This window comes from Siniperca chuatsi, linkage group LG23 (genome assembly GCF_020085105.1).
Source record: "Siniperca chuatsi isolate FFG_IHB_CAS linkage group LG23, ASM2008510v1, whole genome shotgun sequence".
Classification (NCBI taxonomy): Eukaryota; Metazoa; Chordata; class Actinopteri; order Centrarchiformes; family Sinipercidae; genus Siniperca; species Siniperca chuatsi.
This window is the reverse complement of record NC_058064.1, coordinates 1571347-1628838: the sequence shown is the minus strand read 5'-3', so window position 1 is coordinate 1628838 and position 57492 is coordinate 1571347. Positions and strand designations below refer to the sequence as shown.

General features: G+C 41.9%; 1 protein-coding gene and 1 long non-coding RNA gene across 3 annotated transcripts; one reads left to right on the top strand and one right to left on the bottom strand.

Annotated features, from left to right (window-relative positions):
* The first annotated feature begins 6552 nt into the window (after positions 1 to 6552).
* On the top strand, positions 6553 to 7102 carry LOC122871394. Its single transcript, XR_006376860.1, has 3 exons — positions 6553 to 6643; positions 6753 to 6859; positions 6973 to 7102. It is a non-coding gene; the product is annotated as an uncharacterized LOC122871394 (long non-coding RNA).
* Positions 7103 to 14307: 7205 nt separating this feature from the next.
* LOC122871277 (shaker-related potassium channel tsha2-like) lies at positions 14308 to 35869 on the bottom strand. 2 transcript variants are annotated; one of them, XM_044186196.1, is made up of 3 exons: positions 35014 to 35869; positions 30175 to 34621; positions 14308 to 21555 (listed from the first exon to the last, which is right to left on the bottom strand). In XM_044186196.1, the coding sequence occupies exon 2, from the start codon at positions 34312 to 34314 to the stop codon at positions 32872 to 32874; it is 1443 nt and encodes a 480-aa protein (XP_044042131.1). In that variant the 5' UTR covers positions 34315 to 34621; positions 35014 to 35869; the 3' UTR covers positions 14308 to 21555; positions 30175 to 32871. The 2 variants fall into 2 exon arrangements, with proteins under 2 accessions (XP_044042131.1, XP_044042130.1); XM_044186195.1 differs by having other exon boundaries at positions 30175 to 35869.
* Positions 35870 to 57492: the final 21623 nt, after the last annotated feature.

Here is a 57492-nt window from a genome sequence, read left to right as displayed (position 1 = left end):
TAAAATCAACAGAAAAGCAAAATATCAGTTCAATAAAAGCAAGGGAATAAAAGTGAGTCTCTGGGGGAATGTGTGCCCTTGTACGTAAGACTCTGGTGCGGATGAAGGTCATTCTGTGTGAGTGACTGAACTATATTTGCAGTTACAGTGTTAGTTTGTCACTGTAACTGTCTGACAGCCGGATGAGTTTCTGCACGGCTGCTCGAACCAAATGTCGGCTAAACGTAGTGGTGAATTCCTGAAAACTAAATTTAGTTTGAAAACATGCCAGTGGCAGAAAATCCTCTCTGGATGATGAACATGCAAATCCAATTCATTCGTAACCTCCTATTTTTCTTGGGCTTTTAAAACACGTGGGCTTACAGTACATAAATGCATCCTGGACAGTGTAAACTGCCACATGTTCGGCCCTGAGGTCGAAATTAGACACGTCCTGCATTAAAAAAAGGAAAAAACGGCTTTGTGTTCAGTCACGCGTGTACAGCCAATCTGCACACATGGCAAAGACTTATTATGAGCCTCAATCCATATGTTACTGTAACCTTTGACAGGATTATAATCCACATTGACTTTAGTTGAGGCCAATGTCTTTGTGAGAACGCGCACAGATCTGGTTCAGAAACAAGTGAAGTGATGGGAGGAAAGTGTAAATATGCGTGTGCAAATATGATCCCGGTTGCTTAAAATGTCAGTTTTATACAAAATGTCAGGAGAAGTCCACCGATGTTACACACGAAGGTCAGTTTACTAGTCATGTGAAAACAGCTCTGTGTAATATCTGAAAATAATAAGAAAGTTATCTCAGCGTGGGCTTGGGGACAAATTCATTAAAGAAAGTTTGTGTTACAAAGTGGAGTGTGGGGTTTTAAAGATGTGGGGGTTTACTTGTCAGGGAGGGTCCAATGAAAAGATGCTATTGATCTGCATTCTAGGAAATGTCGGCTCCAGTGTGCTGGAGTTTGATCCATAATAGGGACTAAAAGTCAGGATAACTAAGCCTCCGCTGCACAGACAATTTTTAAAAAACGTCTCTTGTAAATCACCAAACTTAGATTTAATACAGTTGATTTTGGACTGAAATGAGCTGTTATCTCTTGACATCTCTTAAATATCTGTTATGTCAACAGCTTGTGGCTTAAGGAGCCATTTTAAGCCTCATTTTTACTCAGGATTTGTCCAAGATGTACATTTTTCTTTTCCAACTATTACTACGTACCCTCCTTAACTCCTGATTTTCTCCTGAAAGCAGTATAAACTGAATTTTCTGGCCATTTGGGTGAAGTGGAAAAAGCTCTAAATACGGCACAACAACAATAATCATTTTAAACACATTTACCCCAATTTTAGCCCGACGTGTTTGGTATTTTGAGGACATCGGCAATGCTCAGCCACACAACGCGACTTTATGAAGATGACTCCGGCTGCTGCGGCACGAAGGACAGGCTGCTGCTATAACCGGCCGAGTGTCAGATTACAGCTGCTTCAACGCTGAAACTGAAGATGGAAGACAGAGCAGCGCCTAAAATCCCTTCTCAAAGCAATGGAAAGTTTTATGTGCACTTGAACTGTCCTCCATCTGCTGCTCAGCCAATCAGCAGCTCATGTTTGCAGTCACTAAGCTCCTGTAGGCCCCAGCTTCCTCTACTGGGAAGCAGTGATTGGTAAGGACAGGCGAGGATTAGTTTCTTAATTTACACTCCAAACGCCACAGTATTATTTTGAAAGCAACCTCGTTGGTCAACCGCTGCCAGACTGAATAACCTTCTCACAGGTCTGCTGGTGTTTATGAGGACAGAGAACTTTGCTTTTTTGGAGGCCAATAATACTATCGTCAAAAATATAGTCATCACAACTAAATCAGTCTATCTTCTGTACCACACATTCAAATTCAAAGAACATGTGGCTTTGGTCTGAAAGATCTGCAGGTCAGGTCAAACTCATCATGTGTCCAACACTTTGTTTATGACCAAACTCCTGCAAAACTAATGACATGTCCATCAGCCTCAGCTGTACTAATTAGCAAATGTTAGCATGCTAACTTGCTAAGCTAAGATGGTGACATTGGTAAACATTATACCTGCTTTAACATCAGCGTGTTAGCATTGTCACTGTGAGCATGTTAGCATGCTGATGTTAGCATTTAGCTCAAAGCACAGCCTCACAGAGCTGCCAGCATGGCTGCAGACTCTGTTACTGTGTCGGGAAAAGTGAACGAGTGAATGATGAAGAGCAGGGAGTTCAGGTTAGACTGTCGTGGGGACAAATCTCGAGACCTGTGAAGCCCTCAGTAGTCTTTAAGCCAAAACTGCACTGTTGAGTGCAAGGGGCTGGACTCTGTACTCTTCTGTACTCTGTTCTTCATGCGATGAGGAGCAGAGAGGAGGAGGAGGAGGAGGAGGAGGAGGAGGAGGGATGCCTCTGCTTCATGCAGACTGACGCTGCATCCCCCGTGGCAACACACAGCCCTGTCATCTCCTGCCTCGTTCTCGTGCCCGAATCAGGGGCAACATACTCATTAAGCCTTCCTCTCTTCCACCGGGCTCTCCACTGCTCTCTCCATCCTCCCCCCTCTCCTTTACTCCCTCCACAGCCATCATCTCGTCCTACATCCCTCTTATCTCCTCACTCTCGGCTCAGTGTACCTCACCATGAAAACCCCAAGAGACAGAGAGCGAGCCAGAGGAAGGTGGAGCTGCTAGAAAATCAAATGTAAATGTGCTGCTTACGAACAAAATACTAAAGCTAGCTCAAGACACTTCAAACAAGGTCATCCCACAAATGCAGCAGCCTGTGAAGTTATATCTGTGTGATGGAAATATGGAGTCCAGTGGTTTTAGGAAAACTAAAGCAAATAAGGCTTTTATCATTTGAAAATTATTATATTGCTTGTTTGAAAGTATAGGAGACTAGGAAAAGCAATTAAGTGTACTTTGAAAGAAAAATATCTTTTTCTGTCTACAATTCAAAACAGCTGTCGGTTGGTTAGTTGTTTGTTACAGAGCTTCAACAGTGCTAACAGCTGGTCATTTGTTAATATACTAAAATGCCTTTTGATATCCTAACGTTAGCTTGTAACACAGCATACTGACTAAACTTGAGCTAACGTCAGCTTGTTGATTTCAACTGTGGAGCAGTGGCACAAATTTACACAAATGAATCCTAAATTAGTGAAACCACATACAAACAGTGTCCTGCTCCTTTTTAATTAGCTGAATTAATTGTATTAATGTTAATTTGAAATTTGATTTGGATGTTTGCACCATTTGCCACCAGTTTGCTGACATTTCTGTTCTTTTCATTAAGTAGGAGGAACTGGAGCCGTCAGGAAAGTCAGATTTTCCTGAAAGCTCCCATACATCCGACGTGGCAAACAAACACAGATGCCTGCATCGGCCAAAGGTCATTTGGTTGTTCAAGGTAATTAAACCCTTATGTATTGGTTATGGTGCAATATTGTCAATTCACAGTATCTTTAACCCTCGCATGTCCAGCTCTGGACATCTCTACCATCTACCTCGTGTGACAGGATTGTGGCAACAGCATGTTACCACGTGATCTGTACACATGTTAACATTAATGGTGCAATGTAGCTGATATATACAGATGTATGACAAGTTAAACCAAAAGAAACAGAAGATACCAAATATCATATTATTACATATTATCACTGTTGAGATAATTGAACCGGTGTAACTTAAATTTGACATCATTTCTCAAATAACAACTGCTTGTCCAAACTGCATTTCTTCTGACCTTCTCGAGAAATGTTTCGAAGTCCAGATGATTTAGGATGTCAGATACTGTATGTTCCTGCACGGTGTCGGGGGCTGGTTTGGAGCAAGCTACAGTAGAGGTGATTCAATTATTCATTATTCATGTACAATTTCAGTATGTTCACACATGGATGGGTGAGCGGTGGGAGGAGGGTGTTTACAGCAGCAGCTGCATCAAGGACTTATGAATGTACCAACCGACCCCCCCTTCATTCATAAACACATGGGATGCTTATATAATGCCTATGCAGATCCCCCCCTTTTTCACCAGCGCTATTTATAAGCCCAATAGCATGCAGGGAAAAGAGCGAGGCCAATTCATGCCATGCCCTTCAAGACCAACACATGGCCCTTGGGGGCTGCTGGGCCCCGACTTCAGGGAGCTATTATTAGAGTCACGTCATGGGAGAGCCAGCGAGGGGAGAGGGAGGCGAAGTGACAGATGGGGGAGGTGAAAAAAAGATAACGGACACGGAGCGTAGAGGTACTGCTGATGATGGAGGGAATGTAAAGTGAAGGCTGGGAAAATACTGATGGCATGAGGTTCATGTTCAACCACACACGAGCAGGAAAACATGGTTTCAGTCGAAAGATCAACGTCAGCGATTATGTTTTTAATAAGCACATACATGTAGAAGTCTAGCTACGATACCAAATATCTTGGACTAATCGAGCTCCTGTTTTAGATAGTTTAGATGAAAATACGACTCACCACCTCTCGAAACTCATTTTGGAGTGAAAATCTGTCTCAAAGACCACTGAGAGTCCAACAAGTGGTCTCTTCGTCCAATCAGGTAGAAAGATTTATGTTGAAATGATACAAGATCTAAAACTGAGACCCAAACTGCCAAATATGAGACCTGAGCCCAGCCCAAGGCCCAAATTATTTTTTGCATTTTTTTCTGCCATATTTCATCCATTCTCAACCATTAGCTTGCAAGCTAACACAACACACTGGCTAGTCTCTCTTTCGCTCTTCACATCGGGTATTTTCTGTGTATTTTCTTGCAAAACATGACCCAAATGGATGCAGACGAACAGCACAGTCACAGAGGGGAAGACAGACATTTCTTAGTAAATCTATGAAAATAACCAAACCCAAAGCCGACCCAAGCTCGAGGGCTTATGCACCAGAATGGCGCGACAACGTCGGGTTCAGGTAGCAGATCTAAGCAACGATAAGAAAAGGGAAAATTGTGTTCCGGTGTTATGAGGCTAATATTATATTCAGGTATTCAATTCCTCTACATTTGGCCTTTACTTTGTATTCAGTGTTTTCTTTGAGAACGTTTCCATTGTATAAGTAAGTGATATGACATTGACTGACCTCTGGCTTTATTATAATGCAGCAACGTGTCCAAAAGATAATGTCCAACTATCTTTTCATATTAGGACACCTTAAAGCTCTTAATTACTCACAAATGCATGATGGCTTCCCTCCCTATGGCCCGGTGCTTTGACCTGATCCTGGGAAATTTACACTAGTCCGCAAGATGCAATTAAGCACGTGAACACAATAATCTACGATGCTGACACGACTGCTTTTTCTGCTGCTTTTAGATCTGGACAGTTTGTTGTTCACTAAATCAGAGGAGAGGAGTAACTAAAAGCCACTGAGACTTATGGGCTGACCCCTGAGAGCAGTAGGGTGCTTTGTTCTCTAGATAAGATCATTCATGATGTGACAGTGTATCGGTGTAAATAAAGAAACATCAGCTGACCACATCAATGTCCAAATGGCAGTTTCATCATCATAACGTTGACCTGAATGGGACATGTTGTCAATGAGCTGATCAATACAAGCACTTGAGATGGCAGTGAGTCAGAGCAGAGTGACATATTGATGCCAGAGGAGAAACTCTGCGAGCTGAGCAGGATGAAGGAGAGCCGTGCTGGCAGGTTTGACAACTGATCAGTGTCTTCAGATAACTGCAAACCCCAGAGGAGGAAGGGCAGGGAAAAGGTGCATCAGTAAAAAGCACAGATCTGTGATGAAGTGTTCATAATTATGATTTCTTAAATTATTTACTTTATATAAACATGGCGTATAGAGTAACTGCAATCATCCGTACCCAGTTCCAAAACCAGATATTTCAACAAACACTGGCCAAAGATTCACTGTGGAGATTCATGGTCGCCAGAGGATGAATGATGAGTTTCTTTACCCCCTGACCTTTTCTCAGGCACCACCATTAGGTCAGAGTTCCCACTGTTCCATATCCAAGAAATATCCGAATCTAATGGACTCTGAGCGCGAGGCTGTGGCTGTTTCCAGGAAGTAGTACATACCAGTGCAGACAGTACAGTTTTGCCAGTTCTGTTCTATAGTTACTGTCAATATGAAAACTTGGACTGTGATATTATGACTGATAGCTTGTGCTGTGTACACCTGTATGTAAGATGTTTTTCCCTGTGTAGTCTAACTCATGCACCATCTCAGGCCAGCAGCTGTTCTGCACCGTAGACTGCAACTAACTAACAGTTAGATAAGAGAACGTGGGGGAAGGTACAAACCAAGGTCAGAGACTAACAGAGGTGCACTGAGAGAATAAGCTGTGGGAAAATACTGAATGTTGTGTGACCGGGTGTGGCTTTAACATATAATCAACTGCTTTGTGCCTTAAACTTCAGACACGACTGGGGACGGTGAGCATGTTGTGTCTCCAGATATATCTGTGTAGTTTGTTTGTTTGTGTGGAAATAAATACTTGTGAAAGACATTTGTAGGTCTCGTGTGGATCCCTTCTCATAAACCAGCTCGGAGAGAGGTTGGCATACCTCGACATTACCTACACTCCACACCACATGGGCTAAACCGGGCTTAACCACACACTGGATGTTCGAGAAACACGTGACAGGAGTGATTCTCGGTGAACTGAAGTTACTGGTTGTTTCCTTTACAGGCTTCAAGAAATTAAAACAAGAAAAAAACTGTAAGACTTCAGAAGGATTTTACACTTGTGAGTATTGTGCTTTCAGATTCGGGAGCATTGCTACCATGTTGATCCACGTGTGAGCAGGAAGGTGTTCACCAGCCAGAGAAACTGCAGGAAGCCAACAGCGAACAGACTGCGAGCAGAATCTGAGTGAGTAAAAAGCTCTGCTGCATGAATAACTAACGTCTGTGATACATGAAGTACAGACCGTACACCAGAGTTTCCCTGTTCAACACAGTCAGGCTCGTTCTCCCTGCACACAGGATGAATAACAGTGAGGTCGGATCTTAGCGGGACGCTGCGGAGAGGAAGAACAGCATGAGGAACACCGTCTGTTTCAGAGGGTTCGTCTGAAATGTATTATTTTATAATTGTACTTATGAGAGACTAAAGGAAAGAAATATAAATTAAACAAGAGAACATGAGGCAGAAATGCATAAAAACCCTCCAGAGGTTTGAGCAACATGATGCATTATTAAAACATTTACATGTAGTGTTCACAAATAGGAAAGCATAAATGGAACATTTGACTTTATACATTTTGAACATGTGATACATGCAGAGTTTCATTCTTGACCTGATCACATTGGTGGTGTTCAGCACATGTATGAACAAATCTTTAACAATCAATCTTTAAACTGAATTGACTACATTGAATCACCATTGTCACTGACCAAAACAGCGGAGCTCCTCACTGGTGACTGAGAGCTCCGCTGCCAGGTCAGCTGTGACACACAGTACGTTGCTTCCTTGTTAAAAGCTCAGCGAAAGACTGTCAAAGCCAAATAATCCAAATGTAAAATAAGTGGCTGCTGAGCGATTCATTTTATAAATATCGCTTCTTGAACGTCCTGAAGACAGAGTCACAGCTGAACGCCGTGAACGTGAGGTGTTCGCTTCCTGTTTCGTGCTGACGTGCAGCTGAAGAGTGATGCGATCGTCTAGCTTTGAAAAAAGATGTTTATAGTCAGTGACTACACATCTTTAAACTGAACTGCATGAAACAAATCGAATCAGCAAAGTGATTCATAATTTACACCTCTAGAACATATCTGGGAACAAAACATCTAAATCACTTACTTGCTTATTCCACAACCTTCTTCAGCTTAATGGACCTTAGTCAAGTGTCATCACGTGACCTGAATACGGACCTTGGGCAAAGCAAAAATACCACATTTTCTATTTGGAGTAGAAATACACAATATAAGGGACATAATGTTCATGTCAACCAAAGAGTGACCTTTTTGAATCATTTCTAAAGACCTGAAGAGGTAAAAATATCCAGCAATTCACAAAGGGGAAAAGCAAAGATTAGTGAAACATCTGAAAAAATATATATAGAATTTCGTGCAGCTTATATGTTTTCCTAACAATTTTCTTGTGGCCCCTCAGATTTATCTTGCGACCCTTTGCAGGTTTGGAACTATTCATTCAGCCTTTAACTCCTTTCATTAGTTTGATTATTGAACCGCCCGGAGCCCACGCAGAGTCCAGTGTGGGTATTCCTCCTTAAAAATACATCAGAAGACATCTCGTCATCAGTTGTCAGAATTTAAAAGAGCTGACATTTTTAAAAACTATTTCCCACAGTGCAACATGTTTGGGAGCAGTGAAGCGAGAGCACAGCAGCGTTTAATGAGGCAGCGATCCTCCTGAAGACATGGCTGCTGTGCTCACGGCTCTTTGGGAGAGATGTTTAAAGGGACGCTGACCCCCACACAGGACAGGCAGCATTAATACCATCACTAGTTCCTCCAGGAACACCACCACTGTTCACTTTAACACGTCGGCGGGCCTGCACAGGAAGATGCTACATGCGTACAAATAATACAACAATAACTATATTAAAGGAACAGTTTGGGAAATCCTCTTGTGCTCTGTCTTCTCCAGAGTCTAATGAGAAAATGGATATCACTTTAATTTCGGTGTGTCCTGTACAGAGACAGGTCCAGGATGTGTTTAGCCTAGCTTAGCACAAAGACTGGAAGCAGGGGGAAACTGCTAGCCTAGCTCCATCAAAAGACCAGAATTCCACCTTCCAACAACTCCAAAGTGAAGTTTCCAAAGCTGTCTAATGCTGGGATCAGCTACCTGATATCAGCTCGATGATGGCCCAGTCATTGGGGGGGGCAACAGTTTTTGGTTCTCCCGTGTAGTGTGTCATAGTGGAAATCACACCGACAAAGCATCTCGGACGCCTCATGACATCTTGACAAAAAGACTACTGTGTTAGAAGTTTGAGCCATGCTAGCGGCTTAGATCTGTGGATGGAAATGTCAGTCGGTCGGTCCTCCACTTTGATCCAGACTGGAATATCTCAAAAACTATTGGATGGATTGCCATGAAGTTTTGTACAGACATTCATGTTCCCCGCAGGATGAATCCTACTGACTCTGGTGATCCTCTGACGTTTCCTCTAGTGCTACCATGAGGCTGACATTTGTGGCTGTAGACTCTTAAGGCGTATTCACGTTATGATGGAAAAACAGATTTTTTTGTGCCCCTTTTACATTATTGTGTATGTGATGCGTTGCGACGGCTCTGCACGGATGAGGAGCAGTGGTGTGTTGAAAGTTCAAATTTCAAATTTGGTGAAATATCAGCGTGCAGATGCAGCTACCAGGTTTGTTACTCCGGTCTCTGAAACGTGGCGATCTACTGCTAGCTACGATAGCAGTGAGCAGGGCTGTTTTTAAGTGAACATGAACATTAATTTACTGACTTTGGCAACAGCAGTTTGACAAGATAATATTAACACAAGGTCCACCTACTTTCTAAACTGCATCTCAGCATCTTCATCGGTGAATGCAGTTTACTTTGGGCTGCTTCTCTGCATGAATGGTGTTATACAAATAATATTATTACTATTATAATTATTTTATCAGTATTATTATTATAGCATTTAAGCACATGAAGCCCATGACACCACTTTTTGTTCCTTTAATCCTGCATTTGTTCGTGCATTTCATGTGACAATAAAGATGTTAAAAACAAAAGCAACCTTCAGGGAATCCCTGCACGCAGCCACGACCACGGCTTTTGACTGTGTGTGTGTGTGAGAGAGCTATTTTTAGAAAGCTCCTCTTTCTTTGAGGGGATTCTGGAGTCTATTTTTGCTGAGGGTCCTGGTAGTCTGCACCATTTCACATCCAGGGGGGGGGTTCAGAGGGGGTTAGCGGTGCATGCTAAATGAGAAAATGCAGCAGTTTACGCATCAGTGCGTGACATCATGCCAGTGTAAGATATTAGCAAATATTGCTGTCTGTGTATGTGTGCATGGATGCACACTAGGCTGACATGTACCATGTTGTATTTTCTTGCCTCCCCCCCCCCCGTAGCTCTTGTCACTGATGGTACGACCCAAAAGAATTATAAAAATAAAAAGAAATCCCTTCACTTTGTGATAAGAGATGAATAGACCTTGCTTTGCCCCTCAGCCTGCAGAAAAAAACATCTGTTTTCATGCTGGAAGACTGTATTACTGCAGATATGTTCCTCTAACAAACAACCTCCATAACATGTCAAATGTTGTAAGAACAGTATTATAACCTGCTGGTGTGAAAGTAATATTAGAGATCAATATTTCGTTCATATTTTATTTTGAATGTCCGCAATCATGTGAAATCAGATTTTTTTTTCACATAAAAAATGGGAAATGATTGTGAAATTGGTCTACAGGCAAGCATACAATTCAACATATATGGAGAATAAAGTTTCCAAAAATAACTACGTATCAATAAATCAATGAATAATAGTTAAACTTGAGCTTTTCTGTGAAGGAAATTCCTATTTTCCCTAAAATTATTACCAAATTACATCATTCTTTCCAGGAAAATTCTAGGAATTGTTTAGGAAATGACGTACCTGGAAAATGAAGCGTTAATACAGCAGGAACGCTGTGGTTGCATACCAGTCAGTCACGGATGACTGCACCGCTTCTACTGCTTCCCAAGTCAGCTAACAAAGGGCTTCCTCTGAGGCAAAAGAGAGCAAACGAGCCCTGGTGAACGGGGTGATCACAGGGTAATGTGACTGATGACTCTTGCTGTGGCCTAGATTAATGAAAAGTGGCCACTAGCCATCTTCAAATGGACGTGACTCTCCTTGGATTACTGGCTAATCCCAGCTGAGATTTGAGCGATGAGAGAACTTTCTGGGCATGATAAAGCCCAGAAATGGCTGCATGTGAAGCAAAGATTAGTCGTCTAACAACCTCTCTCACACGGACGTATCACACAGAGCCTTTGGTTAACTCTTCACTGTGAGCTGTTCATTTACTACTCAGCCAGAAACCCATTATTTTGTTGACCCCTTAACCTTTAGTCTAACGCCACCATCTGGTCAAAATTTCCCCTTGACCAACACTTTGGTCCGGACCCAAGTAGCTCAAAAACTACTGGCCAGTTTTAATGATAAGTGCAGTGGATATCCATGGTTTCCAGAGGATGAATCCCAGTGACTTTGGTGACCCTGTGATGTTTCCTCAAGTTATGATGGCGTTATATGAAGACAAGGGGCACTCCAACAAATATATACATGTCAGAGTGAACTTACTAAGTACTACTCAGACTGTAAAAACTGTTGTATAATGTTTCATGTGGACTAAAGGATATCTGCTGCATCGATTTTGAGCATTCAGTCTCTTACTCTCATTCAGTACACCAGCGTTTTGGAAATGCTGGAATACTAAAGTCCACCTTTTAAAGATAAAATTGTATGTAATATTTTTGTTTTTAAGAGCATGGGTGGACCTCTCTCTGATATTATTACAACATATATTAATAAATCAGTCTTAAAAAGCTACCATAGCCCCTTCTTCATGTCATGTGACTCAAGATGGGTCTTGATCCTGAGGTTGAGGTCCTCTGCATCACACTACGATATTAAAATGTATTCAAAAATAATATATTGAAGCTAATATTCAACAATTTCCTCCAGCTTAAACATCTCCTGCTACTTAACAGTGCAGACAATTACATTTGTGAGCTAGCACCATACACTTCCACCTTAATAAACGAGGCTTAGAGCATCTTCATGAAGCACGGTTCACTGAGCTGCCCTCAGCACTGCTTCATGCAGGTCATGAGGAGGACGGTCACATACTGTACACATGAACACACAGATTCCTCCACCCAGACCTTCTGTATTCCTGCCTCCTGTTATCGATCACCTCACGGGAGAGAAGTGAAACCACCTCGGACCGCTCAATTATTAATGTGGAGCGGAGCTGAGTTTCAGAAACACAAAGGCAAAGTGATCTCGTCTCTCAGCCGCCCATTCAGTCAGTCAGACGGCCACTGATCAAATGTTGCTGCAGTCAAAAAGTTATGCTAATGAGGTGAGCACAAGCAGTGCTTTCTGGGAAATAAAACAGGATTGAAGGAGCACAACTGCAATAAAGCATCTTAAAAGAAAAGTTTGACATTTTGAGGAATAAGCTTATTCGCTCTCTGGTGGAGAGTTGGATGAGAAGATCAATACCACTCTCACATCTATCCATTTAATATATAAGGCTACAGTTAGCTTAGCTTAGCATAAAGATTGTAAACAGGGGGAAAAAGCTCTATCCAGAACTAACTAAATCCACCTACCAGCACCTCTAAAACTCACTAATTAACATATTAAATCTCGTTAGTTTAATCCGTACAAAAACCAAAGTGTGAAAAGGAAGATATGCTGTTTTACAGGGGATTATGTGCCGGACATTTTCTTGGCCGTCTCCAGGCAACTGGCGGAGACTCCAGGAAACTAGGCTTCCCATCTGAAGAAACACTCTGACCCCCCGTAAAGCAGCAAAGTGACGTTTTTACACGGTAACTGTTTTCCCCTGTTTCCAGTCTTTTTGCTAAAATAAGCTAACGGGTTGCTGGCTGTGGAATTATATTCAACGGACAGATGTGACGGAAGGTATCTAACTCTCTGCCAGAAAGTGAAAACATGTTTATCAAAATGTCAAACTATTCCTTCAAGTATTACGGACTTGAGCCTGACTCAAGTCCAAGTCATGTGACACTTCTGGTAGCTGGTTGCTAGGACATTAGTAGGTGGTGCCTAAGTGGCATGGACTGGCTGCTAGGGTGTTTGCCAGTGCAATGACTGTTTGGTAATTAGTGTTGTTTGATGGTAACCAGGGTGTTCTGGGTGGCTGCTAGGATGTTTAATATCAAAAGGTGTTGGGGAGTACTACTGTATATGTTAAACAAGTAGTATAAAGCCTTTAGTGTCTCAGAGGGAGCTGTGTGACGTCTGATAAATGTCCTCAAGTGACGTCACTTGAGTCGACGTCGGTCGGGGCTGAAGACGACAAGTTAGAAAGTGAAACAAACGTGTTGGTGTGGCGTTAGAAAGCAGTGAGCTCACATGTCCTCTGCAGCCCGCCGCTCGTCTCTGCTGCAGGCTCCAGGCTACATTAGCCGCTGCTAGCATGACACACCCTAATCTCTGAACCGAACTGTGGATGGTCGAGTTGCATTGTGGGTAATATAGGCGCCAGGTTTTGACAAGGAAGAAGAATGAATGGAACAAAAAAGACGACATCTCTGGATCTGCTGCAGCGATTTTGATCCTATTTTTTAACCGTCCATCATGAGTCCGACAATAATATACAGTACAGTAGGAGTGCAATGTTAAATTGGTGGAGTATTCTTTTATTCAAAGTGTGTGTCACCCAGCAGGCACTCTAATAATGACGACAACAAGTATGCAAGCTCTCAGTTGACCATTTGATCTATGTTCCAACCCTAACCTTTGGGTGGTGACAGTAAGAATGAGATAGTGGATAAAAGCAGCCAATATTAGTTTCCTTTGCAGGGCGGCTGGGCTCACCCTTAGGGACAGAGTTCGGAGCCTGGACAATCAGAAGGAGCTCGGAATCAAACCATTGCTCATTCATGTCAAAAGGAGCCAGTTGAGGTGGTTTGAACATGACTGAAGAGGATTTTCCGGGTCTTGGGCAACTGGGAGGAAACCCTGGGATAGATCAGGAAATGATGGAGAGATTATATATCCCATCTGGCCTAGCAAGTCCTACGGACCCCCCAGGAAGGGCTGGAGGATGTAGCTGTGGAGGGGGACGTCTTGGCTACCTAACTTAGCCTGCTGCCACCGTGACCTGGACCTGCAAACGGCAGTAAATTAATGGATAGATGGCTGATGGGTTTGTAAGAGAACAATTATGACTGCTGATTCAGCAGTCAGAGTACTAATGGTCTGAGTTCACTTGTGGTTTTTCCATTTGTAGTCTCCGCTGACTGCCTCAGAGCAGCTTTCTTATGTAATGGATCTGTTTCCCTGCAGCTCAGAGTCATTACTTTTGAATGAGGCTCAGGACTGCTAGAGTAGCAGGAAAGCAGGATATCTAATGGATCTACATGAGTCTGCAAACAGGAGTCAAGAAGTTACAAACACAATACGACTTCATTGTTGCTGTTCCTTACGGAGGACTTACGGCACTCCTGATCCACCATATTACACCACAAAAACAACACCTTCACCTGTCGGAATGGTGTGTCTTTAATGAAATACTACCGCAGATACTGTATGTGACTCTTAACATAACCTGACCTGAACCATGTATTAAAAAAGGGACACGTTTTATATACAGTTGAGCACAGTTCATTTATTTATTAAACATAGGTGGTAGAAACATAAAGCCTTGTTAATTTTAATATACATTATGTAATATTATACAAATCATTTGCAACATTGCAGTACATTAAAGAGAAAGAAAAGGCCGCATTAAACTTAGTCACAACTAGTATTCAGAATGACTCTGTTGTGCATATACAGTATGTACGATCCCAAGCCATACATATATTACTTTTTTTGTTATTTAACATTATACCTGCCATACAGTGAAACACACAGATACTCAAGTTAACAAAAATAAAATATTCTTTGAGATTTTAAACACTGAAGACACAAGTTGAGGTTTTGCAGACAGAAAGTTTTTTTGTCACGGTTGTATCAGCTGTTAGCAGAAGCAGGAAAACACCATGAGACAAACACACAGTTCAGTGAAGGAATACAGGACTGACCTCAAATACGTGGAGACAAATTGCATTTGTTACACTCATGCCGGCAAGGATCTATGATGGTTATTTTGTCTTGTTTGCAATCTTTCTCTCAGTCGTGTTTCACTCCTCTGAATTTTAACAGCATTGTAAAGAAAAGGAAAGGAAAGATACGGATGTTTTACCTGAAGTGTGAACAAAATATCAGTTTAAAGACATATTATCTGATGGGAATTTATCATTATTATTGACATTCTGTAAGTTACACACTTTCACACCATCCCAAAAAGTCATTCAGAATGTCAGAAAGATTCAGATAATTCAAACAATGTTTAAATTTTTAAGGACAACATTCGGTTATTCTTTAAAAAGACACGTTATTTTGATTTGACCTTTTTTAGCAGTAAATTAAATGGTCATCTGTGCGATCATGTGTATTCAGCTTGCATAATAATAAGAAAACTAAAGTTAAATGTTATGACCAAGATTATTTTAGTTCCACTTCTTTAAACTGATCTTATATTTTCTATTATTTCTATTTTAATATATTTTCTGTTTCAGGCTAGTTTTTTGAGCCCATCATAATCTGTATCTATTTATTTTATGAAACAGCATCAACTCATTTTTAATAATTAAAATCTAAACTCAAGTCCACTTACCAGCTTTTTCCAGAGCTTCATTACTAAGAGATGTTTTTGAAAGTCCTGAAAAAGTAAGTAAGCAAGTAAATGGACCTTGAGTTGAGATTTCTTTGTCAAACTACTGAATAATGAAGTTAAACATCAGCTGGGGATTTGCGTGAACACATTATTTAAAGTAGTCCTGATCAGGAAAAAAGTTTCACTTTCACTTTAATTAACTTTCACTTAGTTTTAATTATCAACAATAATTGGTACTAAGCACCCAGACTAAAATAAGAAAAATGTGTTCAAGTAAAAAACAACAGATTGTATGAAAAAGCTCAAAGTAAAGACACGATAAAGAAATCACAGTCAACTGTTTCAATCTCATCAGCTGCCAAAGAAAAAGTACAGTGAGACAGGTGAGGAATGTCAGTAAAAAATCAACTACGGAAGCTCAGAGTGGACATGATTGCAAACATTATTTTTTTAGGCCTGTAATACTAATATCACAACTTATTTTAATATCACAAGGAAAACGTTTTCCTGTGATCACAACTTATTTTCTCATGATTGTGGTGCCAAAATTCTAATTTTCAGACAATTATCCAGACAAATCTCACAATTTATTAAAACTTCTTACAGAATTTATGGATTACAGAATCCCCAAAGAAGTGAAAAGTTATATTTTCGAATCTTGTGCGCACAAGATATGGACCTTGTGGGCACAGGATAATAACGCGGGTAATAATAAAAATACTTTTTTTAAAAAGTAAATTCACCACAAGAAAACAAAATTATTCTTTTAGAACATAACAGGCCTAAAAACAAAATCAGTAGTCTTGTCCACTTTGAGCTTCCACAGATATAGAGATTTCTTTTCACTTTTTCACATTTGTTTCCTCTCTAAACACCAACCAGGAAGACTACTTACTGTACATTCAATACATTATTTTACAATACATTATTTCTATGTGCAACCAGTCGATTGCATCCCTACAGTATAATATAAATACACTTTCTTCTTCACTTTCTTCTTCTATGGTACTTCAGATGCATTTGACAGAGTTATTAACTGAATCAGGTTATGATTAAGGCACTATTAACTTTTCATGCACAGACATGAACAACCAGACAAATCACCTTTGCTGATGATATTTTCATGCATTATTGCTTATTGATGAATAACTATGTACTGCATGTTTCTAAGTGACATCTGCTGGTTTTCTTTCTGCAGTTAATATGCAGCTTAAAGGTCCAGTGTGTAACATTTAGGAGGAGCTACTGGGAGAAATGAAAGTATGTTTTCATTAGTGTATAATCACCTGAAAATAAGAATCGCTGCATTTTCATTACCTTAGAATATCTACAGAGGGAGCGGGTCCCCTTCCACGGAGGCCGCCATGTTGCACCGCCATGTTTCTAGAGTAGCCCAGAACAGACATCCAAACACTGGCTCTAGATATGGCCGCTCGCGGCCACCGTAGTTTCTCCTACACGCTTGGAACGGGAGGGTGAGGCGAGCAGTATTGAAATGGTAGCAAACTGCAATTTCACTGCTAGATGCCACTAAACCCTACATACTGGACCTTTAACCAATGAAGCATTTAAATCACAACTAAACATTTCCAAACTCTGCAGCCCTCCAGACATGAATGCTGTTATGGTTTGCATGTTAAAGAACAGTTTTGTTTAACCAAGAAATTCAAGAGGTTTGGCTTCAAAAGTGGGAGACACAACAAAGACCTAACTGTCAATCCTTACCCTTGGTGACCTCATTCTTCATTTCTGTTTCTATTTTAATGATTTTTTAGAAGCATTTATGGTTACACATTGTCACATGTAAATCAACATATGAGCATTTATTTAAATATCTTTACTGTTTCTGGCAGCAGTGTCCCAACAAATGCCCCCAAATAAATGTCTAGGTCTAAAGATTGTTAAGGTTAATGCCTTCTCACAACAAGGGCAAAATCAATAATATAATATAATATAATATAACGTTACTATAATGTTATTATAATCTAGACATTATACTATAGAGAACCAAGCAGATACTAGCAATACTATAGGAAAATAGGATTTAACCTACTTTCATTACATTTCAATAAAGAGGGTTTTAAGGAAATGTATTTTCCATATTCTCTTCTAACAACACTTCAGCATATGGAAGCACACAAAACATGCCCTCTCTTTGACTGAGTTTCACTCTTTCCTTCAAAGTGCGAGTTGCACTGCTGTTGGTGCCCACTGATGAAGTGGCATCTCCCTTTTGGTTGAGGGCTTTGTAGTCATGGGGTACAAACTGCAGCTGAGAAAGGTGATGACGGGCCCAAAAGGCCACACCTAGAAGGTGTATATTAATAAAAACGAAGAAAGTGATAAAAGAAATGTCAAAATATGACCAGGAGATATATCTAGGGGGGGGGTGACATTTTGTCCCAACCACTGAGATTTCTGGTTAATTGGGACGCTGACTGACACTGATGACACACTGCTTTCCGTTTAGAGGCTGAACTTCACATGAAACCACATGTAGTCGTACCTTCTTGTAGTCAAAAATAATGTCAACGTGTTTTTAAAATATCTTGATAATAGTCTTTTATTATCAAAAGGAAGAAAGCCGGCTGTCGGTGTTTGACTGACAGCTGGCGGGCTGCCAGAGTTAGTTAGTGCCGGTGTTACACCTTAGGGAACAACAGACAAAGTAAACAAACTTGGTCTGTAAGCCTAACCCTGTCTATGGCTCATGAAAAACCAACAAGAAACAGAAAATGACACATCTGCATGTGTAGTCGTCTGAAACACATGAAGATTGAAACTGATCAGGATTAAAGATTTATTTTATCAAAAATAGATCACAATTGAAGATTGTCAAAATAAACATGGCAACAATAACTGGAAATTTAAAAAATCTGAAAAAAGAAAAGAAATCAAAATGCACTTTGCTTCCAAACTGAAGTTCCCAGAGCACAGTAATCACTCACACTATTGCCTTTTCTTATTTTTGCATGAAAATGAGACAGTTTGGTGACAAGCCTGAACTGAACTCTGTAGTTGATAATGAAGCATGAAAATGTCCTCCAAGACGTAGCGATGGATGTTACGTGTAGTAAATATCAAGTGATGGTTAAATATGTGGAAACCTGACCAGGCTGACTGTAGTCTTCAGTCATAAGGACATTGCTGTACTCACAGGGGAAATACTGTATTATTATTGTTGCACATACAGTATGCAGAATACATTAATCATCACAACTAATGCCCAGTCACAGCTCATCAGTGCCTCTGTCAAACAAAAATCACCCTTGGCTGTTTTTATGTCTAAGCAAAGCAGAATCACAGCAAGACAAACTGCAGAGTTGATGTTTGATGGATACAAGTTTTTACAGACTAGTACCAATAAGTTCAACATTTTGGGAAATATTTTTGTTTGTCATCTTCCCCAGAGTCAGATGAGAAGATGGATATCAGTTTCCATCATCTGCGGTACAGAGAAAGGTCCAGGACATGTTTAGCCAAGCTTAGCACAAAGACTGGAAGCAGGGGGGAAATGCTAGCTTAACTTGGAAAAAGAAAAGAACTCCAGACCTGTAGGATATTTTTATTCCTACATGTTGTAGGAATGAGCAAGCTAGCTAAGAAGCTTGTAGAGTTGAGACTAAGCTAAAACCAGGCAACCCCACCATGAGGACTTCTGAGATGCTAGCGGTTGTTGGTCAACAAGTAGCTCCAATGCTAACTTCTAAAACCACAATGTCTCACTTTTACCTTTCTATTACCTATTCAATAAATAAGATATAACATGTAAATCAGACAGCTTTAGAGTTGTCGGAAGGTGGATTTTGTTTTTCTAGCTAGGCTAGCAGTTTCCCCCTGCTTCCAGTCTTTTTGCTAAGCTAGGCTAAAGGCGTCCTGGTATAACAGCGCTACAAACAACTACCATAACATCAGATATTTTAGCTTTAGTTTGTAGTGTCGTCTTCCTGTCGTATTGTTCAAAGTTATCATCATCATAACGATATCTCCCACTAGGTGAAGAGAACTAGAGAAGTGTTACTGGTGTCAAAATGGCTGCTGGTATTTCTATCAAGTAAAATACAACATTCACACTAATACAACCTTAGAGTTAGGAGGTTTTCCTGTTCTTCCCATTCTGCCAAAATTGCGTGAATGCAGCATAACCACAATAACATCAGCTAGCTAGCTGTGTTGTGGCTACTTCAGATAGCGGCTTCCCCTACTTCCAGTTTTTGTGCTAAGCTAGGCAAGAAATGTCCTGGACCTATCTCTGTACTGTAAATTTACAAATTTTCATAAGTGTATGTTATGACTTATATAACTTATATTACGCCATTGTTGGTCAACAAATAGCTCCAGTGCTATCTGATCCTAAAATCATGTAAACCAGATAGCTTTGAGTTGTTGGAAGTTGTATTTTAGACTATCAGTTTCCCCCTGCGTCCAGCCTTTGTGCTAAGCTAGGCTAAACACACCCTGGACCTATCCCTGTGCTGGACCCACAGAGATTAAACTAATATCCATCTTCTCATCTGAATCTGGGAAAGAGAGCTAACATCAGGATTTCCCAAATTTTCAGATTCTTCCTACAAATGTCCCTAATTTTGTGCCTGAAATATACATGGATTAAACATCACCCCCAGGACCGATTCTTGTCAGGGTGGAAAAACCTCTGAAAAAGCATTTTAGACGGCTGACATAAAATTGCATTTCCATTAAAACTTAAACTAATGAACTGTTTTAGGTTTAGCAGTTTTTTAAGACAGGCTGACCCACTCCATTTATTCAATGGTAGGAAACCTCTGCGGTACATTATTGCCCTTAAATCAACAATTAATTCAAAATCAGTCACTCTCGCTCACACACACTTTTGAACAATTTCACAAATAAATTAAAATGTGCAAATAAAATCAGGATTTCAGGCTCTAAGATGTTTTGCTGTAATCAGGCTGGATGACATCTGATGTTTAACTGAAAGGCCATATTGGCTTCATATATATTCATCCCTAGTTAATATGGTTTCGTATACATTTCCTCTAGCATCTTTAGCATTTTTCCGGACTTGTCTAAGTTATCAAATGGCAGTTTATAGAGTGTTTGGGTTTATTTAATTGCACCAGATAATTAGAGAGGCATTTCAAAACTCAATCCAGGTCTGATGACGGAGGGACACCAGCGTCATTCAGGTGTTAAAGCTTCTGTCATTAATGAGCGGACACTGAGGTAGATGTTATCGATAGAACAGATATACAGCATTTTGATCAAAACCCAAACACAATCAGAAACATTCAAAATTATTCAAAGAAAATCAGATGTCAAATGTCTGCGATAAATGCATTTCAACTGTCTTTTTTCCACACAAAGATTCTTCTTATAGGGGCAGTTTTTTCCTTTTTTAAAGTGTTTTTGGCAGGCAGACATTTCCATCAGAGCTGCCCTCTGGAGCTGCTTTGTTTTTACCAAGGCAAAAATTAAAACAAAACAATTAAAATAATTAGCAAAAATGGTAAAAATCTACAAAATAATTCACCAGGTTAACCAATTCCTCTCCATATAAAACATATACAGTATGATACTTTAAAAAATATAGATTTAGCAACTAACTCCACCAGTCGAACAGAATTATTTCAATAAACTACCGATGAGCTGTTGTTGTTGTTGTTCCCATATTTCAGATTAACGGTGCTGGGGTGAGCCGTCAACACGAAAGTCACACTTGTTTGCTTCTGTTTACATGCTCTACTTTCCAAGCATGCAATAATATGTTTTGGTTTGAATATGATATGCAACGTACGGACAGGACAACAAGGTCGTTTTCTCTACAGCAAGTGGAGCAATCTCCCAAAAAACATCTATTCATGAATATACTGAGGACTCCATTAGCCAGCAGACATGTTGTAAATATATGTAGCAGATGATTCAAGTAACGTTTGTCGTACCTCAGAGTCCCACTGTGGCTTTGCTCGGTGCAAAAATCAGTCAGGATGTCCTCTTGTAATGGAAAGGCGTCTCATAGCTCCGTGTTTCCTATGAGTGTCAGTGTTTTATCAATAGTTTGTTTTATTTCACCTTCATCGGAGGAAGAAAGAAGAAGAAGAAGAGGCGTGGGGGAAGCAGGGATGTCATACTCTTTTGGTTTGACACGGCGCAGTGAAGGGAAAGCAGGGTGAAGGAGCGGCTCGTCGTTCTTCCCCTGGAAAACAAAAAGAAAACACACGGTTGTTCCATTACAGAGTAAATGGCTGCAGGACTCTTTCTTCACATTCATGAAGCAAATCACTGTCTTAAGGCCCCTGCACGTTGTGTGACTTTAGACAGTCCCACACAAAAGTTGATAACTGCGAGAGCAACATGGGGAAATCTTTGGTCGTCAGTGTCAGAAGTTTGAATGAAAGACAATCAAGAATGGTTAAAAGAGAAAAAAGCAAATCGGGGCAAGGAAGCATCATTAAAATGCCTTTGAGAGGTCTACTGACTCTAAATGGGATCTGCAGCTCGATGCCAGCGGGACCTGGGTAATAAACACACTGTGGAGTCTTAGTCAGTGAACAGGCCACAGAACTTTGAGCTACTTGTAAGCGCGCTACAGCGTCTCGGCTTTAACGAGAATACAGAGCGTTACGACAATCAAGACGTGAGACGTTCCAGCTGTCGTAAAGACCAGAACAGGTGCAGCATTGCAATGTTTCTTAATTGAAAATAGCAGGACTGATCCGACTGAATAACTGACTTGCGACGTGTTTCTCAAACTTCGACTGGGATTCGAAAACGACCCCTGAGGTTTCTGTAGGACAACTTTGAGTTAGAAGTGCTGATGTAAAATTTCAAAGGTCTGATTTGGGGCAAAGACAACAACTTCAATTTTGTAGTAATTTAACTGCGCACTCTGTGACATCCAGGCACTTTTCTCCTTAAGACAATTATGCAAAGTAGCCACATTTTCACATGTGCATTTTTGTAAAGATATGATGAAACTTGAAGTCCATCTGTTTGGGGACTGCGCCTACAATACAGTGAAATATCTCGGACAGTTATAATGAGATTCCTTCAAAGAGAACGTGATGATTTAAGAGAGAGATTTGTGTTGATTGATATCTTACAGTTATTTGTCCACGTGCTTCTGATTTTTGGAGAGTAAATTCTCAAACCAAACAGCAAACTCCAGTGTACCCAGTGCCGTATTTATCCGGATACCCCGAGACTTAGTCAGAGGTGCAAGTATATGTGAAAGACTTCTCATAGAAGTTCAGCCCTCTGGCATCAAGGTCTGGAACCTTCCAGGTTAAACACATATGCACGTAACTAACACTGAACATGTAATCACAATGGACTCACAATCTGCACACTGACATCTATATAGTCTCACACACACACACACACACACACTGCAGGCGATCTCCATCACCACAGTCACATGCTGAGGAAGCAGAGCCAAGGACAGGACAAACCAGCAGCGATCACTTCCTGTTTATTCTGCTGTTGTCACACTCCGACACCAAGCTTAGGACAACCAACGACAACATCGGCAAACGTTAAAGGGTCACTACGGCCGGGACGACAGGGAGGACTACAGTAATTATGAGGTTGTGCCTGAAAACAGACCGACAATGTTCATTCAGCTGGTTTTTTGCACAGAAAATCCAGCAAAAAGTACCAAGTGATGTATAAGCAGAATATCTTTCATGCAGCCCTTTAAATTAGTAATTCCTGCACTCAATTTATTAAATTGTTCCCTCAATTTGGTAAATTGTACCCTTGAATTACTTCAGTTGATCACTAGAATTAATAATTCATACCTTCCGAATTAAATCTTGCTCTCAGTTTACTTCAGTGGCCTCCTCCCTTCACTTTTCTTTAGAGCAGCAGCACCTTACACGGCCTCAGCCCCAGACCGAAATCACAAACTGTGTTAAATGCAAGCGGACTTTAATTTTAGGGAAGAAATAAGTAGTTTGAGCAAAACAAATTGGTTGTTGAGCAGTTGACTGTCTTTTGCATGTGTGACCTGCGAGGCAGTAAAAGCAGAAGTGTTACAAACAAAACCGTTAAAAACTATAAAACACACACAACTGCAACTGAAATAAAACACGAGGATAAAAAGTGTTCAGTCATTTCTTTTATACGTGACTGGACAAGAAGTATGTGCGTGTGTTTTGCACACTGATTGCTTTACATGTCTATGCACATGAATATTTTTTAAAAAGTGTTTATGTAAGGGTTTATGATAGACAGAAAATACAGTTCACCTGTAACAGACTGCACTGTTACTAGCTGGGGCCCTCTGAGGTGGAGCCCCCAGGGGCCACAGGAGGTTTTAATCGAGTCAGAGTCTCTGTCGCTTCACTGTATTGACCCGGTTTAATCTCAGGTGTCAGCTGTGGACACTGGTGGGAAACTATTTGCAACCACAGACGGCATAAAAACCTTCTCTAGGCCGGACAGCAGACGGAGCACCGGGCCACGAAGAGAAGCCGTGAAGCCAGCTGTGTACTGCGTGTCACGGGTAAAATAATCCAGTAAAACGGCTCTCTGCAGTTTGTTGAGCTTCACTTGGCTGCAGCAGATCCAAAGTATTATCAGCTGGCATCTTTAAGCATGGCTGCACATTTTCCAGGTAGCGACCCTGTGACCCTGTTTGTATCCCTGTTCATATAAGGAACGATGCACAACCGGCTGTGCCGCTACTGGAAAATAATAACTCGACCTTGACCTGACCATAACCTGAACCTACCCGGATTCTCACCTGATACTAACCAGACCTTTACCCGACCCTTAGGTGATCACAACCAAACCCTAATCTGATCCTAACTTGATTTTATCCTGCCAATGTCAAATCATGAGCCCGAAACACTGAGAGATGGTTTTATTTGAACATCCAGCCTGCCTCTCACACACACACACACACACAAACACACAGGAATGATACGAAGCCGAACGGTTTCACAGACTAAATAATATGATGTGATCGTTCGGGGGAAAGTGTAATATACAGCAGTGGGTGTACAGAACTCTGCTCTATATATACACATAATACAAATCCGAAATATTTAAGAATAAGATGTTATTGATAGCTGTGATTAAGGTGCAATAAAAATCAGTTTTGTTTTGGGGGTTATCCAGTATTCTCTGTTGCTACGGTAACAGACATAACACCTATCTCATCAATGTCACACGTGTGCCAGAAACTGGAGTTCAGTCATTTTCACCAGGCGGTGTAAACCTCCATCTGCTCACACTGCAGGTTCTTTTTATAAGAAGAACTTTTCTCCGAATCTAGACTCACAACAGCAGAGTAAACAGCAAGAACCACCTCAGCGTGATGCCGCTGTTGTGATCCCGTCACTATGGCGACCACAGCTCAGCAGCTGCTGTCACTGGCGGTTGAGTGATGCTGCGCCGGTCAAGGTCTCGTGACTGTCGTCCATCAAGTGCAAGTGACATGCGTGTCTTTAAATAACGCTGACCTTCGGCCTGAACGAGCGCGCCACATGTAGCTGCACGAAGACGTTAAACTGGCCGGGTGTGTTAACACGGTTAAACCACAGATATACTGTAGCAATAACAGCTTATTCTCAAATATTTATGAATTACTCATCACACGGAGAAAGTGGGAATAAACAAATGACTGCGCTTGTTATCAGAGCAGATTCTCAGCTTTCCATCAGAGCTGTATTTGAAGTTTGTACACCAGATGGAGACAGATGTTATCTTTGAAATTTCAGTTACAAATCAGGTTTCTGCATTAATTACGTCACACAAAGACAATCTTTTATATTATAATTGTATATATATATAAAAAAACTTGGTCCTTCACCCCCCGCGGGTGGTCTCGTCCTTCGAGCTCGGGTCCTCTACCAGAGGCCTGGGAGCTTGAGGGTTCTGCGCAGTATCTTTGCTGTTCCCAGTACTGCGCTCTTCTGGACCGAGATGTCTGGTGTTCTTCCAGGGATCTGCTGTAGCCACTCCTCCAGTTTGGGGGTCACTGCCCCGAGTGCTCCGATGACCACGGGCACCACTGTGGCCTTCACCTTCCAGGCCTTCTCCAGCTCTTCTCTGAGCCCCTGGTACTTCTCTAGTTTCTCATGTTCCTTTTTCCTGATGTTGCCATCACTTGGTATCGCCACGTCAACCACAACGGCTTTCCTCTGCTGTTTGTCCACCACCACGATGTCAGGCTGGTTCTCCATCACCATTCTGTCAGTCTGGATCTGGAAGTCCCACAGGATCTCGGCTCGGTCATTCTCTACCACCTTTGGAGGTGTTTCCCACTGTGACCTCGGGGTTTCCAGTCCATACTCAGTGCAGATGTTCCTGTACACTATGCCAGCTACTTGGTTATGGCGCTCCATGTATGCTTTTCCTGCCAGCATCTTACACCCTGCAGTTATGTGCTGGATTGTCTCAGGGGCCTCTATATATATATATATATATATATATTGTAATTCTATAAATTTATACATGTATAAATTACCGCTGGTAATGTTGGGTTTTTTACATTTTTTGTCTTTTTGTTATTAAAACTCTTCTAACTTCCTGAAGTCATAAATCTTGAGACTGAAAGTTCACTCTTGACTTTGGAAACGGCCGTCGACCGAACAGTCTTAGCTGTTCTTGAGCTTGTGATCTTATCACATGATCTTCCTTAAAGTGCTCAGAAAGGTGGAAACTTGAACATCTACGTTTCCATGACAACTGGGCAAACTCCAGCTGCTGAGGATAAAAAGCAAGACTTTGCTGTGAGACTGTTTTGTCGACTATCTTAAATCTAAACGTCCACTTAGTAGCTTTTTCTGGAGCTTTCCGCTGCATTTCGCCGTTTTCCCCAGCAGATTTTGCTCAGTTGTCATTTTTCAGGTTGAAAGCTCTAAAAAAAAAAACTTCAGTTTAGATCTTTTTTCCCTGTTTTTCTTTTCTGTTTCCAAGTTCACTGAACTAAATTCCCGGATTTACTGTTTAAATATTAACCAAAAATAATAATGTGATGTTTGCTACAGTCTCCACCGCCGTGTGTCTCGTGTTCAGCCCTGCCTTCCCTCTCTCTGCAGTGTCCTCCCTCCATCTTTACCTCCACGCTGCTGTTTTCGTCCGTGCCTGTTTGTCTTACTTGAAGTGGAAAAAGGAGTGGGTTAGGTGGAGGTTGGGTGGGGGGGGGGGGGCAGTGTAAGTCACTGCAGGCCACTTGAGGCTTCGGGACAGATTCCCTCAGCAGCGACAGCGACGCTAACAGTAGCTGTCAGAGTGTAACTCTGCCCCGTCAACAGCAGCAGTGTCATCCGAGGGAGACCTGTTTACCTCCGCCTGCACCGGCTGCATATGTTCAGAGAGGTCATGCAGGGCAGGAGGAGAAGGGGAGAAGGGAGGGGGTGACTCCTCAGGAACAGCTTCTGACCAAAAACCCTCCCGGGAGGGGGGGCAGGGGGCGCAGTCAGTTAGCACAGTGCCTGTTTGAGCTGTCATGTCTCCTGCTCTCAGTCTGACATGAGATGCTGCGTTATGTAACTGTAACATGGAAGACGTGCGGAGGGCGAGCGGCCTCTGGTTCACACGACACTAAAGCTCTAAACCTGACTTCGTTTCCTCCACGTCAGCTGAAGAGAGGCGAAAAGCTAACACACAAATAAACGAACACAAACAGCCGACCGAGCGACTCCGAGCTACACAGGACGGCTCTGAAGTCAGAGGTCAGAGGTCAGAGGTCGAGTTGGATGGAGATCAGGACTTTGACAGCAGAGACCGGGGTGTTGGGGGTAATTGTTAGGTTTAGACTACTAAAACACTTTGGTTAAGGTTAAATATTGATGATGGTTGATTGATGGTGTAGTTGGTGTACGTAGGATTATTCTCAAGAAATACGCTTCTAATAACTGGAGCGGTTTAAAATGCGACAGTTTTCATCTGCAAAAGTTTCTCATGGTCATAAACGCACCGATGTTTCCTGGTCATTATTCCAATGTTGTAGTAAAACTAAATTTAACTTGTGTTTCAGTTTTTTTCAGTAAACACTTCAACAGCACCACAAACTACATCCTGCGAAATGATCAGAAAGTTGGATCAACACCTCTCTAAAATTATAAAATTATAACCTTCATGAAGGGAGGACTCATCGCAGGGCTACTGTGTTAGACTGCATTAGTTTTAGCTTGGTGGACCTAATAAAATGGCAACTGAGTGTACATTTACAGTGTGTGTGTGATACATAGTTCTGTCCTGGATGAAGCTAAACGAGGTTCATTTCAGCCACCTGTGTCGGCGCTCGTTAGTGAGACCAGGAGCACCTGAGTTATAAAAGCTGCCACACGTCAGCAAAGGCCAGAACATGTATAATTCACACGACTCCACTGACAGACGTTATTAATCTTGCTTTCATTTAGTCCTGAAATTACTCTAATCTTCCGCCAGGAAATCAGTTATTTAAACATTTTCCATACCATGTCCAAGGAAACCAAAATAAATGTGGTTTAAACTGCCATTTTGGTCTAACAGTGGGCTTCCTGGAAACGAGAAAAAAAGAGAGAGGATATTTATATAACGTCATTTGGATTAAATACATCTAGAATTTAGAAACAGGCTGCTAATGTCCATTTATGACTAAATGCTATAGAGGGAACATTTCATGAGGAAAACATTTATTCGAAAGGTAATCAAAAAAATCACACCTGCACAAGACTAACTGAGGGCGTTAGCTGAAACCAGGAAAAACAGCCACAGATCAAGGGTACACAAAATGTTATGAGTAGACAGGAGTGTCCACATACTTTTGGCCATATGCAGTCTATGTGACACTGTCAGAAAGTGTGGGAAAGTTTTTCTAACTCTAAATCTACTAATGAGGCACTCCTTGGCTTTTGCTGAAGATCCCTCACTGTCGGCACTGCAGCCAAAGTGCTGAAAAGTGTTTTATTTTAAAGAAATCTAAAGGGAAGTTCTGAATTGAAACCGTCTCTCTCTTTCCTCCAGCTGCAGCTGAGAGAACATATCTGAGCCAACAGAGTGAACTGGTGATCCAGCTGTTGTGTCCTCGAACCGCTGCAGAGAGCAGCTGCTGCCACCTGCAGGCTCACCGCGGTACTGCCGCTGTGTGACAGACTCAGACACTGATTTGTTTTTTTAGAAATTATGATCCTGCATTTTTAACAAGTGTGAACAACAAAGTGATACTGGCTTTCTCTTGTTCTCAATGAAGCTTAAGAAATCAGGTTTTCCTGTTTAAATTCGACAGAGAACAGAGCTGCAGTCTTTCATCTTAAAATATCTAGTATTTTTCTAGTCTACAAGTCCTTTTTTTCTATTATTGAGTGATCAAAATTAATTTATTTTATTTGAATAATATATAGGTCTGTTTGATTTAAACCATTACTGATAAACAGTATCCGCATCAGAAAATGCTGCAAACTTGTATTTGGTTGTCAGTGTTTAGTGTGAGCGCCTGTATTTAAAGAACAGCAGAAATAATCCTGTGTTGTGATTTTGGTTGTGAACACTTTTGACACAATGTTGGACTCGAGTGACAGTCTTTCACAGTGCAGACATCCTTATTATGCACAGCTGGATTACCAACCAGGCAAAGCAGGAAACTACATTGAGGCTGCAGACGTTCAGGGGCCCCAAAGGCACAAGGTCATTGTGTGGCAATTTGATCAGTTGATTCATATAAACTGAAAGGGTTAAGGCCTCAGGGTGACTCCTGCATTCCATAGCATAGCATGTAGTTTTAATATGACCTTACATGGTGCATATTCTTAAATTAATTTGTACCCAAAGTAAGTTGAGGAACACAGAGGTAGGTTGGCTTAATGGGGGCCCCAGCGGGTTAATCTGGCCCCGTCATTATGAACAAAATGCATTAATTCTACAGTGGCTCTAAAAATCATCTGATTCAGGCAGTTTCATTGAGAAAAAGATGCAACAATACGTCATCTTAACTGGTCCTTTGATCATTGAGTCTTAAAATCTCGTCCCTCCGGCAGATGTTTGGTCTTATTTTATGCTACACGAGTCTTTAACAGGCTGAATGACACTGAATAACACTAATATATAAAAGTCGCCTACCTTAAACAGTGATTTTAAACGTATCACACAAGCTGCACTAATCAATATATATTTATTATAGAATAAATGACAATGCAATGTGAAAGGCACCATCAAACCAGCTCTGATAAAGCCTCTGAACGCTACCTGCTCAGCAGCGAACAGCAGGCAGACGCAGTCAGAGTCCAGCTGCTGAACATAGCGGAGCATCTAGCTGCTAAAGAGCCAGATGTTTCCCTCAGCAGCTGCTGGAGACCAAACACAGAGCTGACAGAGAGAAGACCGGACCGACGTCCATCAGGAGACACAGACACGCCTCCTGATGAAGCGTCATGTGACTCTGACACGCCTCCTGATGAAGCGTCATGTGACTCTGCAGCTGCTGGAGGCGGAAATAGGAAACTGTTTGCTAACAAGTTCACCATTTCAACTTTATAAGCTGATAACATGTCAGTGTTGTGATTTCGGCTTGCTCTGCTGCCCCCTAGTGGCCAACAATCACTGAATGCAGCTTTAAATCAACATATTTCTTCGATCGTTAACTGCTTCTTCGAGCATCCTTTAATGCAGCTGCATGTCGACTGAAAATGACGCCAAAATGACGAATATGTCACTCGCTACTGATTGGTTAGAACAAAATAACCCCCCACCCCAGACTAAACATGGGCTTACATGAAGACACTAACTCAGATTGATTACCAGGCTCTAGAAACCTCAACGCAGATACATAATAACATAATGAATATGCTGATATATCGTAATATTAATTGCAGGCTGAACTCACCTCTCTGTGTCACCAGCCCTCCGGTGTTGTGAATCCGATGGTCGTCTGAGCTGAAGAGTCGTCCATCCATCCATCTGTCTGTCTGTGTGTTGATGATTCAGCAGTTAAACTCCATCAGGCCTCCACCCATCAATCCATCAGCTAATAATCCAACCAACAGGGCGCCGAACACGTAACCTTGACTGTGAAAACGTCTGCTGGGATCATTTTTATCCCCTCAGTTTGTTAAAAACTCCTTTTTTTCCATCAGATTTGGTTGAATGATTCGTCTCTGGAGTCCAGACGAGCAAATTATGGAAACCTCAAACACAGCAGGTGACCTGTTTTTACTGTGCAGTAATTATAGAGTTCTTAATCTAACAAGGACTGATCAAATGTCAGGGCAAGTGCTAAAATATTGATCGATTGAGACTAATCAGTTGGCATTTTTTTGAAAACTGATTTAGCATTTTAAGTACTTGAAACGTCAGAGCTCGACTGATGCATCAGCGACTGATCAGCAGCTTCAAATGGCACTGAATTTATGGCAGTGAAATATTTTGAAAACTTATCGATCTGAGTTTATGTGGTTTGAATTCTCTTTTTATATTTTTCTTGTTGAAGGTTTGCAATTTCAGGTTCAGGTATTTCCAGTCGCTCCTACACTTCTTTCTTGGATCATGTGACCGACAGGATGTAACCTGATTGGAGAGATCGATTCCATTCGGGCTTCATTTACTTATGTAAAGAAAAAAAAAGGTCAGTTTAGTAGCTGTTCTGTAGCTTTTGATCATATCGCATGATCTTCTTCAGCAGATGAAGTTCGCGTGGAATTGCAGATGTTCAAATTTCCATTTTTCTAAGCATTTTACGAATTTCTCATCCATTTTGGCTTGAAAGTTGAGAGAGTTGAGATTTTTTTTATTTTTACATCCAATCATTTGTTGAATTTGAGCAACTTAAATATGTTTTTTGGAATATTGGACCCTTGAATTTTCTATCTGAATTTGGGGACCCTAAAAAAAAAAACCTTGAAATTTCCTACTAGAAATTTAAAAAGCAGGGAATTCAAACCACGTAAAGTTAGACGGTTTTCAAAGTTTAATATTTGAACGTTAAAAGGCAACTGAATGAATACTTAAATGTGAAAATGAATCCCAGTTTCAACACCATTATGAAAGAGTGAGGCTCTTTTTGCTGCCATGCATGGCTGACAGGACATAAACGTCTTATTGGCTAGTTTTGATCGTTTCTTTACATCTTAAGATTTAGTTGTTGTTGTTTTTTTTATTTATATATTTTTTGCTAATTCCAGATTTACTGTTACTGTCATTTTTAAGAACATTTATTGTTAACGCTAAAATATCCTGCTTCAGGAGATTTATGTAAAAACCTAATATGAGCTGAGATGTTGCTTGGTTTTGTGTCTGTGTGGCATGAATCAGCCTCGAAAATCAGCATCGGTCGAGCTCTCAAACATCCAAAATATTATCTTTTTCTTTTACAAGCTATTGAATGTGAGGCTTTCTTTGCTTTTTTATATCGAATCCATTTGGGGTTTTTTTCTGGCTGAAAAAATATACAATTTCAAAACCTCACTTTGGGCTCTGGGAACTTGTGATGGACATTATTTCCGACACATTTTAAGCCTAAAATAACAGATGACTGGAATAATCGCTGGTTGCAGCCCAGTGTGAGTCATATTCTCTGTGTGACTAAGGTGCAGGGACAACAGGTCAAACACCTGTAAAGATGTTTTATTTAATCTTCGTTACTGTCACAGTTTAAAGTCACGCGACAGATTCAGCCGGTGAAATCAAACAACATGGAGGCTTCCACAACATGGTGGTTTTCTGGCCTCGCTGAGCCTCGTCTCCACAGCTTCAGCTTCCTTTTATTCCTGTGGCAGACAATGCAGAAAAGTCTGGAAGGTTGCTATGGAAACTGCATCCACTGAAGAGACGCAAGGCCCCTTTTCATCCACACGGTGGCGCTCTTGGTTTGGAAAAGCTGCACCTGATTTCATAACACTTTAACAAACGGGCCACTGTGGAGGATTTAACTCCTGAAGCCTGCAACACTAAAATCTGCATGTCAGCCTCGGGGTGCACGGGCCCTGACTTTTGTCTTGTAGGCTACTGAAGCCTGTTTATAGAACAGAGGTTAAATTAAAGTCTGGCATCAAAGTCGTTTAATTTTAGGATAATTGATTCTTTCATTCCTGCAGCACATCATCTGATCCCCACTGGGCTCCAGCCAGCCTGAATGGAAAATACATGAGGGTGAAATAACAGGTGTGTGTGTGTGTGTGTGTGTGCGCGCGCCACCATGTGCCTCCTGCATCAGTCTGTAAATTTAGATGACATTGGTCCTGTGTTTGTGTCTCCGCTTCAGATAAACAGAAAAGCAAATGTAAACTTTAAACCTGCATCATTAGGACAATAAATTACGCATTTACTAAGAGAAACATTAATAATAATAATAAAGTGCTAAAACTGGCTATAGGCTGATCATTTCTAAGCGCCCCCCCCCCCCCATGACACGCGTAATGGAAGACTGTTTCGGGGGGGGGTGAATTATCTTATAATCCATCCACTGTGGGGGTTTAAATGAATCCCTTTGATGAGAAATAAGGAGCTCGCCGGTCTAAACTCAAACCAGGGTCCAGGATGTTGGGGGGCACTGGGAGACCCCCTCAGTGCGTAACTTGGGGTCAAATCAAACATCGGTGAGCTTCCCGGTGTAGGCTTTGTGCGGGCTGCAGTTGGTGTACTTGATGGAGTCCGCGTCGTCGCTGTCCAGGTAGTCGGACTTGGACAGCGACGGCTTGCTGTCGCTCTTCTTGAAGTCTCCAAACTGCGGCTGCTGCTGGCCGCAGGTCACGTGCGTGTACTGGAACTGCTCCTCGTGCTCCGTCTCCCGGTGGTAGAAGTAGTTGAAGTTGGACACGATGACGGGCACCGGGAGCGCGATGGTCAACACGCCGGCGATGGCGCACAGCGAGCCGACGATTTTACCCCCGATCGTGACCGGACACATGTCCCCGTAGCCCACCGTGGTCATGGACACCACCGCCCACCAGAACGCGTCCGGGATGCTGCTGAAGCCCGACTCCGGGTCGTCGGTCTCCGCGAAGTACACCGCGCTGGAGAAGAGGATGACCCCGATGAAGAGGAAGAATATAAGCAGTCCCAGCTCCCTCATGCTGGCCTGCAGGGTCTTCCCGAGGATCTGGAGCCCCTTGGAGTGTCTGGAGAGCTTGAAGATCCGGAAGACCCGGACCAGGCGGATGACCCTGAGGATGGCCAGGGACATGGCCTGCTGTCCGTTCCCCTGGTGCTCCGCCAGCTCCAGCCCCAGCGTGATGAAGTAGGGCATGATGGCCACGATGTCGATGGTGTTCATGATGTTCTTAAAGAAAGCGGGTTTGCTCGGGCAGGCGAGGAACCTGACCAGCAGCTCGAAGGAGAACCAGATGATGCAGAGCGTCTCCACGATGAAAAACGGGTCTGTGAACGGGTTTGGCTTCTTTGCGCGCGCGGTGCCGTTCACCCCCAGCTCCACGTCAAACGTTCTGGCTTCCTCCCTGAACTCGGGTAAAGTCTCCAAACAGAAAATCACAATGGAGATGAGGATAACCAGCACGGAAACTATCGCGATCCCCCTGGCGGGTCCGGAGCTCTCCGGGTACTCGAACAGGAGCCAAACCTGGCGCTGGAACTCGTTGTCAGGCAGCGGGCGCTCTTCCTCCTTAATAAACCCCTCATCCTCCTTAAAATTCTCTATCACCTCCTCCCCCAGTTCGTAAAATTTAATCTCCTCCATGAAAATGTCCACTGGCACGTTGACGGGTCTCCGGAGCCTGCCCCCGGACTGGTAGTAGTAGAGGATGGCATCGAAGCTGGGTCTGTTCCTGTCGAAGAAATACTCGTTCCTCAGCGGGTCGAAGAAGCGCATCCTCTTGCGGGGGTCCCCCAGCAGGGTGGAGGGGAACTGGGCGAGCGTCTTCAGCTGCGTCTCGAAGCGCAGCCCGGAGATGTTGATGACCACCCGCTCGCAGCACTCCTGGTTCTCCACTCTCTCCGGGTCGTACACATCCTGGGCTGACAGCGCGGCCAGTGCCACAGTCTCATCCAGGTTCTCTCCGGGCACCACTGTCATTTTTCCCCCCCAGACAAGGGCGACGCTTCCCGCACCTCAGTCCTCTCTGTTCCCCCTCCGACACCCCCGCGCGTATTTGGAAACCAGCTGAGCGTCTCCGCTTGTCTCCCTCTTTTTTTGTCGGTGTGTCGGCGTCACGTCTGCGGGTGAGCTGGTTCCGCTGGCATTTTCGTGCCCCCCCCCACCACGCTCACCTTTCCCGTCCACGCGCTGCTGTAGTCTGGACTATCGGCGGGGCTGTCACATTCACTGCATTTTAAGCAGGCTTTGCCCTCCCCGAGCTGACGTGTGTGTGCACGCTCTCTCACTGAGGGGGAAATAAAAACACACATGTCCGCATTATGCTCCTAATGAATCTGATCCAGCTATTCAGGAACAAACATGCACAAAATAACATCGATTTTATGAGAAAATATCAGGGAATTGGAGACTTTGCGTGCACAGAAAGTGTCGTGCGTAATGAACCTGTTGTCTCCAGCGTGGCACAGGTTCAAGGTTATCACTTGAGTTGTTGTTTATGGTGAAATACGATGTGATATTTGCAAATATGAACATGCAATTATGGATGGAGACAGTTTAATGGCGTAAATGTTTACGCGTAAACGTGGAAAGCGCGAGAAATTTCATGCAAAAACATGCGATTTTCATGCAAAAAAAAAATCGTCGTTTTTCGTTCCGGATGTGATCCTAAAGGAATACCTGTGGCTCAGGGTTTTGTCTTCCTCCATCTACCCATCCTCTCATCCACAAATGACACATACATAAAGGGGAAAGAGACAAAAAGAGGCTCTGCAATGTCACGCCGCAGCCGTTTCAAGACGAAACCTTGCTGACGTTTCCACAACAGCTCTGAACGCTGCTGAGCTGCTCCACAAGTTGTGCACGACTTGCAAGATCTGTCATGCCTGTGCTCTGTCTGCTGCAGGCATGTTGCACTGTGCATGAAAAAACAAGAACCATAAAGAGAGCTTCATTCTCCTTTTCCTGCTTTTCTGTGTAATGCGAAGAGAGCGAGTTTGAAAGTATGTCTCCGGACGGAAGGTAAACAGTGCCGCGCTGTGCAACAAGTAAAGAGCAAAAAAGAAAAGCTGGATGATGGAAAGAAGGGAGAGTTTCTGGGCTGCAGCTCAAAGCAGTGACGTGTTTTCCTAAAATAGCTGGATTTCTCCCAGGGCCGCAGGAAAAGTTTCTTTTCCCATGGAATGGCCCGAGGGAGCTGCAGGGGGAAAACGAAAAAATGAGATGACATGAAAAGGAAAAAACAGATTTGCATCTTTCAGCCAACACAGAGGAGCAGATACAGTGGGAGTCATTCAGAAATGACAAGTGTTTAAGGGAATACCAGGAGATCTAATTCTAAGCAACCAAAATAACACAATCAAACATATTTATAATATGAGACAAATGCATGATAACCTTCAGTGGTATGTTTGAATGTAACTCCAGCCAACATCTTTCACACAAAAAACTTTTGCTGTTATTGTCTGGAAATGGGAATGTATGATATTATTAAAAACACAGGGCTGATATGAAATTCTGTTTTTCCTAAACTAAAACATCATTTCAGCTTAAAGAAACTGAAAAACCAGTGGAAAGAAAATAATCCCAGAATGCACTGGAAGCTGAGGTTTGAAGGCTGCAGGTGAGGACGCACAAATGTTCACCTTCACAAGTTTATTTATATGTCTTCAAAGAGCAGAACGCCACAAAGTGCTGCCCAATAACACATAATAATAATACAGCCGCACACAGAGATCAATTTAAAAAATCACACAGGCATTGCACCGAAGACAGATTTATTTTCATAAAAAGTCTGACTTCGTATGAAGAGTGTTAATAAACTGCCAAACACAGAGGACTGGATCTCCACTCTTCTCTGGAGTCACGAGTTCTTCACAACAGAAACGAGAGAATATGTGGATATGAGTCAAAATGTTACACCATGTCTAGCACTACTGTGTGTAGACTAGTTAAACCGGGACATTTAGACCCGAACACTGTGTGAAGCCCCGTCTTCAGATTCAGAAGCCTTCGGTGTACCTGTGAATTCAGCCTCAGTGCACGACGGTGTTGGTGATGTGTTGGCCTGCTCGTTAAAGATGTAATGCACAACATTTCTAAACGTATTTAAAACATCTCCTATTCACACACACACACACACACACACACACACACACACGTGTGTGTGTTTAGCTCATCGTTCAGTCCTGATAGTCTGACTCCTGCTGAAATCCTGACTTCAGCTGCCTGCAGATGACCTCTGCAGTCATTTCCTGTATCCTGTGAGATCATCGCCTGAAACACACACACACACACACACACACACACACCAGTTGCTAGTTTCATACTTGTGTCCACATGTTGCTGTGAGGTTTTTTAAATGTCACTCCGGTTCTCTCTGTTTTTCGTCCAGGTTTTTGTTAGCTGTTGGGCTCGAGCCCAGAAACGCTCCATAAAGTCTGTGATGAGGTCACCTCACCATCCAGTCACATGTCACGGTCACATGTCACGGTTAAACCTTCAGTGTCGCACTGATCTGACAAAAGTCTGGCTTCCAAACATCCTCAGTTAAAGGGCACGTTAGAAGTTTAACAACGAGCCTCCTCCACACGCCGCTGCCGTGAAAACGGGAGTTTTCTTATTTAGGCGACTTTATAGAACTGCCGTCAACAGAGCCGACACATACGGGGAGAGAGAAACAGGAAGAGGCGGGGCAGGCAGGTGTGGGGGGGGCAGGTGAGCAGATTAAAGTCGTTTGTACACAGAGTAAACAGTAAAATAAGGTGGAGAATTGAGTAGAATTAAAATGGCGACAGAAGAAATAACCTGCTAGAAACAGGCTAATATATTCAGTTATTCTTTCAAATATTGTAATGTTTTCAAGAGAAATATATTTTTGTTGCTGCAGCACGTACTTTGTTTCTTCTTACATTTGTTTGTTTTTAAGAGAAAATATTGACTAAAATATTGAAATATAATGAGACAAGTTTTTGATATTTATTTTGGATACATTAATTGTCATATTAAATCAAGTAATTAAGACAAAAATCTTTAGAATAATCGATAAATTAGTTGTAGACTAATCGAAGAAGTAATCATTAGATTAATGGCTAAACACTAAGCGTGAGGTGCAGCCCTCAGAGATCCTCACTGGTCCGGTTACCGACTGTTCCCACATGAACGTCTGTCTGCTCCACCGCACTCTCAGTGACAACAACAGCAGGATAATACTGCAGTTCCCGTCCCGACCATTTGTTTTCATTATTTCAACTTCGTTTCTGAAACATCTGGGCGGGGTTTCTATCAGCTCGGCTCTAAATACTGCAGCTCCCATGAGCCTCTGCTGCTGTTGCTATGGAGAAGAAGCCATTGCAGGCGTCTGAATCGCAGCGGGAGCGAATTCAGAGCGCTTAGTCGATTTGCAGTTGCGAACAACGCCTGTCGCCATGGTTACTGCATCCATCCAAACTGATCCAGAATCAGAAAGTCAACTGATTAAATCTGCTGAGTCATTTTATCATGTTTTTTTTTTTAAAAAAGGTGTAATCTTTAGCTTCCAGCTCAACGTTAGCGGCACATGTGAGAGAATTTGAAGCGCTGTGATTGGATGTTTGTTATTGAAATGCACCTTGGGAGTCGTAGTCGACTTCTCTCCTTCAGTTTTTATGTCCACGTGCTTCTCGTACCTTTTGACTTTTTTTTTTATCAAAGAGCCAGATATTTTCATCTTTTGTTCTGACGATTAAACCAGGAGAGTTTCGTGTCCATCAGCTGACATTTGTCTGTGAGAACATGAACTGTTACTGCACCACACCACGCATGACCCGGTCCTCGGGTTGTTTTTGGACATTACTGTTTGTTGGTTATGAATGGTTCACTGGGAGCTGACATGCGAGCACCAGTGGGACGCACTGAGTCCCATTAACCACTGACCATTACACTCTATCATCCACGTTAAATATAATCCGCTTTAAATACACTCAAAGTGTATGGAGGATTTTTCCCACCCTCTAAAGCTTTTTGCTGTCATTATAATTTATGTTCGTGACTGTGACTTTTTTTTTAACTGTACAGTTCTGGAAAACTTACAAGAGTCTGACATGAAAAACGGCTGAAATCCTGGAGGCTGCCGGGTCACTCTGAGCACCAACATGTGAAAACATGAACCAGAAGCACGTTAGCTGTTACATAAGATAATTTACTTAGAATTAACTCTTATCTGCCGATATATGCAGGACGCTTACAAGATAGTTTCACTCACTGTGTCGTGGTGACACTGTGCTGAAGCATGCACTACCACTAATGGCCACTAGGGGATGGATGTATTAGAGATCTTCTGAAAAGTCACAATGACCTTTTATTTATATATCACAAAACACAATTTGCCTCTAGGGGCTTTCCAGCATCTCTCTTTAAATAAGTTTGGTGAAAGTCTACAGTTTTCCTCACGTTCAGACCCAAACCAGCAGCGAACGTATCTGCTAACAGGTGTGTGTGTGTGTGTGTGTGAATCACAGCTGATGGATCTTCTTCCTCCATCGTTGTCCAGAAACTATTAAAACCCATCAGCGAGCCGCTCTGCTGCACTGGGCGACATGTTCCTTCATCACCATGAACACACACACTGTAGTTTATTCTGACTCCGCCCCACACACACCGTCCTGCTGCCCCAAACACTCACTACAGCACCACACGTGGATTCATCCGCCGCTGGAAATAGTCCCCAACAGATGCACTGTTTCCTCCTGTTACTTTGATGACTGATCATTTCTTCGTTTTAATTACATTGTTTATATTTATATGAATGGCTTTTCTATTTTAACTTGTATCATATTAGCTGGCTAAGCCATTTCAACGTACTCCTCAGTACAGTCATTGTTTACTATCATAAATAAAGGAAAGACATAAATATTCACATCACCAAATATTATCACCTATGGTTTTTCAAACATAAACAATGCAACAAAGATTTTTGATGTCGATCCTTAAATTTGGGGATACAGAATAGTGACTAGTACATGTAGTGAGCGGGACATTTTACAGTGTAAAATATGGTGGTCAAACGATGTAATAGTTTCTAAATGACCTCAAACATTTCTTTGACACTTTCCTCTACTGACATTTACTGTTACTTCCACACAACATGCCACTACTGAAGTCTCTGGGATCAGCTGTGAATGTATTTGTTGGACTGGTAGATACTTGAGCTACCATGACAGTAGTCTTGTCTTCAGTAGCTAGACAAATTGGTATTAAAAAGAATGTAATGTCCCACTTCAATACTACAACCTAATGGTATACAGAATGTACGATGTGCAATTGTTCCTGTAAAATAAACAGTTTTTAGATTAGCATTTCCAAAAAAACTCTTTTACTAAGAAGTGATACAAGATGTCAAACTGCACTTTTAGATAAAGACACTGTCACTGAAATTCACAACAAAATGGTTTCCACTGATTTTTTTGTTGTTTTCTTCTTGGAGCTGGCTCATCATCAACCCCAGTTTCTGACATTTTTTTTTCCAGCTATGAGCAGCTCCTCCATTTCCTTTGTGCAGTGTATTCTGGGACAGGAGTGTCCATCAACCCACACTCAAAATGAAGCAGATTTAATTAGCACACTGCAATCTTTGAGTTACTGAATTATGTTCACACTCTAAACCTGCTTCAAGTTGGAATTAGGACATGAGCACGATTACCTCGGGCATGTAATGAACGCATGACACCATCATAATGTAGGACACATCCCGACGGTGTTGTCGGGTGAAATCTTACATGGAACTTTAAATCAGAGCACTCAACAGAAGTTGTTGAATGTGGACGCGTCGTGATTTCACCTAACGCTGGTTTGTCTTGTTGTATTGGCTGCTGGGTGTCCACACGCTGGTCCAGGATCAGCGGCTCGCCTCCTCTCTGCAGCTCTGCGTCTTCACCATCACATGACCTGTGTAATTAAATGAATGTGGTGAGATGAAGTCACAGTGTGTGATGTGACAGTGCTGATGACAGTAAGTGGGCTGAGAGACAGCTGCTTCTTCTTCATGGACACCTTCAGTCAACGAGGACGTGTTTAGTCAGGACGTGCTGCTCGTGAAGAAAAGGAGCAATATTTTGTTTGGTAATATTTTGCTGATGATGAATGATGCTACAACAGACCATGTTAGTCTTTTAGCCTCATTAGGTCTCATTCATGAGCTGCTGGTTTAAACACTGATAATAATAATATTTCTGTCGTCTGGTAAGTGACACGTTCTGATCGCTGCAGCGCATTTATGTGCAGCGGTGGAAGAAGTACTCAGATCCTTTACTTAGGTGAAAGTACGTAAGTGTAATCAGCAACATGTAGTTAAAGTGTGACAGTGAGAGTCGTCCCTGTGCAGTAAAACGCTTCCTGTCAGTGTTTTATTATATCTGATGTTTCTGGATTCATATTCCTGCTGCATTCATGTGTGTGTTGCATTTTACTGCTGCAGATGTTTCAGGTTGAGCTCATTTTAACTGCTTTATATCCTGTTGGGTAGTTTAACCTGCAGCAATGCATCATGGTCTATAAGATCATCACGTGTTTGCAGCGTCGCCGTCCTGTGAGAACCACGTATCTCTAAAAAGTCTCCCTGAGCTCAGAGAAACAGCCTGTTTTCAGCTCTGTGACGATGCGTTTCCCAGCTGATCCGAGGGGGGGTTAAAGAGTTTATTCAGCTTCAGGAGGAGGAGAGTTTCCTCAGCACATGAAGGAAACTCTTCATCCTTCAGCTCGTCACTAACACCTGGAGATACAAGGTTTTCACTGGACAGGAAGGGGATGAAACGCTGTGATCTGTAAAGTAACTGAAGCTGTATCGCCGTTTACTCAGTAAATGTTACATTCCACCACTGGCTGCAACACAACACGGCTGTAAAGCTCAAATTTAATAAAATAACACAAGAACTGTTTTGAAGATATTTGGGAAAGTCAAATGAAATGAGTCAAGTATTGTCAAAGCAAGCCTCAACGCCTTGAGACAACTCCAAATCCAGTTTCAAGTCAATCAAAACAAGTTCGAGTCCAGTCTCACGTCCGTTGAAACAAGACAAAGTCTCGTCGAAGCAAGTCTCGAGTCATGTCACAAGTCCCTGAGGGACGTCCAAATCAAGGCTCAAGCCAAACGAAACAAGCCTGAGTCAAGTCTTAAAAGCTTTTATCAGTGAGGACAACACAAAATCAAACACCAGCATGTTAGGACTTCATGTGTTCTGGACTCGTGGATTTCAGTGTTGGTCTGTTTGTCTGATACTTTGGTCCAATCTAAGGCTGGGTTACCAACCAGGCCAAGTTGGCGACTCCCCCACGTCCACTTCCTGTCAACTGATTTGTGAGAAGTTGATTAATTGCAATTGATTAATTTGTTTGGGACTTTGCACAACTACAGTACAGTATCACTAAGGTGGGTCCTGTGTTATTGTCTAAAGGGCTGAATGTAGTCCACAAATGGACACGCACAGCGGATGCGGTTCTGTTTACACGGACATGCTCACGTGTTTCTGTCCCTCGCGGCCATTTGGACGTGGAGAGTGTAGTTTGGGTTAATCATGTTGCTCCGTCGTCTATAAGAAGCTTAGTGAAGTTCAAACAGGAAGACCGACTACCTTCATGCTTATCTATTTATTATTTTCTCTCCGTCTCTGTCTGTTCCCGCTTCAAACTCAATCAGCTGACTGAGGGCGTTCACTCTTTCAGCTAAACCAATCAGATTTTGCCACGACCTCTGTGAGCCAATCATCTCGCTGCTGTCAGAGTTTCAAACTGTTCCTGTCTCTGCTGCTGTCTGCTGTCATTTCAGGGTCAGATCGACGCAGCCCTCCTCCACCCCTTTCACAGCCAGTCCTCCCTCACAGTCCGGAGATGTAGACAGGTTAACGGTAAGTATCAGAAAGAGAAAAATAAACTGGTGAACGGTACGGAGCAAATCCAGAATATACCCAATATAAACACACTGCCAAGCTATCAACCGGTTAAATGATAATGAAGCTGTGTGTCCTCTGGAGGTTTGAAACAAAGACTAAATGGACCAGTTCTGAGGGTCGTCTTGGTTTCAGCTCCTGAAACTGGGTTAATGTTTCAGGGAGCTGAGTCTGTCACGTGGGAATCTACAGGAAGACTTCTCCGTCAAATCTCACACAGACGAGCGCAATGAAGAGGTTTCATCTTCACGAGTAAAATGCTGAAATCTGCTGCGACTCTGGCCTACAGCCATGATCTCACATTTAAATGTCTCAGTTGTTGTTATATTTTTTGAAGATGATCTTAAGATCTAGAAAAAGCGTGTAATGTAGAAGCTTTAGTGGCAGTTTGAAGGTGTTTGGATTTCTGTGGAGAGTTATTCGCTGTCTGTTATCAGACGTTAATCTTTCATGGAAGTCACTGACATGTCTGGATTCACTGAAGACCTTTGAAGGCCTCGTTATAATTATTAACTGCACAGCAATAACAACATAAAGAGTCAAAGAAAGAAAGAAAATGCGTTTCCACTTTATCAGTTTCAGGAGCAAAGGTTGAAGGAACAGAAAGTGTTTTCATGTTATACTGTTGATGACTCATTCTTTGTCATAAAAAACGGTATTGTTGAATCTGAATGTAGCAGATAATGTAAGACCAGATAAGCAGTCAAATGAATAATACAGAAGCAAACACATAAAAAGCTCATTAAATAAGTAAATATGAGTGAATCTACGTAGATTAAACATGTAAGTCTGTAAATAAGTACAGATATACAGTAAATAAGTACATATTAGTACATAAGTAAGTATGGAAGTACGTAAGTAAGAAAATATGAGAATGTAACTAAGTAAACGTGTAAGTAAGTGAGTAAAAATTGTTTATATGTTGGGGAGGAAAGGAAATGTAAGTGTGCAAGTAAATATGCAAGTACATAAGTAAATATGTAAGTATGTAATCAAGTCAATAAATAAATACAATTTATTTATTGTTTCAGCTGTTGCAAGGAATGTAATACATATGATAACATTGCATACCATGTAAATGTAATATTAAATAATATGAAAGTCTTTTATGTCCAATAGGGCTAATCGCTTCTCCTTTATTTAAGGTGAGGATGCATTCACAGGTACGAGCTGTAAAACTGTCCACAGGCATTAGGTCACACAGCCCTTCAAAATAAAACACCTCAGCAATATGGGAAAAGATGTGAGATAGAAGGGGCGTGTGCCTGTTTCTTTCTTAGAGTTTGCTGACATCCAATGAACTTCAGTCAGCCACAAACATCAGAAAACAGCCGGTACGGACTTCCTACTATACAGTCAGAAACATTAATCCTCAAGTATAAATGAAGATGTATCAAACAACCCGATATCTGTTTGTTTGTTTACTCTGCAGAGCTGCCAGCTTGGTCAAGGTGACTGCTCCGGTAATGTGAGTGAGCACTAGACTGCAGAGCTGTGGAGGACATGACCGTCCTCAGAAATCACTGATGTCAGGACTCACTCGTCTCCTGCATTAGGAGATTACATGGTTCACTACCAGGGCCTCAGCGTGCATAGTGATGCATTCATTTCCTGCTTGAGTACAAATATTTGCCAGAAGTGAAGTTTAATGTTCTGGTCAAACAGTCGTCCAGCCGCCCGGATGCTAGCAGGATACAGAAGCTATTCCAACTCCACCCTGATAAATTGCAGCAGCCATTATACCATAAAGCCACGTCGCCTCCATGAGCTCGCAAAACCCAAGTTAGATAGACTGTCAGCGGCCGTTGAACCCCAGCAGGGCAGTTCAAGCCTGACCGTGCAGCAATGAACATTTCAGCCAAGGAGGAGAAACACTCAAAGAATTAGATGTGAAATAATTTAGTCGATCAGTCGACCAACAGAAAATTAATCTATGATCAATTGGTCGTTAATTTGTGAAAAGTGAAAAAAAAGGCCAAAAAAGTGCTGTTTACAGCTTCTCAAATGTTAACATTTGCTGCTTTTCTTTGTCTCATATGATGGTAAACTGAATATCTTTGTGTTCTGGACTGTCGGTTGGACATTTTCACAATTTTCAGACATTTTCTGGGCCAATCAAGTAATCAATGAATCGAGGAAATAATCAACAGATAGTTGATCATGAAAATATCATTAGTTGTTAGCCCTAAAAAGGTGTAGAGGCGTTGATTCTCAGTGAGTTCAGCAATATGAGCGAAAAAGTTTTATCACAAAAATTAATACGATTAAATCATAATTTAAAAAATATCACTTTATGCAGGTTTAATTCGCCTCTATTACAGATTACATTTATGTTCAAATATGAAAATGACACTCTCAATGGTACAGTCAGCTGTGGCATTAGCCATGACCACCAATCTGTGCACGCTGACATGATCAGAACATTTCATCATCATTAACACAGCCTTTTGTTTTTTCTTCAAGAGACAGTAATTAACCCGTGACTTGGAAAATTAACTTGTGATCTTAAAATCCGATAGTCTGACCCCATTGGTCTGATTAAATGTCATATTAGCCGTTGGTTTTTAGATTTGCTGAACATGAACCCTGCGCTCCACACTGCTGACCACTGCGGCTAAAAACTGCAGCCACCGTCACTCCTGGCTCCACTCTTATTTTCTTAGAAATCGTCTTAAGATTCTTAATTCATACTTTTTTCAGGACTCATTAACAGACTAAAGGACTCGATAATAACACAAAGCAACTTGTTTAGATTTGTTCTCTGCAGCGCGTCCTTGCATTTGCTGTAAACAGGCCTGTTAGCAGGTCTGTCGGGACGCTTCCTTCAGGTTTGTTGTTTCAGTTTATGTGCTGATCTTATAAAAAGCACACAGCAGTTTCACATTCTGTTATTTTCATCTGCAGACATGTGCAGCCGTGACCTCTCTCCAGATTCTATTAGCATGGTTGATGAAACTGCCAGACTATCACACACACACACACACACACACACACGGCTGTGAATAACATCCCCTCCCCCCGACACCAACAAAAACACCGCCGGAGAATAATGCCGAGCACATTAGAGCTCGTGGGGAGAGAAACATAACCACACAGTCGATGCAGAATCCATCACATCACGTCAGTTTGTGTGATTTACTCCGATCGCTCTCTGACTACGGTCGTCCATGTTTTTAAAGGGAGGTCAGAAACAGACAGACAGAAACACTGACTTCAGTTATTTTTCCAGCCATCACGGAGGGGTTTTTACAGATAAAGAAGTCGGGGTGCTAAGGGTCAGTTGGTTGTTATCTGCAGTGAAGAACGTAAGTAGTTCAGTGTCTCATCGGTGATTTACAGCTGCAATAAAGATACTTTTACAGTTTCTTGCTTCATGCCGAGGAACTGAAAGGTTGTTCCAGGTTATCAGTGCACAAACTGCTGGTTTGTTGTTTTATGATCTTTATGTTCCTTGTGTTTTCTTAGTGCTGTTCCCTTATTTTATACTTTATTTTTTACTGTTTACTGGTTTCATATTGTTCTCTTATTGTTTGATGTTGTCTTTTGTAAATCACTGTATAATCGCTGGTTTTGTAAGTGCTATGTAACATAACATATGTGTTAAATTTATATATAACAACATATACATCTAATATTGTTACAAACAGTTTTTCATATGCCGTCATGGTGCAGGTGGAGAATAGACAGAAACATATAATAGATCAGATCACGATAAGCTACTGATATATCAGATGTCAGCCTCTATACCTTCCTGTCACCACGAGATTATAGATATTATAAATGAAAACAGAAACTTGAGTCACAGAAAAACAGATGATTTACAAAGAAATTGTAATTTAACCTCATGAAACAATGTGTGTTCAGAGTCGATCCCTTGTGTTAAACTCTTCAGAAGCTCAAATGAAAGAGTGGCAGTGAGTAAATATGACTGCAGGCTTATCAAGCCAGTTAATCTGGCTGACCTTTAAGCCAATCAAATATTTGTATTTATTTAATCAATCAATCACTTATTAATGACCACACGGCCGAGGTCGGTGGAATTTGCTTTCGGTGCAGCATGGTAGGTGCGCTCACTTTTAGACACAGTGACGACACAACAGACAACATTCAGAAGACAAATGATGTTATAGACAACATTTCCACGACTGATGCAGGAGTTAGAAGCGCAGGTCCATCTGTCAGGGTTAGCAGTGTTCAGAGTCAGAAAAACCTATAGCGCCTCCTACAGGGCGTCAGCTGGGAGAGGTGGCGAGCAGGGCGAGAGGGGTCAGAGATCATTTTTCCGCTCTTGTGATTGTGCATTTGTGATAAAGTGATTCAGCTGGAGTTCTGGATGTGTTGAGCTACCTGCTCACTGTCTTCGCTGTTGTTGGTTATGAGTCCAGTAATGGTTGTGTCGCCTCCATTTTTAAGAATGGGGACTGAGCTGTGGTAGGAGGTGAAGTGGTTTGTGTAAAGGGAGAAGAGCCAGGCTGAGGGAACACGTCTGAATCTGGACAGAACGCCGCCACAGTGTGGCTTTATAGTGTGGGGTTGGTGATTGGTGGCAGGTGTGTGATCAGTACTCAGGTGAGTGAGATCTGTTGATTGCAGTGGGTGGAGCTGGTGGTGTCTGTGTTGGCTCCCTGACAGACGTTAGAGAACAAATCTAAATTGAAAGTTAAATTAAGATTAAAGCTTTCTAACAGCAGTTGAGGAAACAGTCAGACTACAAGGTCCACTTAGTGTCATATCACATGATCTTCATCAGCAGTTTGGAGTTTGTCACGGAGTTGCTTTTAAGCCTGAATTAGTGTAGTCGTGCGCACATCCACAAAAGCTCAGGGGGACAGGTGCTGGAAACAATACAAGGAGTAGCTGCACACTGGAAGCACAGCTCCCTTTAATTTTATTAGCAACATTTCGACCAACCACAGGTCTTCTTCAGGCAAACACCCACAGGAAGGAGCTGAGGGAAATACTGAATAATTGGCAGCTTTTTACGTAAATGAAATGAGTGTTTGATATTTTATTATATGTTTTGTGACGATTGATTGTGTTCAGACCTGATAAAACCGCGACTCGGTGCAGCTTTTTGCCCTCCACACTGATCAGTTCTGAAAATCCAGATATGGGACACTTCCAGCTGGCGATGTGAACTCTATTTCTGTTACATGTTCTTACATTTCACACACTTAGTATTTTTATGTTTGGAGGGCAGAGCCGATAACGCAGCCCTGCCCTCCCCACATCCACTGCTGTTTGTCGGCTCAGCCACGACAGATGCACGTCAATAACTTTTATCCACAGCTGCACGCAGCCGACGCTAATGTGACTAATTTCAGGGTGGTCGGGGGGGGGATCCAGATTCCTGCTCCTGTACTAAAGCAAACAATGATGTCCTGAAAAGCCTGCTCTTATTTTTAGGGTCTGACTGTGTTTTTACGTAACGGGTCACAGTAATAAGAATAGCTCCATCAATCACTGGGGCAGTGCCGTCCAAACACTCTGGGAATGCTGGGATCAGAAAACAGCTCAGTGTGCCAGAGAGGCCCGGCCGGCCAAGACCACGTTTCCACTTCTACTGTCCAAAAACCGCTTCACTCGTGGATACCAGAGGAGAAGTGCGTTTACTGTGCTGCACTGCTGATTACTGGTTCTGCTACTTTACTACTTCTGGAGTATTTTAGTTTTAGGAGACTTTCTACTTTTCCTCCAGAGACTTTTTATCTGCCGGCTGGAGTTTGAGGTCACTTTGCAGATCCAGATTTTACATTCAGCATATTGTCAGATAAAAGTCTTGGATCTCAAGGATGAAATCAAAACTTTGGCTTAAAGCTGCAGCGCTCTGTAACCTCTGACGTTACATCGTGCTGTGCAGGTTTGGTTTCAGAAGTAGGAGTTGAACAATAAAGTTTCAGAAAAAGAAAGAAAAGAAAAAACTGTGTGATGTAATTGGTTATCATGCTTTCCATAATGATGTCAGTCTAACAGAAGAATTAGAAATGCTACGTAAATAACCTGATACCTTCTGATAATGCTGCATCTTTACTAAAAAGAGCTCTGTAGTTTACTGCCTTATCTTTGATAGAAAAACATCTTTTATTAGAATACAACAATCATAATATATTTTTTACCCCTAAAAACATGCAGAAGAGGTTAAAGTAGACTTTTCAGCACTGCCGTGTCTGCAGCGTTTTCTCTCAGGCGACTCCAACAAACTGCACCAATCAGACGGCTAGAACAGCCTACAGCGTCTACGAGGCAAGACCGAGGGCAAAAAAGTCACTAAGGACTTGCAGCATGTGTGTAGCAACATGTTGATCAGCTCTCTTCTGCATCAGCTGGACGGTCAGGAAAACTGGAAACATGAGGACTGATAAGACTATTATTTCTTCCCCCCATACCTGACAGGCAGGTGTAGGTGGGCTCTACCTAAAGGTTGCACAAGGTCAGCAGCAAAGGCTCTGGGGAGGTGGGACCAGCATCTCCTGAAAACCCTGCAACCAGAAATGTTGCATTTCAGAGCAGCGTTCAGTATTAACTCACTGTGGAACTAGTTTACTGCCCGTTTGACATGTTTCACTTGTTTTATTGTTTGTTTTAGTGAACGTAGCCTGGACTCCCTGGAAAGCAGTGCTTATTCTGAGTTTACTGGTGAAATAAAGTTTAACTCCCTCCTCTTGTTCTCTATCAGTGAGGTATCAGTATCACATCAGTGTTTCACTATTATCTGACAATATCAGGTCAAATCATAATAATATGACTATTAACTTCTTTATATCCTTCATTTTTCCTTCCTTCCTTCCTCCATCACATCCTCCCTTTCCTCCCATTGACTTTTCTTCGTCCGGTTTTAGTTTTTTCTTCACTTCTTCAGACTTTTCTTTCAGTACCTCTTTCCTTCTTTCCATTTATATTTCTTCTCATTTTCTTTTCATCTTCTCTTTCTTCCTTCTGTCCTTTCTTTCCTTGTATTTTTCTTTCTTTCCTTCTGTGTTCCCCTTTTCCTCCTTTAACTGAAAACATGAAAATCCCTAAAACATGGGGATACAAGGTTTACACATGTCACCAAAAACTAAACTCTTCCTCACAGTGATGTTTACTGAAGTTACATTTTAAATGCAGGACTTTTATTCATGTTTATTTTTCCATTGTGGTATTACTGTAATGCTTTTATTTTGGCGGTGAGTGTTTCTTCCTGGCAGGGAGGCCGGCGGGTCGGCCTCTCTTGGCTCTCAGCTCTCTGTTCAGACCACATCTCCACTCTCGTCCCTCCTCGGTAATTACTGCCTGATAGGACCTTTTCTGCACAACAAAGCTCCAGTTCACTTCACCTCCACAGTTAATAGCTGCTCTGCAGGTCGCTCGTTCCTCTCACTGATAATGAGCTCAGGTGTTAAGAGATTCACATTTTATGAGTCCAGCAAGCACCAACCACAGTTTGTGCATCTCATACAATCATGATTTTTATATTTACAGTAAGAAAACCAGGACCTCCTTGCTTGTCACCAAAACTGAAAGTATTCTCATCAGATTCATTTATCTGTTCATTAATCATTAATCTTATTTTATGTACTGTATATTATTTACATTTTCATGTAAAATAACATAATGATATATTTCTTTCATTGCACAAGACACACTGTTATATATATTATAAAATTAATATATGACACAATACATTTGCACAAGAAAAGTATATCAGTCTATGTCTATTTGTATCTTTATTATAAAAAATATACCATATCTTTTTAAAATGATTGTCCATACATTTGTGTATTTCCACTTTTGCCTTTAAAATCTGCTTCATGTGACTTGTTTCTGCGACTTTTAATCGTTTGCACGTGATCCGGACCTCGCTGTTTAACAGAGGTCGGACTGTGGAAAGTATTAGCTGAGATGTTTGTGGTCGTTACTCTTTTGCATCGTAAATGAATAAACATACAACAAACAAGAACTCACAGATCTGGAAACTCCCCGGTTTAAGTGCTTAGTGTCCATGTGAAGTCACATGAGACGCACCAACAAACTGGCACTACAGAGAAATATAAATGCAACCTTGATATTAAACGTGGTGTACAGGGGTCAGTGGCTGTACAGTATGATACTATGAGAGGTGGCAGCAGGCAGGTTGTTGTGGTGAAACCTCAGACTCGGTGATGGAGCTGATTACATAACGGCTGGACGAACACGGTGCACGGCGGCGGCCTGCAGACCTGTGCCAGCTCTGGGCCATGTGGTGAGGACGGGCTGGTCTGCACAGGAAGGGACTGGCGACAGGACGATGACTCTGCATATTCAGGACTGACTCCACAAAAACAATTCTGTTATTCATCAGACCATCCAAACACAAAAAATGGAAAATATTTCACTGGCAAATATTTGGATGCACTAGGACTTGTGATATTTTTGAGTAAGTGGTTATATTTGCATCGTCAACAACTCAAAAACACTCTTAGCACTGTAAATTGCTCCCATTATTATTTTTAATATGGGACATTAATTGCAATATCCGCCATAATTAATAAATTGTGCAATATTCTGTGTAATACCTCCGTGCAATATTAGTTTTCCCCTTGTTTTTTATTTATTGCTACTTTCATCACCAACCTGTAAACCCACTTGGTACTTGACACTTAGTTTATCTTATACTTAGACCGACAGGATACTTAATTTATTTCTGACCTGTTTTATAGTGTTTATTTTTTCTAGTACTTTCTCCGGTGTGCACTGACGAAAAGACGAGCTACTGTAACAAAGAGTTTCCCTACGGGGATCAATAAAGTATTTCTGATTCTGATTCTGATTCTGATATCCTCAACATAATCACTGAACATTTTGAATTACCGTATACACTTGAGATTTGATTTTGTACATACATATCTACTGTATATGCAACTCACCAAGAAGCCACCTTACCATTAACCTTGTTTATATTTTTGGCACTGTGTATATTTTGGATTTTGAATATCGGTTTACTGATATTGTTATACTTCAAGTCAGGTCCATTTGATTTATATGGTTCAATATCACAATGCACACATTTGCCTCAAGGGGCTTTACAATCTGTACAGTATATGGCACCCACTTAGGACACTATCCTAAGGAAAAACTTACTTACTTGCACCTTTATTGATATTTTGTATTTGCACTCTTTGTATTTTTACTCTTTCCTACTTTGTACTGCAACTGCTGCACAATAATTTCCCTCGGGATGAATAAAGTTCTATCTTATCTCATCTTGCCTCTGCAAACCCAAATATCTTATCTTTACCTATGATGCATACATGGACAAATTATCAGTATAAGTTGTGGCAATGCAAACAATGCAAAGTTATGAGCACTGCCTTCAATCCCTGAAAGTACCTGGATCTGGATTTAATACCACCTGCTTAGCAGAGCCCAAATTTAGTTCCAGGAACTCGTCAGCAGAGTGGGCGGAGTACAGAGGAAACAAAAGCAGAATAAGTGACGATAGCTCCATGTCACATTTCATTCCATTACGTTCCTGCAGTGGAAAAGGGCAGTTCAGTTTTCTAAATTTTACCAGATCTTAACAGGAGATGTAGCAGATCAGAATGTGGAAGATTCTGACAATTATGTATACGGACTTGTTGATACATCAGCAGCTCTAAACTGTTACCGTTCTCGTCTGGTGTGAAACTGCTGCAGCTGGATGATGTTAGTTTTCAGGTGACTAAAGGTGGGGTATGAGATTCTGGAGAAATCCAATGCCATGATACAGAGCGAACAACGAGTTAGCTTAGCTAGGTTGTGGGTTAGCAAACTGTTGCTACAGTTGCTGCTGCGAAGCTAACAGCCAGAGAGGACGAGACAGTTTCCCAGAGCCAGCACAGCAGCTCCAGAATGCGACGCTCACAACTCTCCTGCTGCTACAGCTAACATCACAACAACAGCAGATCTTGGCAAACTAGAAAGTAAGCTGAATGTCCATGGGCAAGTCATTTAACGTTACCTGACACACAGATCATGGCTGGAACAGTGTTGTGTGGCTCGGCCCGAGCCAGTTTGTTTGTTCGTTGTTCAGCGCTCACACTGAACGGACAGCTAGCAGACGAGCGGTGAGGAGATATTCTCTGAATTTGACAAAAAGACGTGTATTGGATTAGAATCACATGCCCCACCTTTATATCAGTGTGTCCTTGTTGAACACAATGGAGCTGTTTTATGTGTGTGTGGTTCAGGCAGGTGGAGCAGGACGCTGCATGGTGAGCTGAAATAAAGTCACGTACACAAACGAAGCTGACGACACGGCCATTATTCATCTCAGCGGTCATACATGGAGGTGAACGAGCCACTGTCAGTCAGGCCTGATACTGCAGCCTCGCCTCATAGAACACTGAATAATCATACACCAATACATAATTTAACATTAACATTAACAGGGCTGTTAAACGGCACTGACACTGACCCCAAACATCCACCCTGCAGAGTGCCAGCATGTCTGAAATGTAAATCCAGCACTGCATTATGGCCGTCAGCCTCCTCTGAGTGGATGTGGTCGCATTATCGCTCCCATTTCCAGCCGCGGTGGAGGAAGAAGAAACAAGGTTTAAAGCAGAATTAATTCACAGCCTCAGGAGGGGGGAGCTCACCTACCAGACTGTCGGTAGCCGTGGCAACCTGGGACGGTCCTCTCTGCCTCCCAGTAGCAGCGGGATGCAGAGCAGCAGAGACTGACCTGTCTCATCCCATCACACACTGAATACATTCATGCAGAGCTCACAGGCCGTCAGGGTGTTTCTGCTCTCAGGTCTGATCAGAGAGACGTCAGCTGTAGCCACCGGCTGCTTCACATGCAGACACATGATATAAGGAAAACAAAACAAAGAGGTGGTTGTACTGTGTGTTACTAAGTGTTATTTAGGCACATTAGGAGCCATGCGAAATTTGGAGTTGATTGTGATCTTTTTCTGTATGCTGACGATTCAGCTTTGTTAGTGACTTAAAAATTTGTTTTTGACAAAGAAAACACGCTTTGTCAAGAAATGTCAAAATCAAGTACATGTCCAGCGGACAATAAAGTCTCGCTACATCTGGGTAAGACTGAATCTATTTTAGTTGCCTCAAATAGTAAACTTGCTCAAACCAGATGTCTTAATGTCACCTGCAATGGAGTTACGATAAAAAAGGCCACAAACGCTTTTAAACGCTGGTATTAAAATATCTCATGCTGTTTCTGGTAGAAAACGGTTGCTGGTATTGAAATTTCACATTTATGTGGCTGGCACCTTATTATAATTGCTTCTCTTGAATGGCTCGATTGGGGTCATCTTATTCTGGGTAATTGCAATAATTGTATTCTCCCCTGCTCATTATGCATCACAGGGAGGTGAGAGACCGACCGTCAGCAGGGAAGAAGAAACAAAATGCTGTAATATGTTTTCACAGGTCAGTCATTTATCTTCCTGCTGAATACCTCAATATATGGGGAGTGATGAGAACTAAAATAGATTTTTAGAACTGTTAAAATGGAAAGGCAGCTAATCAAACATAAACTGTGTGGTTATAAAAATGAAAAATGACCAGAACATTTTGTTAAAAGAAAGACAAAGTTTGAAAACGACAAGGTTCCTCCTCAAATCCACAGCAGAGGCCATCTGACCAATAACCTCAGATAACTGGTAAATCAATTATAAATAATAACCAAACACAATAACAAAGAACTGGTCGCAGTCAATTATTGATATGTCACATTATATAACTATTGCCTGTCTACAGAATAAAATCACCTGTAGTCCAAGAAACCACATAAGGCAGGTTGTCTGCTGATATCAGAGAGTTACATTTTATCATTTTGATAAAATCCCAATGTGGTCTTATGATTTAAGTAAGTAATAAATAATGCTGGAACGTTTTATTTGACAGGTGGCACACGTTTAGGAAAATCTAGGATTTATGTTTTAACGACGCTTATATCCATTATAGCATTATAAAAATAGCAACAAAATATATGTGTTGTATTCCTCATATACTATTGTTTATCTCCTCTGTTCTGCAAACATAGTGTACAGTAATCACAGGTGGAAATATGACCCCGCCTAATAAATAACACACAAGGTCACCTTCAACAGCCTTCACCTGAATACTAAACAGACAAACCTGGTGAAGCTGAACTGCTGAGATAATATTAATGTTGGTCACATCAGACCAGGACAACTGAACTCTTACCGGCTTCATTCAGCTCATACATGTGACCACAACAGTATATGTGACGATGGAGAGCAGGAGAGGACTGAACAGAGGTTCAACCAGCTGAGGAACAAGAAAAGATTTTGCAGGTTTTTCCATTAATTAAGCGTTTCAGTTGGGTCGAAGATCTTTACCAAAACGGCCTGAAAACATGTAGCGTTTCCACATTTAGCTGTCTTAGCAAGGATGTAGCTTATAAACAAGCTAGCAAGCTTGGTAGCGTTCTGACACAATAAATGCCGGTAACTTATGCCGGGTTCAGACTACACGATATTTCTGTCTGATAACAGATTATTATCGAGCCGTGACTCGGCCGAGAGACACGACAGACTACACGTTGGTCCCCGACCAATTACAGCTCACCGTCAATTACACTCACACTGAAGCTGTGAGTTTGGATGCAAATCACATTTCTTCCCACTTCACATTGTAGCTCCTTGTCATATATCAGAATTCTGATAATTTCAGGTTGCAGTTTTTGTTGCATGGTTTACGATCCCACTTTTCTTTGTGCTTTTATTAGTGGACAAAATGAATCCCACATGCTTTGGCTGCGTACATCCTGTCAGGATGCTGCTGATCCTGCTCATGTGTCTGCTGCAGAAGACAGAAGACAGGACATGTCTCCAGATTAGGAAAATCACAGTGTGTGATGGACTTTGTTGAACCTCTAAAGCTCCGTCCTCGCGGGACGACTTACTGTAATGTTAATTAGTGAACGGATAATGAAATTAGCTGAAAGGTACGGCCAGTACATCGCAGAATGAAGTTGAACAAGGTCAAAAGATTTTAGCAAACTTAATGTCCCTTATCTACTTTCTATCCTTAACTTCAGTGTTTTAAATGTTTCTTTTATAACTCTGCTGATCCTCTGACTTTCCATCTAGCGCCACCATCAGGTCGACATGTTAACGTGTCCGACACTTTGGTTTCTGACCGAATACCTGCAGAGCTGATGGCGCTCCCATCAGCCTCAGCTGCGCTCTGTGTTCACTGCTAATTAACGTTACACCTGCTAAGCAGCAGCATGTTAGCATTGTCATTGGGAGCATGTTAGCATGGTGGCGCTAGATGAAAAATCAGAGGATCACCAACGTTTTTACAGTTCATCCTGAGGGGAACATGAATGTCTGAACCACATCTCATCACAGTCCGTCCAGCAGCTGCTGAGATGTTTCAGTCTGGACAGAATGAACAGCACCATAAACCAGGTTCAGACTTGGTTTTCACTGCATGATTCAGGACAACATGATCCTCTTCAATTGGCATCTAAAGTGTGAGGGGGGTTCCCTGCTTTCCTGACAGATGATTGGCTGTTCTCTCTCTCTCCACCTGCTCCCTCAGTGTCAGATGTCTCACACTGATGAAGCAGTAACTTTCGTTAGCAGCTCTCCTGGTCAGAGGTCAAAGGTCAGGCTTTCCCTCGTAGCAACCAACAACAAACAGAGCACAGAGCCGAAGGTGCAGCAGACTCCCGGTGCTGACGGAGCTGTTCAGCTGCGGAGCCCTGAGACTTTGTACCATCACGTCCCTGTGAGACAAGTGTTGCATTTGGGGTTTGCCACTACAGTATTTATTTAATTTATTATTATGTCATTTTGTTCTTATTTCGTTTGATTATTTGCAGTGTGTCTTGCTATTTTTGTATATTGTTTTTAGTAAAGATTGCACCGATATTGATTGTCTGAGGTGGACAAGCCTGTGTGTTACAGCTTCTCACTGTGTTTACGTATTAAAGCCGTTAGCCCATTGCACCTTTTCATGAGCCTGGAGAAGCACTGAGTGAGAGCAATACGTTGCTCGTGTCGGTGTCAATAAATGATGATCCATGATTATATTTTTACAGGCCGAGGGAGCGTCTCTACCACACACGTTTGTGTTGGTTTCTTTTTTATTACATTTTTTACCTTAAACCTTTGTAAATGTAAGTGTTTATAGTGTGAAAAGACACAGTAAAGGTAACCCTGCCTTTCTCTTTTTTGTCAGTATTTTGAGGAGGAAGCCATCTTGTCTGAATAAAACTTTATTACAGTTGTCTATGGACAAAAACAATCCAGGGTTTTATGTTTACCGTTAGCGCGAGCCCCAACATGCAGACAGTTCATACATTGCACAAGATTAATAAAAACTTGTCTTGCATTTTTGCTTCTGAACACTTAGACAGCAATTAATGAGACATAAGGAAACATTTCAGTGGATGCCTCCATTAAGCAAAGCGTGAGGTCAAGAGAGACTAAAAGCGTTTGCATCAGCAGCCTGAAACCAATCATTAAACTATCACACACATTGAAAATGAGGCTCTCTTTGCTGCATTTGAAGTCAAGAAATTCTGTTACAGCCTCGTCTGTTTGCTGATGGACCATCGACCTCTGAATTCAATTTCTGACCCTCATGCCGTTGTTTCAGGAGCATCACAGCTCTGGGATCTGCCTGTACGTGTCCACGAGTACCACATCAATCACAGGAGGTCGCTGCTGGCAGGCTGTTATAGCTTCTATTACCCATCACACACCGGGTTCATCACCAGCTCATATCATCTATCTGAAATGAGTGGCGACTGCTGCAGTAACCTCACCCCATGTGACAAAACAAATGCACACTTCAGCAGTCATGTTATTGAGAACGAGGGGAGGGGAGGCCGGGGCTACGAGTCAATAATGATTCAATTTCTGCTAAAAGTAAAATCATTCCAGGCTCCACTGAGCTGATGTATGAAACACATGCATGTGGCTTCAACATGGGACTGAAGACACACCGCAGAACAGCGACTCTGGACGATTATTAACAGTAAAAGGCCCCGGGGTCCCATCATGAAGATATAAAGATATAAGGAGACCCCCTGAGGAGCTGAGGTCACGATTCAGTCGGTCCCCTCAGAAAAAGACCAAAGCAGGCGAGTTTATTCATCAGTTCCACCAGGAAGAAGTTCATTCAACCGATATACAAGACAGTTCTTTGGTTGACATCATTAAAGTCCTGAGCCCAGCCTAAGGATCAGTGTTTAAATGGATTCAGTATCGGATCAAATAAAGCCGATCAAATT

Bases quoted from the DNA above. Each gene is read 5' to 3' on its own strand.
- LOC122871277 (XM_044186195.1), bottom strand. From the start codon at position 34,314: ATGACAGTGGTGCCCGGAGAGAACCTGGATGAGACTGTGGCACTGGCC.